This window comes from Haliotis cracherodii, unplaced genomic scaffold (genome assembly GCF_022045235.1).
Source record: "Haliotis cracherodii isolate W230 unplaced genomic scaffold, xgHalCrac1.p SCAF_4, whole genome shotgun sequence".
NCBI lineage: Eukaryota > Metazoa > Mollusca > Gastropoda > Lepetellida > Haliotidae > Haliotis > Haliotis cracherodii.
The window spans coordinates 5,951,785-6,002,378 of record NW_027266297.1 but is presented as its reverse complement, the minus strand read 5'-3'; the positions used below and the strand labels follow the sequence as shown (position 1 = coordinate 6,002,378).

At 39.6% G+C, this 50,594-nt stretch overlaps 1 protein-coding gene across 1 annotated transcript; it reads left to right on the top strand.

Annotated features, from left to right (window-relative positions):
• The first annotated feature begins 6,140 nt into the window (after positions 1-6,140).
• On the top strand, positions 6,141-50,231 carry LOC139480589 (PDZ domain-containing protein GIPC1-like). Its single transcript, XM_071263730.1, has 5 exons — positions 6,141-6,752; positions 26,607-26,976; positions 41,110-41,210; positions 41,993-42,074; positions 44,555-50,231. The coding sequence occupies exons 1-5, from the start codon at positions 6,474-6,476 to the stop codon at positions 44,740-44,742; spliced, it is 1,020 nt and encodes a 339-aa protein (XP_071119831.1). The 5' UTR covers positions 6,141-6,473; the 3' UTR covers positions 44,743-50,231.
• Positions 50,232-50,594: the final 363 nt, after the last annotated feature.

Here is a 50,594-nt window from a genome sequence, read left to right as displayed (position 1 = left end):
TTCAGCATGCGTAATGATGTAGTTCATTTGTACATAGGTCATATGGCAATAATCAGCTCATGCTAACGCTGACAGTACCTGATTAAGATTGTAAATATTGTAAATATGTTTTTGTTTTATAGATCAAATACAAAAAATCATTGTTTCTGTATCTACTGATTATATATCTTTAACATGGTTATAATAAAATGCTTTACAGTGATACTACTTCACAGTGATCCTATGACAGCAATCAACAGTCAGAACCTGTGAGGAGACTGTCACATGAGGAGATCTCCTCTCCTCTGTACTGCTGTGCCATAGCTTTGCAACTGCTTTGCAATATTTGACATCTACTGTTCATTAATACATAGCTACCATTCTGCATCTGGGTCAGAGACATTCTTGTAAGGTTTTTACTTTCTATCAGTTTCTTTGTTTTTCCAAACTTCCATATTTTGTACCTACTTACTATTTTGATGACAAATCATATCACAAACATTGATGTTTGAATCAACAAAGGCATCAACAGTTTCTTTTGACTCATCCATACTTCAAACAATTATCGCAGTTATCTTCATTTTCCATATTGACACAGACATTTATGCAAAATTGTTTTTCTTCTGTGTATATTCAGCATGCTTTCAGCATTCATCGGACGCAAAGCTACCATATTTTGCTAGCAGGACTTAGTGATAGACAAATAACATGTCTTTAGAGTCCTATTGTTGATGGTAAATAGTTCTGGCATAACAATGTTTTAATATATTTTTTGATTGACTATGAATGTGTTGTCATGTTAAATAAATACTGCCACCAGCCTGTCTGTACACACCACAGTTCCATCAAGTAGGGTCACATATCGTTGACTTGTTGGATATCGGTCACTTCACTGAGGCAACACAATAAGTGTCTTTCTAGAAATGAAAAGACAAAAACTACCTGCCTTTTGGATGAGTGGAAATAGAAACAAAAACAATAGTCTTTTTGACTAATTAGTTCAATATCAGTCCATGGTTTCATAAAGGAGATCTACTGTTATTAATCTCATTCAGATCTTTTACTCTGTGCATGAAGTGAGATATGGTGTAAGCTTCTGCTCTTGATTGATCTTAGTGTTTTTAGAATCATTTTACTTCTCTGCATCAAGGTCAAGGAAACTGTTGTGACCTTGAAGGTAATGTTGATCTGTTTGTAAACATATTTTTCTACCCAAAACATTTTATATGCCAGTTAATCAAGTATTTGTAATAAACTGTAATTTAAAAAAAAGTTTGGTTTTGTTATATGTTAATCATTTACTACTAAAAGAACTTAACGACCACTGATTCTTTCATATGACTTTGTCATGGCATGGCAGATTAACTATAGTAATATGAAAGAATCGGATGGTCTTTAACTTGTGGGTTTTTTTTGTACTATAATAGTATGTCATTTTTACCTGTTTCAAGTGTTCCCACGGGCCACAGGTAAATGTTGGCTTGAAGGGGCTTCACAATAGTATGTGCAAGAGTAGTCTCCCTTTGTCAGGTCAGCACCAGTTCCCCTTGAAACTTTTCTTTAATCAAATTTATTGTGCAAGTTTGCATGGATTTCCATTATCAGTTAACTGTCTTATGTGTTATTGGAGGATGTTTCTAAAAGTATGGTTAAACTGAAAACTAGTTTGACTCTACTTGTGTCATAAAACTTCTGGGACTAATTTTCAGTTCTGGCAAGATGGTTTCCAGTCGTTCACAAACAACTTCTCTGATCCTTCGAAGTTTAGAAAGTCCTTCAATTAACAATAAAGCACAAAGTACATAGATCCAATGTCTCAATTTCACTATTACAACCTTACTTCCTTTAAAAAGACCGGTAGGCACTGAGTTGCTGAGTCGAGGCAGGGTCTTTAGTAAATCATCATTACTTCTGGATGACCTGTTCTTGGAGCAGTGAGGAGCAGAGATCCCATCTCTAAATGGCCGCTGGTAATAATCCCAAAAAGTTAAAGGAAACAGAGGGAGTGTAGACAAAAATGAGCACAAAGGCGACAACTGAACATACTCGAAAACAAATTCTTGTTCGCTTTGTCGCGAAATTTTGGATCGGTCAAACCCACAATCAGGGACCCCAGGTAGGTGGACCGCCTGATAGCGGAAGGTCAGTGGTTGATCACCTGCCGCGTTCGGCATAAGGGGGTGATACAAAGACTGGTCGTCTCGGAGTCAGTGCAATGTCTGAGTGGGGTATTCATGTTTCACTGCGGCATGGTATCCCAGTTGGCTAGCACTATAAAACCGGCATTATTCCGGAATAGTGCAAGATCATGTGCTCACTATATCCTGTACTGCGTTCATCGGAATGATCTCCGTCATACCGTTACTTTCCAATGCGACAGAAAAAAAAAATTAAACCGTAATGGAAGAAAATGTCAACATGATCTTTGGATTTCTGATTTGCTGAACTGACACATCACAGCCGAGGTTGACTTGGAACGTAGGGCGATGTTAACCATTCTTAAAGCTAACCCACAGTCATCTCTGAAAATGCAGTCAAGCCTTGGGTTCAACTGGTTTTTCAGTGGAATAAAAATTAACCCCATTTCACCTCACTTCACCTGGTTGAATGTTGGGATGCACAATTTCTAGCACCGTTACACCGTAAATGCATTGTTGTTTGTTTATTTGTTTGTTTGTGTAACGTCACACTCAGCAACATTCCAGCTACACGACGGGGGTCTGTAAATAATCAAGTCTGGACCAGACAATCCAGTGTTTGATATCGTGAGCATCGATCCACGCAAATGGGATACGATGACATGCATCAACCAAGTAAAGGAGTCTGAAGACCTATTCTACCCCGGATCTTCACGGGTCATAATGCACCGTGAGTGAGTATGGTTTGAAGCCGAATCTAGCCGACAGCAGAAATGGGCTTTACACATTGTACCCATGTGGAGAATCGAACCCGTGCGGCGTGGCGAGCGAACATTCGTAACGACTAAGCTACCCCACCGCCCCGTGAATGTACGGTAAAATAAGATCTAAAGGTGGAAAGGCGTACTGTGTGTATGTACATACGTTAAAGTTTGACATTGACTCACGACATCTGTTCAACATCGTGTTTTGTTTCTAAATATAGACGGCGATGCGCTTCAAGACGTGGTGTACATCTTTTCCTCTAACACAGGTACTTTTTCATCACGTGTCTATATATCAAGAGGGGCGGTGGGGCAGCTTACTGGTTAAAGTGTGTGAAGCCCATTTCTAGTGTCCCCCGCCGTGATATTGCTGAAATATTGCTAAAAGCGGCGTAAAACCATACTCACTCACTCACTTTATCAAGCGGCCTGTCGTCCCTATTTTTCACATCCATAAAATAACAAACATTATGAATATATTTAAAGATATTTACACGTATACTTATTCCAGCATAGTTGTCATCAAACAAAAACTATGGTTTGGAAACCTAATTAGCATATGTTTCGTTTATTGTGTAAAGGGTGTCTTGCAACCATCGACTTAAGATCACTTAAGCAAGGTTTCCGTTATCCGTGCGTGTTTGATGGAGGGGCCCAGTCGTCAGAGACGCCGCAATTAGCAGCACAGAATTACGTGTGCCAGAATTCTATGATTCCAAGATTCGTCATGATTCTGTTTCTAGGTTTGTCCCATCAGCATTGTTGGGAAATCTATGTTATTCAAATAAATAAAGCGATAAAACCGATTCCATATCCAATAGAAATCTCTGCGTAAAGCAGAGTCGATTGTACAATTCCGACTATATCATGAGCATGTGTTTAGGAATCACTATCGAATGGTAATTGTACCAGGCGTTCGTGAAAAGGTGGGCGTATCCTGCCCCACCGGTGGCACCCGTCACAAACACATGCAAAGGCAAGTCAATTGTTCACCTGAAAAAAACATGGGAACATATGGTACAAGTCAAAATAGGGAATTGCATCGGAAACTCCGTTACTCCATATATCCACGATCGTTGACGTGTAGAGTCTAACGGAGTGAGTTGGCTCTCTGTATCCCATGCATATTTATTATATAGATTCTTCCGTTATCGATGTGATAAACCAATCCGATAAACTAGGTATCACGATCCGATAAATATGCAAATGAGGTCGCCTAGCTGGAACGACTTTGAAACTCTATACATCGATGCAGTGACTTCTTTCTCAATAAGCTATCAACTGACGTTCCCAATATACTCAGACAGAGTGAGTGCAAGATTGAATTCAGCGCGGGCGGGAGATGGGAAACACAGAATAATATACGGACAGGCTCACGATAATGTTTCCATAGGTTTGTTAGCACCGTACTCGAGCTCCTGGGTTTAACCCGAGTGGTAAACGTCTGAGACCTGCATCACTTCGGGCTTTCATCCAACATTAAGATGAGTCTGTGATATAACTGGATTACTGTTCAAAGCGGCGTTAAGACCCATGAAATTCCGGATAGAGAATAGGTCTTCAGCAACCTATACTTGTCATAGGAGGCGACTAACGTGATCGGGTGGTCAGACTCGCTGACTCGGTTGATGCATGTCATCATATCCCAATTGCGTAGATCGAATTTCATTATGTCAATCATTGGATTGTCTGGTTTGTTGTTTGTTTGTTGTTTCACGCCGCACTCAGCAATATTCCAGCTATATGACGGCGGTCTGTAAATAATCGAGTCTGGACCAGACAATCCAGCATCAACAAAGTCAGTAAGCCTGACCACCCGATTCGCACGACAAGCATAATCGCCTTTAAGGACGAGCATGGGTTGCCGAAGACCTATTCTACCCCGGATCTTCACGGATCGGAGTGTCGGGTTCAGGCTGGGGAAAGCAACCATGGGAAACACACAAGAAATATCTAAACCCTTTGGGATTAGAACCCGATCCTTGGTTTGACGAGTAACGGACTGCTACTATACATAAGTACTCTTGTTCTATCCTGTGTGGACTTCGGGTTAGAAAGGCCCCCGGCAACCTATGCTTGTCGTAAGAGACTCAATAAATCGGGTGGTTAGGCTCGACCTTTGTTGTTTGGGTCTCAACTCACCCAAACGGTGTATTATGTTGCTCATAACATTAACCACTGGTTTGTCTGGTCCGAAATCGATTATTTACAGTTCGTCGTCGTATAGCTGGAATGTTGCCGAGTTTAACAACAAACACACATGGTTCACGTTTGTTGGCTATAAAGAGTGTAAACTTTTAAAAAAGGTGTGTCGGCAGAAATTCAGCCAGCTTCAATGAAAATAAGAACGTCACGACTGTCTGGGTCGAGTTTCCTTTGAGATAATCTGGGCATGCTCTGTGGGAGACTAAAAGTTCTACTTCTATTTATCGCGAAACTGCTGGTGTTGACGCTGAAAAACTCCACACCGCCCATCTCCTTCCTTATATATCTGAAGTACTCGAACCGCTACTAATTTAGTTTCATTTAAGACGCTTGATAACCTGATAATCACTGTCACGAACAGGAAGTCTGCGATTAAATACAAGAAGCATGGTTATCGGTAAAAGGTTGATATATTTTTGTAAGATTGATCGCCCTCATTAATCTTGCTCAAAATTGCCCAATTAACTCCCCGTTAGATATAAACTATACGAGTCTTTTTTCAGCTAAATTCGCGTCTGTGACGTCAAATGCAGTATTTAAAATGCAGGAAATGAAAACCTGGCACCTGTATGTTAGAAAAAAGAAAACTTTCTTCTTGTAGATTTTATTTATTTTTCGACAGATTAAACTTTGAGTAAGGTTTAATTTAGCTGAATCGCGCGGGTACTCTATTCCGTGCGCGCAGTCCTGAGAGGCGATAGGTTTGCGATCGACAGCCTGGCATGTGAAATGCACCTTGGCATTTGAGAAACAAACCAAGGTGTAGTTATATACACACAGGTACGCTATCGCCGGGCACCTGTCGCAATTGTAACGGCGATGCTCATTGGCCAGTTTCTGAAATATGCTAACGCGGAAGAAAAAATATATATATACTCTACATCATGCACAGATACGTCCGGATTCATAGTCTAGAGTTAATGAAGTTAATTTGACATGCAGTTGTTTTTTTCTAAATCACCGGTATCATTTTCAATTGATTTCACCACATAGACATGTCTTGCACATACCGCATATAATGTTGAAGACTAGCCAATCAAAGACACTGACTTGACTGACATTGGAAAGTGTTTCGACTTCAGTGTCACATACTGAAAGTTGATAATTGTTGTACCTGACAGGTGAATTCACCTTAATTAACCAAGGACAGGTATACCCCAGCGGGTGGGTAGGTAATTTTGAAAGGAGCGTGATTGTGTTGACGCACCTGAGTTAATCATTGCTCCAGCCCCGCCCAACCGTGATCGACATACGCAACTTCCGTCTTACCTCAGGTCGGCCATATTCTATGAGCGAGGATACGTGACGGCAACAACTATTACCACAGAAAGGGATCGAGGAGACACTGACACATATCGGAGTTTAGGTTCTCAAAAGACTATCAGAAATGCCTATATTTGGTAAGAAAAACAAAAGTAAGGAGAATTTGACACAAAATCAACAATCTCCGTCCGATGAAGCGCCCCGCCCTGCGGGTAGCCCCGAAACAAATGGAGGTGGGAAAGTGGCGAAGGACAACTCCCCTGCTCAACCACAGCCTAGGCCCAAACTCGTGTTTCACTGTCAGCTAGCACAGGGCTCACCCACTGGTATCATACAAGGATTTACCAATGTGAAAGAACTGTACCAGAAGATAGCAGAATGTTATGAGATGCCTGTGTCAGAAGTAAGTAAAATACTTGGTGTATATCTTTATATATACACGACCGGTGATTGTAATCCACACAGGTAGGCACAGGTAGAATTGTTATAACGTACCTTGCATGTACCAGTGTGCATACATAATTTGATTATCAAAATGAGGTGTACTTGAAAGATAATACTGGTGATTTGTAGACAGGTGAAATTCAGGTGACAGGGAAGGGTGTGTCATTTTCTTTGGTAGATACGATGACACAAAGGTAGATATATGTAGATGCTGTTTTTACTTACACAGCCACATTGTAACTTAAGGTGCCAATTTCTTCGATGTATGACTCAACAGGTGTCTAACCAACCCCGGTAACCAGAAAACACACAATCTAGGTAAATCAAATTAGGCCCGTACTTATTATATATGGTTTGTGCAGGTGGTAGTCTGTAAGTAACGGGGCAGTCGGGTAGCCTAGTGGTTAAAGCATTTGCCCATCACAGGGAAGACCCAGGTTTGATTCCCAACATGGGTACAATGTGTGAAGGCCCATTTCTGGTGTCCCCTGCTGTGATATTGCTGGAATATTACTAAATGCAGCGTAAGACCATTTTCACTCACTCAAAGTAAGTAACATTTTGTACCTGTCTAAGAAACACAGGTGAGAAATCTACTAGCTCAGGTAGACTAATTCATCCAGGTAGGTTTCTCCCTGGCCACTTCAAGGCGAAGCGTGGTTGTGTTATCACACATCTGCTTGCATATCAGAGGTGATTACAGTGTTTTTGGTGATTCAGGTAACAGATGATATCATTAAGCAGGTGCATATTGAAGTGCATATCTGCATTTTTATTTCTCATACACTCCCACCAAGTCGTGTTATTGATTTTAACAATGTGTGGCAATAAAAAAGCTGAATCACACAGTGTTTGAATAATTTTTAAACCCCAAAAGACAGTCAGGCAGTTTACTCCTAAGTATTGCTAGCCCATCTTCTAAGTTACCTGCCCGTTTTCAGACATAATGATTGTTGGAAAGTCGCAAAAATAAGAGACAAATCTCATCATGATTCGGTTGAAATAATGCAGTCAATTACTTGAGAATGTATGAGGAGTTATGATAAACTGAATATATCTCCCAGACAGTTGGGCAGGTGGAGGAAAATTTCATGCAGCCCGACAGAGAAGTTACCAGCAGTGGGCAGGCGGGCAGGCGGGCAGGCACTTATTTTGGAGACTGGGATCACAGGCTATGTTGAGTTCAGAGTTAAAACTTCAAGTATCAAGGTCCTTGTATCCCTATCATGGCAATTGGGTGGCCTAGTGGGTAGAGTGTTTACTCATCATGCAGAAGGCCTGGGTTCAATTCACCTCATCGATAAAGTGCTCGAAGCATTTATGTCTTCCAAGTTGGGATATTTGTGGAATTTAGCTGAAAGCTGTGTAAAACCATACTCACTCATGTAACCCTAATTTTAATAAAAGTTCATCAGTTAGTGGTCCCTAGACTATGCTGTAGAACAATGCCTCAATGACTGGGCAGCCCCCCTTAATTTCTAACACTGCTATAGATATTTTGTAATTAGTCATAATGGAACACTCACCCAATGACAGGGATGACATTAATGGTCTTTGTTGTTCCATACGCTTCGGGATATTGGATACGCACCAATAACTGTCTTCCTTTCCTTTTTCTGACCATTGAAGTTATAGGGAGATTAACAGGAAAATGTGTCATCAACATTTTCTCTAGCATGTTTTCATCTGTGGTACTGGACCCACTATGACTACCACATCCCAGCTGTTGGTCTGCTGCTAATACTGCATACTGCTTGATAGTATTCATAGTATTGTCTCAGAAGAAACAGTGTCAAGGTGAAAAAATAACACTACAGTGTGCTTCGTGCCCTTGTTTTCAGTATTATTTGCTCAACAAGTGTAGGGGTGGTCGGGTAGCCTAGTGGTTAAAGCGTTCGCCCCTCACGCAGAAGATCCGGGTTCGATTCCCGACATGGGTACAATGTGTGAAGCCCATTTCTGGTGTCCCCCGCTGTGATATTACTGGAATATTGCTACAAGCGGCGTAAAACCATACTCACTCACTCACTCAACAAGTGTAATGGGTGCCCAGTCGTCTGAGGTGCCGCAGGTTGCTATGCAGAGTTATGTCCCTTAGTCATGCAAGACACCTATGATCATGAGTTCAAATCCCAAATTACCCTGATTGTTTCTAGGTTGTCAACACCATACCCATGCTCGTGTGTTTCAGTGGTAAAGTTTGTTAATGTTGCTAAGGCACTGTTAAAAGCAGAGTTAAACCTCACTCACTCACTCACGTAAAGAGCTGACAGGAATATCGATAACGGGGGCAGATGTTACTGAGGCTCTGTTCAAAGCAGAGTTAAACCTTACTCCCTCATCCCCCACTCACGTATATTGCTGACAGGAATATTTATAACTGGGGTAGAGTTAATGAGTTTCCAATTACCGAGCTTTCTGGAGGTAGATAGCCTGGGTATTGGGTGCATACAATGGCAGCTGACTGGGGGTTGTGTATCTGAGGTGAAGGTCAACTCTCAGTTTGGTCGGGCTGATTAGGTGCTAACTGATAATACTGTAGTACTGCTGATTGCAGTGTAGAAGTCCACTCCCTCCATGTAAAGCAATGCTCATGGCAGGATTGTTAGTTTATTTAATTCTACTCCACACTCTGCAGTATTCCTGAAAAGACACAGGGGCTTGTTTATGATTGAATCTAGACCTTACAAACCAGTGGTTGATAACACATGATCAACCAAGTCAGATAGCTTGGCCTTCCGATCCAGTTTAGTTGCCTCTTCGACAATCAAGAGTATACCCCAGCAATGTCCCCATGTTGAAATGATTAACATTGGGATGGGTCATGCGTTTGTGATGCAAAGTGTCCTTTTCTGGTGTCACCAGCCGTGATATTGCTGGGATATTGCAAAATGGCGTAAAAACATACTCACTCACTATCTCACTATGTTCATAGTGCAGATCATCACACATAGCTGTAAAATTGCTGATGGGGCAATATTCACTCACTCACTCACTCTTTCCAGCTGCAGACACTAGTTGTGTTCTGTCAGCTGAATCAATCAGTATTCATTATCACCAGCATGGAGTCATGTCACGATCTCTCGGCTGGCGTGATGAATACTGAACATATACACCATGGTTGTTCCAGAAGATTCAGACACAGTGTCCACATATCTGTTTAGGGTCCAACAAACAAAGAGTTTTATATTTGTTCCTTATTTTTAATTTTGTGGGAATTGTTTTCCGTTCGGTAGCAGGGAGGGGGGAGGGGAGAAGGATTGTCAGAAAGGAGAGCAACCAAGTGGTCTGATGGTGCTGGTGGAGTTACGTACCTTGCTTGTGAGTTTGAATCCTAAGCCGATCTTGGGATTTATTCTTGTCACCCCCAGACCCATGAATGGAGACTGGGAGGTTTCACTGAGGGGCTAAATGTCTATGGCCTAAGTGTTAAAAACAAGCGCTGCCCGTAGACCGTTGCAAGTACATCTCCGTGTTGGACCCCCGTAGTTTAAAATTTGTATGGGTCCTTATGGCCTGCAGTAAATGTATGCCTGAATTTATCTAATGCTACAAGCTGCAGTTGTGTAAATGAGAGTTTAGTCAATATTTGCATGCACTTACTGGGTTAAAATTGGTCTACACTATCCCATGCTTGTCACGCAAGGCGACTAATGGGATCGGGTGGTCATGCTCACGGACTTGGTTGATTCATGTCCTCATATCCCAATTGCGTAGATTAATGTTCATGATGTCAATCACTGGATTGTCTGGTCCAGACACTTATTTATAGACCTCTGTCCTGTAGCCGAAATATTGCTGAGTGCTGTGTTGAAAGAAAGGATGAAAAAAGATCTGAGTTTCAATTAACTAGTTTTCCAGGACTCATGATGTTTATTTTTCATGTTTATTTGACATGATGCTGAGCTGCTACAAAAGACACTGTAGTCTAAACTCAGAAGTAAAGACAGCCAGGGAGGGGAAGTAACTCTTGTCATCCCTGGCTGAGACCCAGTGAGGGTCTTGTACAATCACAGATTTCTTAACAACTATTTCAAGGCAGTTCAACAGAAAATGTGTAAGAAACATTTTGCAATTTAAAACAGCCCTTGAGGTAACAAGATCTTATTCGTAAATGCAGTCAGGATGTTTTTAAAAAAACCCAAATTAATACCTCTGGGCAAGTTATGATTGATGTGTTTTTAATCTTATTTATTTTCTTATATCCTTGGGGTCTTTGAGAAACTTTGTGCACTTTAACCTGTTAAGTACACTTCCCACTTCCATGTTATTTGTCATGGTTGAAGATGGCTTTTTGTGTAGGTTCCATACTTATCATGAAGATATGACAATGTTATAACTGGCAAACCAGATTCCACACATTTATCGGAGTGACTTGAGTTGAACTAGGCAAGATCATGAGAAGAAGAAATACCTTGGTAACAATTGTTATACAGGCAGTTACTTTGATTGTTGTGATACTTTGTTACTTTGTGTGTGTGTTTTGCCTGGGTTGAATAGTGTATATTTATATATCTCACCCCCAGGGAATAACACTGTATATTAATGTATCTCTCTGTGTATTGAATTATCAAATCCCATTCACCCAGGTAGATAGGTTTGTTTTGATTGTTGTTTAATGCCACACTCAGCATTATTCCAGCTATATGACGGGGGTCTGTAAATAATCAAGTCTGGACCAGACAATCCAGTGATTGATATCATGAGCATCGATCAATGCAATTGGGATACGATGACATGCCTCAACCAAGTCAGCGAGCCTGACCACCCGATCCCTCTTATGACAAGCATAGTAGCCTTTTTATCAGGCATGGGTTGCTGAAGACCTATTCTACCCCAGATCTTCATTGGTCAGGTAGATACATGTGTATTGAAATATCACACCCCTTCTCCGTGACAGATGCATGTGCACTGAATTATCTCATCCTCCCTCCCATGTATATAATGTGAATTGAATTATCTCACTCTATCTGCATGGTAGATAGAGGAGACTGAACTCTGTCACCCCAAGGTATATATTTGTTTATTGATTATCATGCCTTATCTTAAAGTTAGAAAGATGAAAATTGATGTATAATAGATTACCTCACCCCCCCATCTCCAACCCACCAACCAAACATAAAAACCATTTATTTAAGTCGTGTTTGAAAGGCTTAGTGTAATTTTAGCCTGCTGCATCATGTACGCATTGATGGAGGGTAAGAACTATGATTGTAATACCTTGAGTGGGCACAATGGGACTGTGGACATTAAGCCAGCTGTTGTCCCGTTCGGGCAACCACCGTGTCGACATCCACTGCATGCTAGCTGTCATTCACACATGTGGCCACAATGTTAAATGGTTTGGTTTAGCTACTGAGGGACATCACTTTATCTAGAAGACCAATTGTGTAGAGATGTACAGCGATGACCAAGAACAGTGTTAAAAGGAGTTGTGCACCTTAATAATAAATAAGTCAATTCAGGGTATTACACGACGCACACATGTAGAGAATGGATGCAGAAACACATGTACTGCATCCTAAGGGACACCAATATTATTCACTGTACCTACAGCGCATCAAGAGCAGTTATGGGTGTCTGTTATTTCAATCATCAATAAACACTAGTATAAACAGGACCATTGATTCATTTCAGGCTCTAAAGTAATTTTCTAAACCTACTGGACTCTACACCATTTCATTACTTTACAGGACCCTCATATTGCCTGCAAGGACCCTTAAAATTAATTATTTGGATAAATAAGGCACACAATGTCAGTGACATGAAAGTCCAACAACTGGTAGTCTAGTCTAGTCTAGAAGTCTCACTCTGGCAGTGTGGGTTTGAATCCCGGATGGGACGCAACCCAAATAAGTATGAGAATTTGTACTTAACTAATAAAGTGTTATCCCAAAAATAATACTTGTTACATCATTAAAAATCTCAGATATAGTATTTCTTATTGTGGGAATATGACACATTAAATCTGCCATTTGTTACCCTCCACATTTGTATTAAATAAAAATGAAATCCTATATATCATTGCTATTTGCTAAAAATAGCTTCATCAGATTATATCCAGGAAGCACTCCTTTAATTGTCATAAATGGTTCTAATGCTAAGAGGGAATGACTTCTCTGTAAGGAGCTTAGAGGAGAATCTTCGCATTCAGTAGCACTTGTCAACAAATGAGGGTCGTGGTTTGTGTCAAATGAAAGCACACAGCTCCCCTAAGACAGACAGGGAGACTACCATGTGGTGTGGGTCTACCTGCATGTGTACAGATGGTCTTAGCCTCGTTCTGCAGTAAGCACCTTATCAGGGATGGGTGGACCACTTCTGTTGTCCGAGACACAACTATGGCACTGGCTGGTGATGAATGAGGCTTGTCGTATATTCTTGTCCTATCCTATTATACATAAGCAGTCTATGTTTTTACGTGATAGACAAGATTGGCATTTATTCTCGGCATGAATTGATTCAGTGTGTAAACCCCTTGGTAACCTTGCAGTGGGATGCTGCAATCATTCAGTGTACATTTATCATGTTTATGGAATTAAGAAAAGCCAGTGAAGTATTTACTCGTTGAACTCACAGTATTTGTTCAGAAACAATGTGATGTTATATTTCTAAGTTTTATTAAATCCTGGAATGTCAGGTTGAAGTTAGGAACTCAGTTTAAGTGGGTCTAGGCTGTCGGTGAGAAAATGGGGCAGTTGGGGTAGCCTAGTAGTTAAGGCTTTAAATTGTAACACCTAAGAACCAGATTCGATTCCTCACATGGGTACAATGTGTGTAGCCATTTCTTGTGTCCCCTGTCGTGATATTACTTGAATGTTTCTAAAAGCGGCGTAAAACCACACTCACTCACTCACTGATATATTTGAAACATTTGAAACATTTGTATCCCTGCATTGTCTATGCAGACATTTCTGTCAGTAATGTTATGTCTTCCTGTGTATGGCTTTATGCAACTATCTCAATGTACATTGTCAGGGATGTACAGGAGATTTATGAATAATGAAATGGGCAAGTGAATTTAATAAAATGGCAGTTGAAAAGTTGATTCTTGTGTCCAGTACTTTTGAAGGTGAGTTTGAATGAACCAAGCCTTACACTTTCTATGGCAAAATACCACAAATATATAGGCAGCTGATGTCCGTTTATTAGAATGTGGATATTCAACCGTTAAACAGATTTCATGACCTCAAGGTGACATATTTATTCACAAACCCATGCTGCATCATAAATGAGGCAGTTCGGTTAAATAAATGTCATGTATATGCCACGTGCATAGCAGATGACAAGGCTTGTTAACATACATTTAAGAAGCCTCTTTTTCAAGTGAAATCCCAACAGATTCCAACTTGTTGCATACATCTTGTCATCTAGAGTGTGTCAGATTCTCAGCGCACTGACCTGTGACCACCATGCCTTGGTTCTGTCTCTTCATACTACAACCCTGGATTCCAGGTTAGAATTGCTCCCCACCAACCTATGCTGGTCGTAAGAGGCGACTTGATGGATCCGGATGGTGGTCAGGCTCGGTGACTTGGTATCCCATCATTGCTCACAATATCGATCACTGGATTGTCTGGTCCAGACTCTTTTACCAGCCGCCATCATGTAGCTGGAATACTGCTGAGTGTGATGTTACACAACGAACAAACCTCATTCTACGATCTAAATGGGGCTTTATCATATTATAGAGTCCAGTGTACCTTTTTTGATAAGTAAGTAAAAAGATTTATAAAATCCAATATTAATCCACTACACAGTCAGTTATGAATAAGTTTTGAGAAACAAGAATATCTTTTCATTAGCCTAAACATGTTACACAATGTTTCCATTTCATTTCTGAAAGCAGTAAAATTTGGATTTCCTTGTGATGCACCAACTTTATACTGAACAATGCTGAACTATGTTGTGATTTTGTATGTCAGTGGTTTTTAACTATTCATGATTCACTATTGTCAAGCATGTCAAGTAAAGATTATATATTTGAGTTAAAGAAGGCTTATAACATTGTTATACAACTGTGTGTATATGTAATCAGTATTGAGTAAGGGAGCTCTAGATATTGAATGAACTATTCAATAAGACAGTAAAAAGTGGCAGTATATTTCAATTTTGTATGGTATAACATCAGTGTTATAAGTGTATGTCTAAATGGTAACATTATTACACAATGTAAACCAAAGTTTAGTTTTCCTAGTAGTTTCTCAACACAAGCCCTATGCACATCAAGGCCAGTACTTTGTGTGTGCTCTGTCTTTCTCCATCACCTGTACAGTTAAATAATACCCAGTAATCAAATGCCCAGTATGTGTATGACCACTGAAACCCTTTCAAAAAGAATAAAACCTCTGAAACAAGTCCTGCTCCACCAGGTGAATGTGAGTGAGTGAGTGGGTTTAATGCCTTGTTGAAGGTATTCTAGTAATATCCCACCATGCCAGCTTAACATGGAAGGGAAACCTGGAAGTGACACAGATATCAAGGGTGTAGTTACGGGGATGACCGATGTCCCAGGTTGGCCAATAGCCACAATAGATGTTATGTTGTTTTCACTTTGTGAAACCCATGAGCATGGGTAGGGTGCTGACATACCAAAGTTCATGATCAGGGCAATTCTCCCATTCAGAGTCCTGGTTAAACTAAGGGATGCAACTCTGCACAGCAAGAGTTGTCTGTGATATGAGAAAGCTATACTATCTGAGGTTGAGTAATGAAAGTTCATCTGCTTGTCTGTCTCTCATATTGACATTTACATTGTGTATTGAAGGCAGGAATTAATAAGCAGCTTTATTGCCTTGTGCTTAAAAGGTTTATCATAGTTTATAACATGTCCATGCAAGATATAAACTGGATTTATGATTCTGGTTCAGGAAGAATATATCACAGATAGGGGTTTGTTTTTCTAAATTGGTAGTTGGGATATAGTTATACTGACCTGTCATTTAAGCTGTTTGAATTAATCCGGAAGGGGTGGGCAGGGTAGAGAGGGTGGGGTTGTGGAATTGCCTTTTTTGAATATTCTAAATATGTATTCATTTATGTATTGATTTGGTATGTGGTAATGAAACAGTGATTGATTATTACTCTGCACCACATCAGCAGTGAAAACATATAATGAATCTATAACTAACTCTTATTAACTGATATATATTTTCATCAAAAATAACTTTGTGGAAAACTTGCATTCATCTTGCACTTGTATGTGACTGGTGATCATAAATTGCACCCTTATGTTTAAAAAAAAAGCTGTATCCAATCTTGTTGGTTAGGTTTAATAGTTCTTTCTTTTTGAATGTTCATGGGCACCCTTGCTTCCCCCAACCTCACCTGGTCATTCTTTGTTTATAAGTAGGAGTTGGTTCAATTCCTGGTATAGTTTCAATCCCCATACCAAAAGACGTTAAAATATGGTACTTGTTGTTATCCTACCTGACACTTGGCACAAAGGGGCTGAAACAAGAACTGGTCAGCTCGGAGTCAGTATTCTGTGTCTGAGGGGTATTCATGTTAAACTGTGACATAGTATTTCAGTGGGGGCTAGCACTATAAAATCAGCAGTAGTCGGGACTAGTACAAACAGCCGCACACGCACACCCCCACACACACGCACACACACGTACATGCACATCGCTACACAACTGCAATAAACGTTGAACCCCCATTTCACCTCACCTGGTATAGTTTAGTATTGTAAGATGAGTAGGCATTAAATGATTACCATGTTTACTTGTCAGAACAAGAAATATTTAACCACATGATAGTATCGAGTTAGCTTGGTATATAAAGGACCTAGCTTTACTTCTAACTCAGAAGAATGATGGTACATGTTCTCCTTTCCAAAAATATCACTCCAAAAGGCTGATATTTCTGTTCGATGGAGATGTCATGGCTAAGATGTGAAATGTTCTGATACAACGTGGAAGATGCTGCGTATGAACCATGGCCACAACTCTGACCTTCTTCCAAGTTGATGCATGTATTTTGACTGATGCTCAAATCTGACTTCAGTTGCAGGGATTATGGCAAGGGTCACCTGTAGAAGATTGTTTTTCATTTTTTATGGCTTCACACAAACACAGCAAATCAATATCACTCTGACTGACATTGCTTCTGTGCTATCAAGGAAGACAGAGTTCATTGATGGAACTCAACTTCTTTCATGCTTTATGTTTAGATACAGATGCATCTTCCTGAGGCAAGGGAGTTAACTGGCTGTAAAAGTCCAGTTTCCACCCTTGCCAAACTCAGCTGAATTTCTGGGCTTGATCCTAGCACCACCAGTGGCTGTTATGAGTTATGTCCCTTCTATGTCCCTCAATCAGATTCCACCTCTTATATCACTTGCATTTGCTGTAAATAAAATGGCCTCGCCCAGTGAAGATGATCTGATCGATAATCAAGATCAATTTGGCAATAAAACTGGTCTTACTTTGCAATGTGCATCAAATCATGTGAGCACCTTGTTAAATACATGAAAAAAATGGGTAAATATCTGTTGACGCTAAGTTGTTGGTACACATGTGTTGCAAATCCTGCAATCAACCGAAATCTGCATGGCAGTTTATGAACTGAATGCCGATTCCGTTATATGATTTTGATTTGACTATACATAGACTCCTTAATCCGGCCAAAATATAACTTTTGTAGTCAGTTAGTTAGCTTCCTTGCCTCGTAGTTGGTTGGGTGGTTTGTTGTTTAACGTTGCACACAGCAATATTCCAGCTATATGACAGCGGTCTGTAAATAATCTATTTTTGACCAGACAATCCAGTAATTAATACCATGATCATCGATCCACGCAATTGGAATCAACCAAGTCAGCAAGCCTGACCACCCAGTCCCGTAAGTCGCCTCTTACGACAAGCATGGCCTTTGGTAGGGGTACAGATGCTAGTTACCACTTGCTTGATACAGGTTTCAGCATCTGTACCAAAATGTGGCTCTGAAAGAATGAAGAAGCTGATATCCATGAATGGGACTTTGTCTTCCAGGGCCCACTTGCACAAAGCGATCTTAGCACGAAGATGATCTTAACTCCCATACTTTAACATAGGCTTACAATAGTCTTAGCGCTAAGATCGTTTTGTGCAAGGGGGCCCTGGTGAGTTTATCTCCAATCCTATGGATGTGGGTTTTCCATTTATGGTGTCTCCCGCCTCATTTTTGGTAATATTTTGCTAAAATTGGCATAAAACTATATTCACTCACTCCAATCCTAAAGGTGACTGTTGTGTCGGTCTTTGTGTGGAGTTGTTATTCTTATTGCCTTCCAAATGGAATCCTGTGGTTGGAGTGTATAAGTGTACAATTAGAGGCGTACCCTGCAACAATGGGCAGGAGTAATTGTGGAGGTCATAATGGCCATTTTATAACACAAGCAACACAGAAGTGAATCCTGGACTGTTAACGAGTACTGTACTGGGTAGTCACCTGTCATGGTTGGAGTTTTAGTAATTTGTAATCACTTGTTGGGGAAGATAAGAGCATGTGATGGATCAGGTGGATGATTAGGGCAGAAGTTAAGGTACATGTTGTGATCTGACCTAATATTGATTATTGGTTGTGCGTTTAATATAGACTTGTAGAAGCAGGGTGGGGGATCTCTGGGATGTGTTTCAGTACCATTGTCATGGGTTAAAGGGGAAACTATTGGATGTTGGTCAGGTGACTTGGTAGGCTGTTATTCAAGTGCAAAACTGAGTCATCTAGAAGCGCTTGTTACGTCTCCAAATCATCAACATCATCAAGACTGTCATTGTAAACCCAATGGCTTGTGATGATATTATATTGACCAGGAGCTGTTGGGTAGGCTTAAGTGTTTTCTGATCACACCATATGCTGGGTTCAAGTCCCACTTGCTACAACATGTGAAGCTCATTTCTTGTGTCCCTGCAATGATTGGTAAACCTCATTCACTCACTGCATTGACTACTGGATTAAGTGGACCAGGCTCGATTATTTACAGGCTGCTCTGATATATCAGGGGCGGTGGCATGATGTTGCTGGAATATTGCTAAAAGTGACGTAAAACAATACTCATTTACACTGATATATCTGGAAATACTGACAGCAATGTAAAGATATACCGTATTCGACTTAATAAGTGCCCAGGGCGCTTTCAAAATTAGAAATAGGGGGCTTTTATTAGAATATTATTTTGGTGGAAAAAAACAGAGTTGAAAGATAAATATTGTTATTTATGCTGAAATATTTATGTACATCAGATATATTTTTCCATAATTTAATTGCCTATAATTAAGGGTGCATATAACACATGAGTGAGTATTATACTTGAATAAATACGTCGTGTACATTGATCAATCGGAAGGGGTGCTAATTGGGATTGTTCAGTAGCCAATATCTTAGCAAAAGTCACCAGGGGCGCTTATTAGAGCGGGGCGCTTATTACGTCGAATACGGTAAACACAAACGACAATTTCCTTGAAGTCAGAGGTAAATGGCATTCAGAAATAGCTTCCAGCATATCATGTGTGTTGGGTAATTATTCAAACCTTTCTTGTCTGTCAGACCATTTATATACAATACAGTGACCGTGGTGACTGCTTAAAGTTGTTCTCTGCCTGGAGCTCGGCATCAAGGAGAAAAACAAGCACTGGCCAGTTCGAGTCAGTATGAAACAGACTTCATCTGTAAAGCAATGGTGACCCACCTGGAGAAATGGGAGCTCATGGGTGCTAGGAAACAGTTGGACGTCATAAAGATATTGGACATCAACTTACTTCAGTGACAGTCCCCATGTGTGATGTCATTTATCTCTGTAATAAATATGAATTGAAGCTTATGAGTTGTATTTTTGTGTTCCGAAGATGCTGTAGTTTTAAAATATAATGAAAAGTCAAACTGTGATTTTTCACCCATAAGGCCCCTTATCTCACGGTTGGTCACAGTTGTAAGCCAGATGACAGTGTTGAACTCCAGGCAGTAGCAAGTGTCAGCAGCTGCTGGACATGGAACAGGCCACGCCCATACACTGCTCTCCCCTTGCCAGGCACTATCCAGCACACATGAACAGTGTCACTAAGAGGTCAAATAAAAAGGATACTTCTGTTTCATGTGTCCTGATTTATAATCCCAGTGTTTTGCTTGTGACCTGCTGATTTCATCACATCAGCTGTCAAGAAACTTTTATGTTACATTTGGAAAAGAATTGGTTGTTTCCTCAGTTGCAATAGCTGTTTTGGTCTTCAAATTAGAGAAACAGAGCAACCAACATCAGTTCTAATCAAGTCATCCGTTTTAAACATTTGTTTCTGTTATTTAAGAAATATATCTACCTGCCAACCAACACTGGTATTATTATGTTGTGACTGTTTCTATGATTTTGGGGTATTTGCCCTGGAATTGACACATTCCCCAAGGCCTATCACACCACATATTTTATCCCTGACACAATAGCCTGGTTATGATAAGTTCTGATAAAGTTTCATTTCACTTTCACCAACAGGGAACTGCTCTGTCATTATTGTGGATGTATACTGAGCTATGTATATTAATGCTTCAGATACCACAGCTCGCTTTATATGTCGCCCTTGAAAGAAGGTCAATACCCTTCTCCCATTTGGAGCATACATTGGTATAATTTACCTGTGTATTGGTTACAACTTATGTTGGTATAATTTACCTGTATACTGGTCACAGCATATAATTTACCTGTACTAGTTGCAGCATATATTGGTTTAAGTTACCTGTGTGCCAGTTGCAGTATGTTGGTATTATTCCCTTGCTAGTTGATGGATTATCACAGGGATGTTTCCAGAATTCCAAGCTAATTTGGGAAAGATTGTTAGTGAAATTCAAGTTACTTCTTCTTTCGTTATTACTATGTAGCATGAATTGGGAAAGTTAGGAATATTTACTGACCTTTGCTGCAGGTTGGGGGCCTCGAGCAGGTCTAAATATATCCCTGTATCATTATGATCCCTTCTGCATGGGTTTTATACACCTTGGAACACAGTTAAATATTTTAAAAAGTCTTATCAAAATAGTTCTTGCTTAAAAAGGTTCTTACCAGCTTTATATTTTTTGTTTGTTTTTAATATACCCACAAATCCTCATCTGTTCATCAGTAATCACGCATTTAATGGTCTGGATGAAACAACATCTCCCAAACAATAACACCCTTAACCATGGTTGTAGCCTCGCGGCTTTCTGGATTAGTCGGAGGAGGCTGATGCTGCTAAAGCTTCATTAATCAGTATTTATTAGGATAGTTAATGTGTTCTGTACTATGTGGTATAATTTGTTCTGTACTATTTGTTATGACTTGTTCTGTACAATATGGTACACATGTTACAGTAATGTGAAACATGTACTAGCATAATCTTAATATGTAGTGTAATAATAGTGCTTTTTGTGCAATTCATAGTGATACTTTGGACTTCTGACAAACCAAGTAGTTATATACAACTTTGATCAGGTGCTAAACAAACCATAAAAGAAAGTTCAATTGGTCATGTTTATGTTAATTTCATGCACAGATCTATTTCATGACTATTTGTATTAATTCAACAAGATAGATTTAGTACAGTTTATGTAATTCAACACATCTGTCACCTCCGTATACACACACAAACAATTTAGACTAAGGCTGTCAGTCAAAGGGATCAGTTTCTGTCAGAGTTGATATTCAAACCAAAGAGAGCAGATCCTTTCAAGGGCAAGGGAGACAACTCTGCTGTAACTTAGACCATTGGGCCAGCAGTGTCAGGCAATAGGGAAAGAGATGGCAGTATTTTGTGCTTGGACTCCTTAGTATTGACAGCAACTTGAGCTTTAATTTTTGTATCAATAACCTCATAACAGTGGCCCCACACAGGTCAGTAAATTGTAAAGAAGTCCCATCTTTACTTTTATTAAAGTTGATTCCTTGGCAACTGAGAATTCACTGCAGTACAAGTGTTTATTCCAGTAAGTGCCAACAGTGTTCAGATATATATCCAAAGCCTTGGCAGAAAAAAGTAGATTAAAACAAAGTGTTATAAAGCTGATAATGTAGCGTACTGTCTGGTTATATCATACCACTTTTGATTGTGAAATCCAGGTGGGAACTGAACATGACTGGTTGCTTGGAGATGTTGTCAAACAAATAGTGTTCAATATGGCTAGGCAACTGACACATTAACAGCTTCATTCCAAGTTAAAATATAATATGATTTTGCAAAGACAAATGGAATACGACATTGTTATGATTTGTGTCGTGATTTGATAGGACATTTTCCTAACATCATGTCCAAATTTGAATAGAATATTCTGGACATTTTGGAATAAAATGAGTCAATGTCCAAGAAAATGAACTGATCTGAAATGCTTTGGTCCTCAGTGTTATGTGAAATATGCCTGTATTCATATCAAAAGATAGTTGTATGGTGCCGTATATTGAGGTCACACAGATTGGAAACTGCTGTTTGACCTGTGAGTGCCTGTGGACTGTGTTGGTGACTGTCAACATAATCGTGAGAGAAGACAGGGTGTTAGTGTGTTTGTCATGTCAGAGTCAACTGTTGCGGGTCGTGACCAATAAGGCCCAACCACTGCCCACAATTTGGCCTGATCAACAAGGGATGTGACGTCAGTGTAGGCATTCAGCCAGGTCCTGATGAGAGATGCTCTCGGCACCAGTTCTCATGTGGGTGTCGGACGAGGAACCGCTCGGGTGACCTTCACAAATACCTGGGTGACCTTCACAGCTTCTGGGCTGTCTCATGTCTCATCGGGGATGAAGATGAAATTTTATCATTCCTGACTGGATCAGTCCATTTCTTAACAATTACTAATTGAAGATGAATGATACATACTGATGGGGAAATATAGCAACAGCTATCATGATTTCTTTCTAACCCGAAAGGGATACAGGCACATACTTTAGTGAATAGGTAGAGAAAGGATCTGGAAACTTTCTCATTAAATGTAACAGGTATATACTGACTGAAACAGCTTTGTTCCCAGTATTTGATATTGCTGGTCACGTTTCCCTTGCTGACAGTGGATATTATTCATGTTTTTTCTTGTGTTCCCTTACCATTTGCTTACAGGTTTTCAGAACATTCTTTGAAAACTTTTTTATGCAAAAACTGAGCCAAATTACCCCCCGTATTTTCAGTAAAATGTCATACCCACCACACCACACCACACCACACCACACCACACCACACCACACCACACTACACCACCACTACCCCTCAATTTACACCATAACCCTTCTATTGAAATAACCCCCCAAGCAAACTAAAAAAAATCCCCAACCACTAGAATATCTAATCAGGTTATGTTGAGGCCCAGACGACTGCCAGAACCTGGACTCTAGTTTGATCGAATGTTGATTGAAGAGATACAGGCTATCAAATGAACTTGTTATTGCCACTGGGGCTGTTAGTGATCATAAGTACTAGAGACTGGAGATGGACCAGGATGTTGAATAGCTAGCTACCTTGCTCTTCCTCGTCCGTCTCCCAGACCCTAAAGACCAAAATGAAAAGGGAACCCAAAAGTCTAGAATGATTTCGCAAGTCTATTTTGCCTCAACTGAAGCTCCTGAAAATCAGCTTTGTTCTGGGCTCCATTTGGATTTTATTTCATCTTTTGTAGAAATTGTTTTTAACTTAGTTTCCGGGACTTAATGTCAGCCTATGCTGTTCCCTGCCACTCTACAACTGTAATAAAGAGCTTGAACTAAGACCTTGTGTGAATGTTTACAATAAATTAGTAACATTTGACTTATTATTATTACTTTACATATTCCTTGACTGAACATAGTGACGCTATTATCCCGTGCCACAATGGTAACTCTCAAGTTTAACATGGCCCTTGTTCTTCAGCATGTTCAGTGCTTTGTGGGTCAGGCTGTGGCTTGTCTCGTGGAATGAGGAAGTTGGTGACAATGATGAAGGAGGCTTTGTTGAGTGTTGTGTACGTGTGTTGTGTAGTGTGTTGATTGTGTGAGGCTTGATGTTTAGTGTGATATGACTAACAGTAACACTGAGTGACAGCTGAGGATCAGCTCGAACACACAAGCACTGTTTGCCATCCCACAATGTGGTATATTTGAAGACATATTTCATGTTCTGTTCTGTGTGTGCTGCCTCCATGGTGTAGTGGATAGTGTGTCTGTCTGGTGAGCGGGTCTTTGGTTTGATCCCTGGCGCCCCATACCAAAAGACGTTAAATGATGGTACTTGTTACCCTGCCTGTTGGCGTTAAGGGGGATAAAACAAGGACTGGTTGGCTCGGAGTCAGTATACTGTGTCGGAGTTATGAGGGTAGCCATGTTATTCTGCGGCATGGTATCTCAGTGGGCTAGCACTGTGTATTGGTCATGATGCTCTGACATCATGGATCGGTGCTCATGTTTTCAATATCTGGTTTGCCTGGTCCCACTTATTTACAGGCCACAATGATACAGCTGGATTATACTGACTGGAGCTTGATACAACATTTACACATCTATCAAAAATGGTGAATTTCCTCCTATCTACCTACCCTCTAGCCAGCATTCAAAATTGCTGCCTGCCTGCTAGTCCAATGCCAGTGACTTTTAAGTTGGACTAATAACATTTCCTTAAAGATGGCCTGAATGTCCAGTTGAAAATACTTGTCAAAACATATTTCTACAAATCACCGTCAGTTAAGGCATCAATTAATGTCAAAATCTGTTGTCATTTTGTTTTCATTTGCTGTTCATCGGAAACCCGTACGAAGTTGTAAACAAGTTTTTTTCCTGTACACTGATAATGACTGTTATATATGTACATGCATTATTAGCGATGCGTGTGAAAGTCTAAGACCCACCACAAACATCAGACAAACGTATAGTACCAAGCAGTCAAACTGCTTCACCTTTGTTTAGCATAATGATCTCAAAACACACGATACATTTAGGTTAAAACAAATAGGTCGGCTGTAGCCTTAAAGTAGGACTAGTAAAATATGACGAGGACTTGCAACATTTTTTGTTAACGAGTCATCCTGGCTAGCAAACTTTGGAAGCTAATTCATACACTGTAGCTCTCAGCATGTATATATTCTACCAGAGAAAATACATCTTTTGTCTATTCTGCCCTATCCATCTGGTGTTTGCCTCACAAGTGATGAGATCAGTTACGTGTGTCATGCTCTGATAGGCTTCCCTTCCTTGATTCCCATCCTGTCAGTGGATATGGGGTTTTGAGAGGAAACTGGATGGTGTTTAAGCACAAGGAATTCAATTATCCTAGAGTGTGAACAATTTAAAGATTTAACCCTTATGCCACTCAGGGACAGACAGCCTTGACGTTGTCCTCCTTCCTTCACTAAATGTTAGGATTTATTGATGTTGACTTGTTACAAAGTTTGAGGCATTGAAGGTGATACTATTCTCTGTGCAGAGTTGTGTCCCCTTGTCATGTCAGAATCCTATGATCATCATGGTTGTCGGCACATTCTCATGCTTTTCACCAAGGTTGTAACCATCTGAGACCAGCATCACTTTGGGCTGACCTTCCACAACCTAGTAAAAGTTGAGGCAACATGTCGTTCCTCAATGTCATCAGTAGAGGTCAGTTATTATTTGCAGAAAATAGTTAAGTGATAAGTAGCTGTGATCAATCCATGGAGATGGTAGGTTGGGATGATACACGAACTGTGCGATCCAATACGTATCACGATACGTTGCTCCTGATCAGATATGTATCATCATACTTGCATGTGCTCTCATCTCTGGTCCCTAAGCCTATTTTTAGGCACAGTTGGGAGTGTCATGTATGGCACAATGGATGAAAATATTCATGTTTTCTCTGCTAATTTTCAGTCCTAATTAGTGTTCAGTGTAACACTTATTAAAGCAAACATTTGAGGTATTTATCACTTTTTTAACCTTAGTGTGCTACCGTAATTGATACGTCTTGAAAAATAAGAAGTCGCGATCCACCTATGCATCGGTGTATCTTCCCATAACAAGAAGATAGGTGACACTTGATCTTCCTTACTTGCAGTTCTCGTGACATAGATCAAATTTTCACACTGAACACACACCAGTAATTTGTTTGCAGCTCATTTCGTACATGATTTAGACTACAGTAAGGCTGTAGCTTCTTCTAAATAGTGGGTATTTGACACAAGACATGATAATATATTGGATGGACCATGTTCACTAAGTCAAGTGAATATTGATAATACCATGCATTAACACACGCATTTGGTAATCGCTTCAAGCATTCAGAACAACTAGACAGCACAAGGATCATCTGATCATCTGGAGACAAACCAAGTGTTACATCATGCTCTTGCATGTTCAGTTATCTCCCCTTGCATGCTTTGCTATCACCCCTGAGGATGAATCTTTATCAGATGGTTGGAACATAAACTGTATTTATCATCAGTTATCATCCAACTTGTCAGTATATTTTTCAAGTGACTGCCCTTTGATATTTTGATCGGTTTAGCCTACAGCTACGTCATCTGTTCACATGATTATCTCACACCTGTATGCATAATTACCAGACACCTTGATACATTATTACCTCAGATGTCTAATATAATTATATGAGTGAAATACTAGAATTCTGCTCCAGTGAATAATGCACATATTGTCTCCTGAAACAGCATTTGAAGCAAAATATTTTCTATAATTGGTTATTTTTGTTTTTTAATCACCCAACAGAACCCAAGAAAACTATAAATATAAAATGTCTTAATCATAATATGCCTCTTGAGCCCAGCACTCACTCTGCACTAAACCATTATGAGGCCAGCTTGTAGACATACCAAATTTTGTTGTTTTATTTCCTTTTAACATAATTCTTTATTTTGTATTTTTCAGATTTTATTCTGCACATTAAATACACACAAGATAGATATGACAAAGTTATTAGGAGGGCAAATAGGCCTAGATGACTTCATATTTGCCCACATAAAAGGTCGGCCAAAAGAAATGGATGTCACAAAATCTGAGGATGCCCTTGGACTGACTATTACGGATAACGGTGCTGGCTACGCGTTCATTAAGCGGATCAAGGAGGGGAGCATCATGGACCGTGTGCCACTGATCACTGTAGGAGATCATATCGAGAAGCTTGATGGCAAGAGTCTTGTGGGATGCCGACATTACGAAGTCGCCAAGATGCTGAAGGAAATCCCTAAAGGAACGACGTTCACACTGAGGGTCGTGCAACCTGAGATGTCAGGCTTCTGTAAGTAGCTGTTACATCCTCTTTGATCCAGGGTACCATATGTCCTTTTGATTATGATAAATACCCTTGACCCACTCGCCCCCATAGCTTTGTTTTCATTCTGGTTCAAACAATACAACGGGAAAAGGTCACCAATCAAAATGTACTGTTCTCATTGTGTAATACATAGAACTGTGAACTTGGATTTCCTCCCTGGGTGGCGTTGATGGCCCAGTCGTCTGAGGTGCTTGAAGTTGCTGTGCAGAGTTGCCTACCTTGAGCACGCCAGAAACTGATGATCCGTGGGTTCGAATCCCAGTTTGCCTCAGTTATGTTTCTAGGTTTGTCAGCACCTTACACAAGCTTGTGGGTTTCACCAAAGTGGTAAACATGCATCACTTTAGTCTTTCCTCCCACATCAAGCAGACAAGCTGCAATATAACTGGAATAGTGTTAACGTATTCGACGTAATAAGTGCCCAGGGTGCTCTCAAAATTAGAAATAGGGGGCTCTTATTAGAATATAATTTTGGTGAAAGTGTTGAAAGAGGGTAAATTTGTGGTTTATGCGGACAGCCTGAAATGATACAAAAGAAAAATCTGGGGGTATTATACACAAGAGATATATTTTTCCAGAATTTAATTTCCTGTAATTAAGGGTGACACATGAGTGCATATTATACATAATTGCATATTATACACGAATAAATAAGTCTTGTGTATATTGATCAATCGTAAGCATGGTAAGGGTGCTAATTGGGATTGTTCACTAGCCAATAAAATTGCAAATATCGCCATGGGCGCTAATTAGAGCGGGACGGATATTACGTCAAATACAGTAATAAAGAACGGCTTTAAACCCAACTGTGTTACTCCTTCCTCCCCATTCTTAATACTGATGAAATCTTCTTATTCAAGTAATATGTTTGGAACCGTCCCCTGATTCCCTGTAGTCACCTTTTGTTTATTGAGGGTTGCTTTTTTTAGGCTGTTATTTTGAATGAAGATCTAGCGAAATCTTTTCAGAAAAGTCAATTTGTTGGCTTTTGTTTGAAGCTCATGAGCGAGAATTCTGCGCCCAGGTTGTGTGATAAGAGAAGACGGAGATGACCCTTCCAAAACAAGGCAATAGTGACAGGCTGTTCCATGCATTTATCGTAACTGAATGGAGAAAAACCTTACTGAATAATTGAATAAATTGTCTGAATCATTGTTACATGACATATTGGGACTGTGAGGGGATAGTGAGGTTGTTGTTTAATCAAGGTTAGCCTGCTGGTGTGTTGTAGCATTGGAGAAGAAGATTTCTTCATGTTCTTGGCCATGAGATGTTTCAAAATAACAAGATATTCTTTATCACTCTCTATGGTTATTTATTCCCTCAACCTAAAAGGGCAGGGGTATATAGTTATACCAAAGAATTCCGTCCGTCCTTCCGAGTATATTTTTTTTGTGACCTTAAAAGTTGAAAAACCTGAATAGATTCTTTTCAAACTTTAAAACACTTTCTATACCAATAGGAGAATACAGTGTGAAGTTTGATTTCATTATTTCTATCTCTGAAAAAAATACAGGTATTTTTCATGTTTTCCTTAAACATTTGTGCTACCTGTAACTTGAGAACTACTTGAGGGATTCTTTTCAAATTTAAGGAACATTTTTAATACTAGTAGGGGAGGTGCAGTGCAAAGTTTGATTTTGATATGTGTATTTTCTGAAAAAATATGATTTTTCATGTTGTGAAAGTAGAATTTTAGAAAAAGTTTTACTATAACATTTGTGTGACCTATGACTTAAAAACTACTTCATGGATTCTTTTCCAATTGGGGCTACAGTCTATACCACTAGGAGAGGTGCAGTGCAAAGTAAAATATTGCCTTTTTCATGTTTTGAACTCAGAAATGTGTTGGAGTCGAAGTTGGGGGTATTAGTGAGCCCTGCTCACTTGGTGCCTCGTTATGTCTGTATTGAAAGTATCATATTGTTATCTGGTGTGTTGTCGGTTGTCACTGAATCGGATCAGAGCTCGATAATTTGGACCCAAGTCTGCAGCAAATGTCTGTAAACATTCCCAAATTGATTGTGCAAATTTACAAACTAATGTGATATTGTAATAACTAATGTACTGCTTTGTACAGCCGACACTGACCAATTTGAGCAAAAAAATTATATGTTCCTGAATTACCTGCCAAGGCACTTAGATTTGAATCCTGGATTCCCTCTGTCAAGACTAATGGTTGCAAACATGGGCAAACCCTAATTTGGTTGTACTGTTTACAGGGGCATTGCTCCTATACAAATAGTATACAACTCATTTCAGACCAGTTTATGTACAATAACTATATTTGGGGAGGTAAAAAGTAGTCGCTGACTAGCAGACTAGCTGTGTCTAATACTGAATGTGTCTGGCTTCAGAGGAATATTTCTGATGCAACTTAGTGTTTCCCTAGATAATAATATCGGTAGGTGCAACATGTGCAAAGAGGAATAATTTTCATTCATGTTATAAGTTAGCATGTTTCTGGTACAGCATACCAGCTTTTTCATTTTATTTATTTTTATCAGCTTGAGTCTTATTGCATCACAGCTGATGTATATTATCCAGCATATATGATGAGGAAATGGTATGAGAACTTAGCATTCTGTGTCAAGAAAACCCTGATATAGCTTTGTCCCTTTGAACTAATGGCCTTCACCTTGGTCATGAACAGAGAAACTCTAATAATTCCCAACTGTTTCATATAAAACAGTATCATAAAACACCATTACCATCACCGTCTGCTTAAATCAGTTCTGACTGTGCCAAATTGAGATACTGTTCCTTAATATTTTTTATATTTGACAGTTTTCTGATTGTGTTAGTTTTTAATTGTCAGTTTCAGTTCTTCACTCAGTTTTATATCTTGTTTTTTCCTGATCATTAATTTAAAAGTTCCAGCCGACTGTCTTCTCTTGTCGGTTATGATTTGTAGTTTTCCTGCTGAACTAGGCTCCTGACTTATTTGCTGCGGCCTAATTATGGAACGTCCTATTGCTAACTGTCAAATTTGTTTGCTTTCTTTTCCACCATGCTCTTTGGTTCAGCCAAACTGGGTAAATACAGTTGAAGTGGTGTCTCGTCAAGTAGCCTGTGCCTTTTGCCTTCCTGTTGTATTGTCTACACTGTCACACTGCCTCTTTATTGAGTTCATTGCACTTCTAGTTCGTTAAAAACTTTTTAAAAAAGGTGGTATCATGTCCCTTTTGTTATTTAGATACTGTAAATTTTGAAATTAATGTGACAGTGAAATTAACATAATTAATGCTTAACATGCGAGTGAATTTCGCTCGCATGAATAATTATTTGCATATATGTCTAAAAATTGTCTGTTGGCGAGAGGGCCTCCACTCGTTTACTCGAACAGGGGATAACAAACTTGGTCAATAAACAACCTCCGAGAAGTTATCTTCTCTCTCTCAAGATTCCCCGGTTGTTTGGGGGATGTCACATTAATATTGAGTCACATTTTTGGCTGAGGGTCACCAGTCACCAGTCACATTAATTTAGAGAATTTCAAGATTTACAGTTATTAATTGTTCATTTGGTGTGGGATATTGGGAGTTTAAATATAAATGAGTTTAGTTTTTGTGTTTGACTTGTAATCCAATAATTGTTCCTGTTCTGGAACTAGCTCCTGTATTGATATGGTGATGAGACTATGAAAGTTTAAAATATCCTTGGGAGAGATTGTATAGACTGGAATGAAACAGGCTAATCCCATAGTCATCTGCATGTTGATCTTTTATTGATTCTTGGCACATATCAGCATATAAACATGTTCACAATAATTGTCGATAAATGCTCTTGAAACTATGTTTGCATGTTCAAATAAATATTGATCTTGAATCCATTTTGCTAGAGGAAGTGTACAATTAGAGTGGGTCATGTAAGTAGGATAAGATGATAAGATGTTTTGTTGATAAACTGATCAATAGTGGGTCTGTGATGTATATGTTCATGTATGTGGTGTAAATTGGTTGAATGTGATTATCCAACTGTTCTGTTACTGTCGAGTGTTGTGGAGAGAATCTTGAACAGTATAAGGTATTTATGCCTGTTTGAGATGGTTGTGGTGGTGGCATTGGCTTGGTCCTTCCCTTCTTGCTCCACTGCTATGTCAGTTACCCGCACAAGTATCATCATCATCATCATCATCATCATCATCATCATTACAATAATTATGATAATCATTCCAAGAATTCCCAATTTATTGTTGTAAAAAGAATCTTCCTATAATGATTTTCACACTTTGAAGCAGATTAAAAACAGCTACTCTGACATAATAATTTGGCATATACACACTACTAGGAAGTGATTGTGATTAATAATCCTTAGTACAACACCAGTAAAGATCCGGGTTAGTATTGTTCAGTAACACGATAAGCATGATAAGAGATGACTATGCTTGTCGTAAGAGGCGAATAATGGGATCGGGTGGTCAGACTCGCTGACTTGGTGGATACATGTCATTGTATCCTGTTTGAGTAGATTGGCTGGATTGTCTGGTCCAGACTCGATTATTTACAGACCGCCGTCATATGGCTGGAATATTGCCGAGTGTGGCGTTAAACAACAAACAAACGAACAAGTTAGTCGTACAGAACAATCGTAGGGCAACAACAATTGATTATTTGGTCATCGAAAACTTTTTCCTTTGTTAAGTTGTCAGGGATGATGATGGTTATTTGATAGTGACACCTTATCATATTTAGCTACAAAATACCTCCATGGCATAACAGAATCCTCAATCAGATTCTTGTACCTTTTGAAAAACAGAAAGAAAATTCCTCATGTTGGTAAATGTCTTGTCAACTTATTGTTGAGAGAAACAGCAGCTTTTTCGATATATTTTTTAATGATTTACTTAGTTTTGAATTAAAAATGCCACCAGTTGCAAATCCCCCCAAAACAAATCATTAATTTGTTCAGTCCAGTGTTCAATAATGCTATTCACAAAGTCCCACAACTCGTATCGTCATGGCTGTGCTATATTGTGAGACTCCACGTCCAGGTGGTGTAGGATTGTCAGCAGAATGGCATCGGAAGCCATAGCATGGGTCTGCATGAGAAAATACTTCCTTGCACACAAGGTACATCCGGAGATGATACACCTGCCAATATGTTTCCATGGCAACTCAGGTGAAGGAGAAGTTCCCTGCAATGATTTACCAAGCTAACAAATTGAATGGATAAACTTGTCTGTTGTGTAGACAGTACAAAGGTTGTTCATTCTTAACTCGGCATGATCTTCATGAAATAATAAACGATCAGTTTTGAGCATGGTAATCATGTTGAGACATGACTTGCTGGATAGTATCCGAGTTTTCAATGACCCACCATTCCTCGGCTGTCATTTTGCAGCATAATGTCATCAGGGATGATGGATGACTGCAGGAGCTGCATCGTGAGCCGGCTCTGTTGACAATATGGATGTGACAATGTGTATGTATAGCGACTCACGACAGCATGGCTGCGATCAATGCTGTGGGATTGTTGGGGTATACTGAGCATCATATTACACATATGGAAATGTGGAGGAGAGATAATTGTACATCAATATTAACAGCTAGGTAGAAGGGATTCATTGATTTCGGTTGGTTCTCTTGCATCACGCATGCATCGTGTTCTTTGTTGTCTTGGTTTTCGAGAAGATAGGGATTGGTGGGGTTTTTATGGAGGTGTTGCCCTGTCAATAGTAACATACTGTCAGCTGCTTTCATCTCCTCAAAAGAAAAAGGTATTTGTTGAGTCAAGGAGAGTATTGTTTATTGAAGAAGAACCCATTATGTAAGCATTTTTTATTGCATGGTTTATCAACAAGATATTAGGAAAGTGGTTATATTGTTGGTAGGGGCTCTCATTAAAATTTTACTCTGATATGATACCTGTCTGCGTGAAGATCTGAGTGCAGTTCCGTAGGAGAACATGACAAGTCAACTTTAGAATCAGCCAATGAATGTCGAGCCTTCCAAAATCTTTGTACGAGTGAGCAAAGTTTTAGGCCATCAAATGTGATTTCTCTAACTCGTAATACATGATGTACATAATACAGACTGTGCTGTTATCATGGTTATCTTGTTGTGGATATTTTAAACACCCTTTCGTTTCTGAGCTCCGAAACATCTCCACCAAGAGTGCGTACAACCAAAGGCGTATCCTGCGTGGGTTTTCTTTTGGTAGGGGGACCTTTTGATATCCAGTGGTTATTTTTTTTCACAACCTGAGTCAAAAATATAATTCCAGTATTTTTCTGTGGCACTTGGCCTAACCTTATCTAAGGTGACGGTGAGACCATACTGCAGTTGTCTGAACCATTGCTTTTGAAGGTTAACTCAAATGACCTTGATATGAACATCCCTAACAACAGAGAATGAGAGTTGTTGAGTTTGCCAGGGATTGCTGAGAGTAACTGTATGCTACCATACAAGAAGGATTAACACAGCAAGCTCATCTGTGGATTAGCATCTGGTCGTAGTTCACAACGGTTAATGACTATTAAGCAAATGGAACTAAATGTACAGCTACAAGACATTCAGAGGCGGTTTGGTAGTCTTGTGGTTAAGGCGTTCGCCATCTGCCAAAGAGCAGGGTTCGAATCCTGACATGGTTACAATGTGTGAAGCCCATTTCTGGCGCCGTAAAACCATACTCACTCACTCGCAAGATGTTCATAGTAAATTTGTCTTTAGAAATCCGTGTTACATTGGACAGTGTTTGACATGAACTGGTGTCCATCACAATATCCCACAACTTCAAAGTCTTGCTGTTTATTTTGTCACTTTGCAAGCCTTGAATCTGGGACTCTTCCCATGGAAAGGCCTTGAATTTGAACATGTTAAACTCTGCTGTTCAATAGATATATTTCAATTATGTTTTCTCTAATCATGGGTTATGACATTGTGTAGCAAAATACAAATCTGTAGCTCATTCAATAAATATAATATTAAAACACTGGTGTGTACATGGACTTGGAATTGGAATGTAATGAACTATTGTAAGAATGCCCTTACAAAATATTTTCAAAGCACAATGTGGGTCTTATTTTTAGTGCCATGAATGGGTTGTATGAACTTCGTTTGATTTAATGGTATATTTTGACATATTTAAGACTGATACCAGATAATCATTAAATACTTGAATGTGTACTCTTTTCCTTGTAGCATTGATGTCTTGATGAGCATAATGAGACAGTTGAGGGTAGTTAGTCCCTCACTGACACATCACATGATACATCACGTGACACATCACATGACATTTGACAGTTATTAATTAAACAGTAATTTTTAGTTTAATTTACTTAAATACATTTCTTGGTTTCAACAAAATGTCTGACACATTTGGTCATGAAGTCTTTGATACATTTGTGGAAAGCAACTTCTTTTTAATCTTGGTCACAACGTTTCAGAGCTACTTCTTGCTCCTTGAACAGTTCTCAGGGCTTTCCTTCTTCCACATAAGGCTGACTTGCCATGGTCTGACTGTATTTTACCCTCCTGAAGATCTGGGTTAGAACTGGTTTTGGTGTAGGAGGCGACTAACAGGATAGTGTGGTCAGATTCTCTGACTTGGTTCATGTATATCTTCATATACCAATTGTGTAGATCGATGCTCATGATGCCAATCACTGGATTGTCTTGTCCTGACGTTATCCTTATTAGATTGCTGTCATATAGCTGAAATATTGCTGAGTACGACGTTAGACAGCAAACCAAAACTTAAAGAGGCGATGAACCCACCTCACTCACTCACTCACTCCAAACACTTTCATGATCAAATACATTCACCAGGCAGCATTGTGTAAGTCCTGACAAGTGTATTGGCTTCACATGAATGTTTAGTCTTCTTCACGTCAATGGAGGGCTTAGGAAGGTCAGGTGTAAAGAAAATCTGTATCTACCAACCAAGCAACTAAAAAGCAATGAATGATAAATTGTTGTGACCCAGTTGGCCCTTATGAGCGGCATTCACCATGCTGACATTAACGCTGACTTCAAACATGACAAGGAAACTTCTTACTTATTGTGATCCTGAAACAATGGAAACTAGATCAGGGCAAGCATACAAATGTGTAACAAGATGATGTTGGGTTGAGTCAGTCACAGAGACCTGTTGCATTGTATGCATGTTACTGTTTTGGTAATGAAACATAACGTGTGCGGTGTAAGACGTGAGTGCGTGACTGGCCCGCCGCCCAAACTACACCTCCATGGAATTCACTGAGTCAACATGCGTCACTCTCCTTCTACACCACGCTGCTCCCTGGTATTGTCCCCAATTACGTAGTCCCATCTAGGGCTGTTGTGCGTCTGTCTTTACAGCCGTGTACTTCCTTTATCTGCGTTGAGGTGTGGGGCATTGTGATCCGGGTACACTGAGATCACTGTCCTGTGGCATTCCTGTAGAACAGATACCTTAAGTACCCTTGCTTATGATAAGGCTAGAAGTTGGGATGGCGTGGTTGGCAGGGATAGAAAAATTAACACTAGCCTGTTAGCCCGAGCCAGTATCAGTGATGTTATAGGTATTTTAAGGGCTGGTAGAATTTTGGACATTTTGGGGATGTTTCTATATGGTGTCTCTATTCAGGCTAGTAGACTTTCTAGGTTAAGTTCAATCCCTGGGTTTGAGTGTCAGCTCTCTGACTGTGTGTTGTTCATGACTGGTACACACGTTATGACAGGGTCTCTGGTACACCCAATCGTTATTACAGTCTCTAGTACACCCAAACATTATTATAGAGAAGCCCTAGTACACCCAAACATTATTATTGAGAAGCCCTAGTACACCCAAACATTATTATAGAGAGACCCTAGTACACCCAAACACTATTATAGAGAGACCCTAGTACACCCAAACACTATTATTGATAGCCCTAGTACACCCAAACGTTATTATAGAGAGGCCCTAGTACACCCAAACATTATTATATAGAGGCCCTAGTACACACAAACATTACCTTTAGAGAGAGGCCCTAGTACACCCAAACATTATTATAGAGAGGCCCTAGTATACCCAAACATTATTATAGAGAAGCCCTAGTACACCCAAACATTATTACAAAAAGGCCCTAGTACACCCAAACATTATTATAGAAAGGCCCTAGTACACCCAAACATTATTACAGAAAGACCCTAGTACACCCAAACATTAATATTGAGAGGCCCTAGTTCACCCAAACACTATTACAGAAAGGCCCTAGTACACCCAAACATTATTAGAGAGAGGCCCTAGTACACCCAAACATTAATATTGAGAGGCCCTAGTACACCCAAACACTATTACAGAAAGGCCCTAGTACACCCAAACATTATTAGAGAAAGGCCCTAGTACACCCAAACATTAATATTGAAAGGCCCTAGTACACCCAAACATTATTACAGAAAGGCCCTAGTACACCCAAACATTACTAGAAAGAGGCCCTAGTACACCCAAACATTATTAGAGAGAGGCCTTGGACACCCAAACATTATTATAGAGTCTCTAGAACTCCCAAACACAATTATAGCGTGTCCTTAGGCTGCCAAAATGTTATTACAGAGTCCCCGGGACACCCAAATGTTATTTCAGAGTCTCTAGAGCTCACAAGCTTTAAACATGATTAACCCATGATTGAAGGCCACAGTGACAGTGATGTAAGATTTTGATCAAACTTCATGCCTCGGTCAGCTCTATTGGGAAGTTAGGGCAGGTCATACGTTTGTAGGGTTACACTGCAGTCAGCAATATACCAGCCATATCATGGGGACCTGTAAGTAATCAAGTCGGAAAACTAGTGGTTGATACAATGAACAACATCCCATGACACCAGGGTGTGATGACACGCAATCAACCAAGACACAGAGCTAAGCCACTCGACCTGTTTTAGTTGCAAATCAGACAATGGGTCTGAGATTAGTCTGGTGTAGAAGTTTGTGAGATTGTTAGCAGCAACTTTGACTCTAGGTCTGTAAGGTGGCAGGTGCTTGTGAGAAGGTATTGATTCGAAATGAAGTAAACCTCAGTTTACCTTCATACAATGCACTGTTGATGTGTGTTCAAATTCAGGTGTAAATATGTGAACAATTTTGAATTGTTTGACTTTTCAGCCATTGAAATAAGGTAGGATTCAGGGGTAAGGATATGTTGAGGGTGCCAACCCCCTCCTGCTCTGAATCCAGAATATCATCTAATTGTTCTCATTTGCTAGCCCCTGAATCCTGAATACTACAAAACTCAAAAAGTCAAAAGCGCGTCAGAATTTACTCCATAATGGAATTTGTCGATCACAGAAGAAAACCAAAGAGTATGGCGCTTGGTCATAAAAGGATTCAATTCTAAGAAAAAAAATAGTAAAAAATTATCGAAAAGTTCTAATAAATTAAGGATTTAAAAAAAATGTTGAATCCGCGTCCCTTCTTTTTTTTTCCCACGTACAACATTGATGATACCCTCTATGTAGACTCCCTGAATAATGCATATCAAAAAGGGGTTGGTAGCTTCAATGTTCAAGGGAAGGAAACTTTGGAAATCTTCTTGAGTGGTTCCTGTCCAGAATTTAATGGGAAAAATATTTTTTGCTGTAAATACAGAAATGAGAGACCCGTGGCTGAAGTGTTCACTTGTCGCTCCTTAGACCCTGGTGACTGACTTGTCAGCACCATACCTTTCACAAAAGTGACAAAACATACAAGATCTGCATCACTTCAGGCTTTCCTCCCACATCAAGCCGACATTCCGGGATACAACTGAAATAGGGTTGAAACTAGCTCACTCTCATATCCTACATTTCAAAACAGTGTTTGAAATTAATGAAAGAATGTAAGAATCAAGGGCAGACTAGGAACAATCCTCCAGGACCCCTGGATCCATTATGTACATGCTGGATAGGAGTCGTGCATCATGCCCTGCGCCTTCATGTCTTGTGAATTTGGCTCTGTGTGGAGGTACCATAGGTACTGCTGTATTGTGATATGCTACTTGAAAGAAATTAAAAAAACCAATGTTTTTTATATGATTATAGTTCATCTGTCACATCCATGCAAATGAACTATATAGTCATATGGCAACTTACCCTGTCTGGCGCTCGGCATTTAGGGCTAAACAAGGACTGGTCGGCTCGGAGTCAGTATACTGTGTCTGAGTGGGGTATTCATGTTAAACTGTGCCATGGTGTATTCAGTGGGCTGGCACTATAAAATCAGCATTACTCCAGCCCAGTACAAGCAGACGCATGCACACAGGCATGCACGCACATGTGTCGCTATATAAGTGCAATAATCTTGAACATGATGTTAAACACCATTTCCACCTGTGAAGATACGGGGTAGAATACATCTTCAGCAACCCATGCTTGCCGTAAAAGGTGACTCTGCTCATTGTAAGAGGCGACTAACAGGATCGTTTGGTCAGGCTCGCTGTCTTGGTTGATGCATGTAATCGTATACCAATTGCGTGGATTGATGTTCAATTACTGGATTGTCTGGTCCAGAGTCGATTACTTACAGACCGCTGAGTGCGGTGTTAAACAACAAACAAACAAAAACTCCATTTCAGCTCATCTCATATGAAAACATCAGGTGTTTCTTAGCTTCCATTGAGTAGTATATATTGATTTGTGTGGATGTGAATCAGATTGTCATGAAGTTGTGTTCAGGATGGCTAAGCATCAATAAGTAACAGAACACTCACGTTCCTGTCAACAGGGAAAATAAAACTAACACTTTCATAAACATTTGATACTGAAACTGTTTCATGACTTTGCCCTGTAAGCTACTGCTTGGTTATTCATGTTCACAGAGTCAACACGCATCTTTTAAAAATATTTTACGATTTCAATATTGATTTAAGATAGAATTTAAAATTTCCTATTATTGTGCTGTCACTTCTCTAGATGTACATGTATGTGAAATTACATCTATAAGCTCAATCTAGTGTAAATTATCCTATTGTCATGTCATATTTCTGGTTTGTAGAGCCTAAGGGTATTGTGTGTTGACAATGTATGTAATAAAAGGCATAGTCCCCTGGCAAGTCATTCCCACACAGCAGTGTGAGGGGTGGCGGTTATCCCTGCCTGTTATTGACAGTGAAGTAAAGGTGTGTTTAAGCACACTGTGTTTACATCTCTGCTGAGTCCACATGGGAATTAATGTACACAGTCAGTGAAGCAGGGCAGGCTATTTTACTATTTCCGAGCTACTGAGTCGCGGCTATTCATCCTGCCTGTTTGTCTAGTGGAGAGGAGCTGTTTTCTGTTGAACAAGGTTAAAGAAAACAGGATTGTTAATTGGAGAATGTCAGATTATATTGAATCTGTGGATGGAAATATTTTTTCACGTTGAAGTGGTTCTACATTCCATTCCATATATCTAATATGTCCCCTGGGGGTATTGTCGTGTGTTACAAATTAAAAAAATTGTGGATCTGTGAAATTTAATTATGATATTTGTAACAAAGTTTGTGAGAATGCACACATAGGTTAAAAAAATTTAATTCGAAGTTTAACCGATATACGGCTTTTCCATTGGACGAGGGGTCGGTCGCAAGCTCCGACGTTCATATAGTTTGGCCCTCACTCTATGAAGGTTCATACTCCAATGAACTCACACAAAGTGAAGGTCAATTCTTAAACAACCTCTGTATTTTCTATCACTTGCTTAGTCGTCTAAGAGTTACCTCCCTTAGCCATGTCATGATCCACTTGTCAAAACTCACATTCACCCCAATTATCGTAAATGCTTGAATAAATATCAGATTTGTGTGAGCACCTTGAATAAATTCTGCGTCAACTGATGCATCGAAAGAAGTAAGCGCCTGACAACCACCTGGTCAGACCTGATGTGGAAAAGGAGATTACGTAATCTTGCTTTTACAGTGTCAAGACCAAGAAAGACATTTGTAACAAAATTGAAATTAATGTTAACACTTCACTAACAAACAATGTGTGCCACAAATACATACCATACCATTAAAGGGACTTCCTTACAAAGATCTGGGGTAGACATGGTAGAATAAGTCTTCAGCAACCCATGCTTGCCGTAAAAGACGACTATGCTTGTTGTAAGAGGCAGCTAACGGGATGGGGTGGTCAGACTCGCTGACTTGGTTGATGCATGTCATCAATCCCAATTGTGTGGAGCGATGCTTATGATATCAATCACTGGATTGTCTGGTCCATACTTGATTATTTACAGACTGCCGTCATATAGCTGGAATATTGCTGAGTGCGGTGTTAAACAACAAACAAACAAACAACTTATAATTAAGCCCAGACAGATATTCAAGCATTTATGATCAACATGATCAAGCTTGGTTTGTCAGTACCGTGTATATGGCCCCATTCCAAGAGGCGATCTTAGCGCTAATGTGGTCGGAACTCCCATACTTCAACACAGGACCAGAGCTCCAGATAAGCTGTGAATTTGTCCTTAAATACCCACAATTATTCACCACTGCCCAATTAATTTATAGTTCTTTGTGCTTTCCTCCCACATTAAGCTGACGAAATGATACATCTGAAATACTGTTCAAAGTGTGGTAAACTCACTCGTTCTCTCACTCACTCACTTACCAATATGTGACCTGTAATAGGGCTAGATTTTTTAAAACTTGTTTTTCGAATGAAATGTGAAAAAATTGAAAGCTGTAAGTGTTGTTTTTATCAGTCCGACCAGAAATAAGTAAATGTTTTAAAAAAACCCAACTCATTTACTGTAAAATGCTATAATTAAACATATTGAAAATCTATATTACAAACTCCAACCTCCACATTTCTTTCCTACCTACCGTTTATTGAGGAAATAACTTAAATCAGGTTTCAAATATGTTTAATCTTTTTTTAAAAATTTCTGCTGACTTGACATTTTTGCCAAAAATCTGTACCACCTCTTAGCTGCTAGCCTTAGAATATTAGAAGGCTCCAGCAGAGATGTGGAACACGTACAGGCTATATGTTCTGTAAAAGCCATGTACCACTGATGAGACATTCTGAAAGGGCATCGAATGTCTGCTATTCTTTTCAGCATAACATAACTGACACGTTGAATGCCATGGATGTATTGACATGAGAGCACTGAGACATGTGAAATATTGTACTGTGTGCAGTGTTGTATAAGTGTTGTACTTCCCTCTTTCCAGCCCATATAGGAGCATCGTCAGGCGGCAAGAAGAAGGCTGATTTTGGTTCTGGGAAGCAGACTCTGAGACTCCGCGCCAATGGGCCTGCCACTGTGGAGGAGGTAAACCAAACAAAGAACTGTAGGACTGGCACGAATTGAAGTCACGATGTGATGATACTTTGTACATATTATTTGTAGGCCAAACACATTTTTGCAGTAAAAATGTGAATATGTCCTGAAAAGATGCAAAAGCATGTGAAAAGCTCCATTTTTGTATTCAGCTGACGCAGCAGGTTAAACTGCAAGATAAGCTGTCACACAATCTTCTGAAATGTACTTTTTCACTCTGATTTTTAGATTAACTGTGTCACTGGTATTACTTTTTAAATCCTTTTCATCTTTTAACAAGAAACTGCAGGCAGCTGACAATTCATCAAGTTTTTACAGTTGTATTTCTTTATGTTTCTCATCTCATGCTGGTCCTTTTCAGTAATTAAAGAAGTAGTTATCCATAAATTGTGTCTACTTTGAAGTAGTCGCACTCAAGAATATTATCTTTTAATATGCTTTAATATAAATCATCCCAACCTGAAAAAGTTAACGATTGTTTTTTTTTCATGAAAATATCTTTGCTTTATTTTATCATAAGCATGTCTGATATTCCTCAACCATTGCTCTTTGAATACAGCACAATAACTATCAAATTGGGAATTAATTGAGCGCATATCGCCAACCGACAAGTTATTTGTATTCTCTGCTAAAGGCAGTTTGACAAAAACACTTTTTCTTCTGACCAACAGCTTTCTCTGAAACAGAGCATAAAATGGGGAACACAAAGAAAAACATGTTTGTTGTAAGTTCCTATGGAATCATGTCAGTGACACTTAATGATGATGTTTCAGGATGATGATGTGGGCAGCATTGCCGTGGACAAGATCAACAATCTTCTAGAGTCCTACATGGGCATCAACGACACGGATCTGTGTAAGTACTTCATTGGCTGTAGGCAGGGGGACAATGTCCATGTGAAGAATAGCACTAAATAAATGGTATTTCTGTGTACCAACTCACACCTCAATATGCAGACGACCACCAGGGCACTCGTCATAGGTGGCAAGGTGCTTGCCAGAGGCGTGTTGGCATTCTCCTGAGATTGACATTAAAGAGGAGAGTAAAAAGATTATTATGAGTTCCAGTTGATAGATTTTGAAAGGTGCCTTGTGTGGATGGCGAATATTCTGACTTTACAATCACTTGGCCAACAGAAATGTTAACTGCCACCTTCAGGAATCTGAGTTGACCTCAACCTACCACCATCAGGAGTGGTGTAACCACTGGCAGACTTCTTGACCGACACTTGCCTATCTAACATGTTGATGCATGCATGTGAATCTCTCTCCTTTTTGCGAATACAGGGCCATTTAGCCGAATCCATGTGGGGCACAACCTTTCTGACAGAATTACAACTGTTGCATTGCCATTCAGTGAGCATGTAGAGTCACTGAGCGCTACGATGGTAGCTGCTATGCACGGTGGCATGTGACACATCTATCTCAGAGAGATGCAGATAGTCTATCTGGTTTGGTCATGCCTTATTGGCCCAGTCAGAGCTGGTTCCCTGAGAATTAAGAATTTGTTTGATAGGCATTACTTAGAAGTTGACGGATGGCAAAGTAGACACAATTTATGGATAACAACTTTAATACTGTAAAGGCGGCGTTTCGGTATAGATCCTTATACCTTTGTCAAGCAAGACTGAATGAGGAACATTGTACAGAAAATGTATAGTAGGTGGAGGATTAACAGTAACGACAAAGCATCCATGAGTGGGATAACATGAGTAAGTAATGACAACAGAAGGATAATACTGTCACAACATGATGGACAGAGAACGAGCCAGAGGTGGAAGCCAATGGGACATGAAGCCAATTAAACAGGATAAGAACTAAGAAAGCAAGTTTCCTTGTTGGGATAGACAGCTCATCAAGCAGGCACATCCCGTGCCAACATCACTGCCTCTTCATGTGTGGGGCCTAAGTGGAATTGTTTTGCAGCCTACTGTCAAGGGAAGGAAATTAACCCTATGAAGGCTTCAGCTCAATTTATTGCTGATTATTTATTGTACTTGTGTATGACAGAAGTTGCATGGAGGCACGTACTATTGGTACTTGTGTGGCAGCCATTGGTCTCATGTGGGACCTCGTAGCTAAGATTCAACAAGTAGGGAAGGAGAACTTATGATTTACCTCATGCTCCCAGTCTTTAGCATGTTTAGTCTTGGGTGAGCAAGATACAGCCGACTTATCGTTGTGCGGTGTTGGTGACTTCAGAGTAACATCTTAGAGATCATCAGGCAATGATTGCTACTACCACTTGCAACTAATAACAAAACATAGGTTTTAAGAATACCATGGCAGTTTGGTTGCATTCTTATCTGGATACAATGACTCTAACGCCCACTTGACCGTCCCTTGTCTGAAGACCCTTGAAGATCCAGGGTAGAATAGCTCTTCAGCAACCGATGCTTGCCGTAAAAGGCAACTAAGCTTGTCGTAAGAGGCGACTAACAGGATCGGGTGGTCAGGCTCGCTGACTTGGTTGATACATGTCATTGATACCAATTGTGTGGATCGATGCTCATGATAATAGTCCCTGGAAGGCCTGGTCCAGACTCGATTATTCATAGACCGCCATCATATAGCTGTAATATTGCTGAGTGCGGCATTAAACAACAAACCAACCATTGTCTGAAGATCCATGTAGCTTGCAGTTGTGAGGACTAAGGGAGGTAACACAAGTTGGTGACCTGGGTGGAGGGGCCCCTAGAGACGAGACATGTTTTAGTTTTCCGTGGTAAAGGATATTCTGCTATGTTGTATAAGGATCAGTTTACTAATAAAAAAATATACTAATGTATTGACTATTGAAAATTGTAAAACCTTTTAGTTATATTGTTGAAATAATTGGTAAAATATGAAAAAGACGTGAAAAACATAATGAAAGGTTACTTCCTGTCCTATATTGAAGGGCATGTAAAAGGAATTCATGACTGAAACAGGTTAGCAGTTCCAGTGGGAAGAAAAGTTCTTTTCTCAGAAGGGGGCACAGGTAGCCCAGTTGTGTAATGCACCCCAATTCGCTGTGCAAAGTTGCGTCCCTTGGGCGCGCCAGAAACCTATGATCATGGGTTGGATTCAAGGTTCACCCAATTATGTTTCTAAGCTTGTCAGCACCATACCCGTGCACATGGGTTTCAACAAAGTGGCAGGCGTCTGAGATCTGCATCACTTTGGACTTTCCTCCCACATTAAGCTGACACACCATGATACAACTGGAATACTGTTCAAATGTGTTAAACCCAATTTGTTCACGCTGTTTTGATTTTACATGTGAAAAGCGGGTACTGGCGTCCATAAACCAGTTGATAAAATAAAGATGCTAAATGATGCCTTTCCCTGTTACAGCACAGAGCATATGGGACATGGGCAAAACCTGCGACAACCCCAGCACGTTTGCCATCAACGTCGACGAATCGGAGTTTAAAGAGTTTGGATTTACTGATGATTTCATCTTCGACATGTGGGGAGCGATATCAGATGCTAAGCAAGGACGTCTGAAGGCAGCAGCGAAAGAATTTAACGAACAGTTTTAGATCCCCACCCACTACAGAGCGCATTAGGATTATAATGCTCTTTTGTATCTAGCATTTGCCAGACCTGTGCAGACACAGCCATCTGGCAACAATATATTCTTTGCGTCCACAGAGGCGTTGTCTGTCACATTCACATGAATGTACAATATATCGAGGATATGTTAGCATATTAGGGTTTGTCCATCATTTGTCTCACTTACAGTCCCATATTCAATGATTAATAACGATGGGTATTGAAAGTCTGAAGCGTGTCACAAAATATTGTGATACGCAAGGCTGTATTGCGATACGTATCATGATATCATGTATAATGCCAAATTTTGAAGTCAGTAAGAAAAATTCAGCTTCAGGTCTAAGTTCTTCCATATGTTAACATTTTGTCCACGCGGGAACTGTGACCGACGCCATGTTAGGAGCCACAATCGTTGCCAAGTATTGTTGGTTGAAATGTCGAAATTACAAATCTGCCTAAGGGAGGTAACTAAAAACTAATCACGATCTTTGTGAGAAACAAATTACTTTGGAATAACGTGAACATTTTAAAGGTATTGCCAAGGTTATCACAAAACGCATTGCCAAAATTGATATTTGCAATCACCTGATACACGGCCCGTTAAACATAATATCGTGATACGTATCCTTGAAAGAACCAATTTACTTGAATACTAGGAAGACTGCATACACTTTATCATTAGCAACTAAGAAGTATAGGAACCCGGAAGGGTAGGAACTGCGTATGTTAAATACACCTATATTGATGGGACCTGCATGGTGCCTTTAAGATCAGCATGACTGGCTTCATCTCCATAATAACTGCACAGTCAGACCCACCGTTGCAGACTGACCTTGAGACAAAGCAGACGTTGACCTGCCAGGGAGTAACCCTTCCCAGGCTATTTATTACAAAGTGTATATAATCTATATGATCCAATGCTTGTTAATTTGAAGTATTGTATACGATGTCTACCCCTTGTTAGCTAACGTTAGACATAATGGGGGAGTGTTTGTTACTGTTGTGTTTTCTTATGCAAGTAGCAGTTTATTACAAGGGATGAAACACCACAAGCGGCAAATGATTGTGTGTTTTTATCTGCTGCAACCTCAAGCCTGACCACTCATATGCTTGCAGGAATTAATGGTGGAATATGATTGTCTTTCAAAATAGCAAAAAGTATCACATTGTTTCATGGTTGTCGGTGTATTGTGGACAGTCACAACACATGACCTGATAGGGTTAAATTTCATTCTGAAATATTGGGTCTTATTCAATTTGACCATTGGAGACAAAATAGTATACCTCACTGTAGAATTGTATCCCCTTGCCCTGCAGGATCTGCTAGCTGTTTGTTACATTCCCAGTTAGGCCCTTGTTACCATGACAACCAGAAAACCGAAGTTCCTGATATGGCATTGGACAATATTTACTCAATTACGACAGTACTGTAAGTCATCTTTGTTCCACCTGAGACATCCATGAAACAATGTTTCAGTCTAGCTGTAGGGTATTGTATATAGACATCTGATAGCCTCCTTTGAAGCATGCTGCCATGCCTTGCATTGTGTATATATGGTCTCCTGCGCTAGCAGCTTGTATAGAGATCACAACCCCAAGTGCACTTTGAGCCATGCTCATTGAACAAATGAACGACACTTGTTAAATATTTATTTGATTTTAAAAATCCTATTATGTATTTTCATACAGTGTTTTATTCATATAGTTACCGTTTCAAATTCTTTTACTCTTTTTCTGGCAATAATAATGATGCAATTGTTTAAATTATGTACCTGCCTTAAAATGGCATTTTGGATAAATGTCATTTCAGATCATGCGTCTTAAATCTTGTAATTACAGCTGCCAGTATGAGTGATTTTAGTGAACCACTTTCAGTTGTACTCTCACCCACCCAATGTCAATCAATGGATCCCTTAATAATGCCAGTTAATGAGTCATGGTCACTCAATATGGTCCAAATTCCAGGCACCATCGACATCATCCCCAACATTTCCATACCTTGATTACTATTCTGCCAAAGTTAGGAGCCCATCTACACAATAAATGTCATTTCATCAGAATTATGTTATCACATATTAAGTATTTCATATCTTGCAAGGATGTTCGATGTATGTTTAAATATTTTTGCACTTTTTGAGGTTGTGGTTACCATGGAACTGGTCAAGAGAGCAGGTTTCACTTTGGTCAGTTGGTCCAGGTAACTTACAACCCTTTTCTAAAATCTTTACTCTGATTCACATTGTCGATACAGGTTTGTATGCACTATGTTCCTCCATTGGCCATCAATACATTCAGCGCTGGGGAGTAGTTGCCGTTTTTAGCCAACGAATCAAACACTGGCCTGGATCCAGTGAGATGGAAACAATGGCTGAGTGTTCAGATAACATGGGCAATATTTCTTGTGCAACATGAGCCTTGTGGTCTCCACCCTACACATTGCTTTATATCAGGCACTGGTGATGTCCGCACAAAGTTTATTCACAGTGCTCAGAGAAATAGGGGCTGTGGGGTAACCAAGTGGTTAAAGCATTCGCATTTCGCGCCAAAGACCCGGGTTCAATTCCCAGCATGGGTACAAGATGTGAAGCCCATGTCTGGTGTCCCCCGCCTTGATATTCCTGGAATATTGCTAAAAGGGGCGTAAAACCATACTCACTCACTCATTTGAGTAATATGGTTCCTTTTTGTTACTTGACTGAAGGGGTAATGGATTCACCTAGTTGTAAAAATGCCTGCTTGTCACAACGAAGACCAGGTTCCATTTCCCACATGGGTACAATATGTGAAACCCATTTCTGGTGTCCCCCGCTGTAGTTCCCCGGCGTAAGAACATCCTCACTCACTCACTGAACTGAAAACAGGCACGTGTCACTACGTCACACCCTGCATAACATCCCGATGTATTCCCAGGTGGAGGGACATATTGGCAGGTATTAACGATGCTTGATTAGCAATGTAATCTTTTGCTGTTAACAGTTCCTAATCACATTAACTCTTATTCCTAGCCCTGAAAATTGTAGTAGCAACTAAAATGCCACTCAAAGCCATCATCGACATCACACATACTTCTCAACTGTAAGTTCATTGGAACCCTATCTTTAATTCAAAATGATGATCAGTTTTGGTGTATCACAGAATGAATTGCAGATCATTTTCAAAAGTTGGTTAGAAAAGAAAACCTACTGGGGCCCTGTTCCACAAATCATAGCGCAACAAGTCTGTTGTCCTGTATGAGTTACACCTCAGCACTATGAACGCTTTAAGGAATGGACACCTGATCAACAGAAATGGAATATCTTGTTGAGAAACTCATCACATTCGACCACATTAAACTTGAATTTTGCTCGCTGATGTTTATTTCATAAACCACGAAGACACATCTGTATCAGCCCATGTATTCTCGTGATGGCTTGTTCCGAGTTTCCACAGTTTGTCTGTCTCTGCACAAAGCCCCATGTTGATAACAGCATAATTTCTAAATCTATTCCTCTAGGTCCTGTATATAATTCTTGTGTATCGCATCTAGGGAATTGGAATGTGTTTTAGTCAATGTTTAATGTTTCCCGTAAATACATGGAAAGGTTACATACAGAGCAATTCTGTCCCAAGTTTTGTAATTGTCACATTCTACAAAATCAATTGTCTCACAATTTTATTCATTTGATTTTCGCTTTCTTATGGAATTGGTATTTGCCTTTTGCTTGTGGGTATGAATTCAAACTACAGTTGACAGTACTCCAGGAGTGACTACCATTTGTTCACCTCATTATTGAGAGAAGTGTTAAACATGAAAGTTTTCAAAATAATTTTTTATATGTTTCACATCCAATGTTATGACAAATTATAGAAATTTTGCGCATTGTCTATTTATGTTTATAAATTGTGTTGTGTGTATATTTTACTGATGGATTGTTTCACAAATGTTAAGTTGTGGAAAAAATTCCCCGATGTATCGTGTGTGTAACTTTTTATGAATGTATCCACGGGACTTAATTAAAAAAAAGGGACAGGATATTATCCCAGTAGTAGAAGACCAGGTATGGCAAGTTTTCTAATCAGAACTGAAGACAATAAATATCTTTCAAATACTCACTGAAATATATTATTTTGTGTAAATGGCCTGCCCAGAACTCTCACTTACTTCCGAGTTCAGGAAGAAAAGTTCATGTCTAGGTGTTACTGACTTAAGAAGGAAGAACGAAGAAGGAACAGGTTAAATGAGGACAATAATATGTATTCAAGGACATTAAAGGAAAGACTTCTTCTCTCGTGGCTGCCAGTTCCCCACCAATTTCGGTGGCATGTCTTCCATGACAAGGGCAGGTAACTCTAAATCAGATTTCAGTGGCATGGCTCTATATTTTGTGACAGGTGAACTTCTCTGTTCCATTCTTACAGATATCCAAAGATCATCATACAAAAAATGCCATGTTTCAAAATGACTTTAAAAAGATGGGACTGTTTGGTTTATGCCCCAGATAACTCTTCTTGCTTGACAGTAGCCAGCAATGTCTGATGAAGCAGTCGTACAATCTCCTTTAGCTCCTTTTCAGAAGCTTTGAAAAATGGTGTTTGCTCTACCATTTTTTCCATTTCGACGTTTTTTTAGATATTCTTCTCTAAAATGATTTAATAAATTTGATACAGTGCTATATTGAGTATTTGGCGGGTCCTTAGAGACCAATAACATGTGACCTTGCCTAGACCTAATGACTAAAGCCTACAGTCATATAATTTTGAAATATGAAACAAATAGGGGATATGAATGATTTAAAGAATTTTGAAACTTCTATATTTGATTTTGCCCCATTTTATTCACAGGTGCTTAAGTTTTCTAAAACTGATGCTCTATGTTAGTTGTTTATAGCATTATTTTGAAATTGAAGAAACCTTTTTTCAAGAGTTTGTTGTTAGATGATAGATAAGTATCTTGTTTGTGACTGATTTTCGAGCTTTGGCCATTTATACTGAACCAAAAAGAGGGATCATGAACATTTTTGGATATTTTTGAATAATTGTGTGCTCAGTCTTCACTGCAGAAGGTTATCACAAAACATATTCATAATCCCTCATTAAAAACATTCAGTCTATTTTCAGCAAGAGCTTAGTAATTTCTACAATGTAAGAATACCTGGAGCTGTTGAAGAATCCAGTTTTGTGTCAATATGACCGTAAAGTGACTTAAGTGGTGATGTAAGGTCACAGATATATTTTTATTACTATCAGGTAGAGTTTAGAGAGTGATTTATTTGGTTTTCAGTTGTTGGTTAATACTGTAATGTTAAGCATCTGTTGAAGTTTGTCACGTTAACTGGGAAAGTCGCTAACTGTGTAGTGTCAGAAAACCATGGTTACTGAATATCGACATGTCTGTTAGGAATACCAAAGTAGATTGTAAATGTATATTGTGTGATTTGACAATATGCTTGGTCTGTTCTCCATGTTGGACAATAAAGTTTTCATCACACATTCACAATTTTGCCATTCTTGGTTGTCATGTAGCTTACCTTGACTGAAGGTTCAGGTGAGCTTTTATAAGGGCCTGCTTGACCTAGTCGTGATTTTGTCTGCAAACATTCCTGAACCTGTTAGCCTGGTGAAGATGTCAGAAGGTCTGAAACAACATGGTAAAACTGAAACCATTGGTCTAATGAAGCTGGTAAAGCTGGCATGGTGAGGCCAAAACTGCTGGCATGGTAAGGCAGAAACTGCTCGTATGGTGAGGCAGAAACTGCTGGCATTGTGAGGCCAAAACTGCTGGTCTGGTGAGGCCGAAACTGCTGGTCTGCTGAGACCAAAACTGCTGGTCTGCTGAGACCAAAACTGCTGGTCTGCTGAG

Coding starts and splice junctions, on each gene's coding strand:
- LOC139480589 (XM_071263730.1), top strand. CDS start 6,474: ATGCCTATATTTGGTAAGAAAAACAAAAGTAAGGAGAATTTGACACAA. Junction 6,753..26,606: donor ATGAGATGCCTGTGTCAGAA/GTAAGTAAAATA, acceptor TGTATTTTTCAG/ATTTTATTCTGCACATTAAA. Junction 42,075..44,554: donor CATCAACGACACGGATCTGT/GTAAGTACTTCA, acceptor TCCCTGTTACAG/CACAGAGCATATGGGACATG.